Source organism: Ptychodera flava, chromosome 18 (genome assembly GCF_041260155.1).
Source record: "Ptychodera flava strain L36383 chromosome 18, AS_Pfla_20210202, whole genome shotgun sequence".
Taxonomy (NCBI): Eukaryota; Metazoa; Hemichordata; class Enteropneusta; family Ptychoderidae; genus Ptychodera; species Ptychodera flava.
The window spans coordinates 29,014,497-29,084,099 of record NC_091945.1 but is presented as its reverse complement, the minus strand read 5'-3'; the positions used below and the strand labels follow the sequence as shown (position 1 = coordinate 29,084,099).

The 69,603-nt window shown below is 38.2% G+C and overlaps 4 protein-coding genes across 8 annotated transcripts; 2 read left to right on the top strand and 2 right to left on the bottom strand.

Moving 5' to 3' along the window:
* Positions 1–4,768: 4,768 nt before the first annotated feature.
* LOC139117321 (uncharacterized) lies at positions 4,769–9,918 on the top strand. Its single transcript, XM_070680334.1, has 3 exons — positions 4,769–4,870; positions 5,973–6,035; positions 6,921–9,918. The coding sequence occupies exons 2-3, from the start codon at positions 6,007–6,009 to the stop codon at positions 8,143–8,145; spliced, it is 1,254 nt and encodes a 417-aa protein (XP_070536435.1). The 5' UTR covers positions 4,769–4,870; positions 5,973–6,006; the 3' UTR covers positions 8,146–9,918.
* A 2,010-nt stretch (positions 9,919–11,928) lies between these two features.
* Positions 11,929–24,123, bottom strand: LOC139117319 (deoxyribonuclease-1-like). Of its 4 annotated transcripts, none has more exons than XM_070680332.1 (11): positions 23,840–24,123; positions 18,892–19,066; positions 18,233–18,321; positions 17,459–17,524; positions 17,076–17,153; positions 16,376–16,491; positions 15,609–15,721; positions 15,231–15,385; positions 13,892–13,988; positions 13,199–13,250; positions 11,929–12,370 (listed from the first exon to the last, which is right to left on the bottom strand). In XM_070680332.1, exons 2-11 carry the CDS (start codon positions 19,048–19,050, stop codon positions 11,967–11,969), a joined length of 1,329 nt encoding a protein of 442 aa, XP_070536433.1. In that variant the 5' UTR covers positions 19,051–19,066; positions 23,840–24,123; the 3' UTR covers positions 11,929–11,966. The 4 variants fall into 4 exon arrangements, with proteins under 4 accessions (XP_070536433.1, XP_070536432.1, XP_070536431.1 ...); XM_070680331.1 differs by having other exon boundaries at positions 23,934–24,123; XM_070680330.1 differs by lacking the exon at positions 23,840–24,123 and adding an exon at positions 23,186–23,658.
* Positions 24,124–34,303: 10,180 nt separating this feature from the next.
* Positions 34,304–57,594, top strand: LOC139117318 (uncharacterized). Of its 2 annotated transcripts, none has more exons than XM_070680329.1 (10): positions 34,304–34,858; positions 43,481–43,676; positions 48,477–48,590; positions 48,863–48,997; positions 51,759–51,815; positions 54,009–54,095; positions 55,304–55,417; positions 55,835–55,969; positions 56,477–56,521; positions 56,856–57,594. In XM_070680329.1, exons 2-10 carry the CDS (start codon positions 43,554–43,556, stop codon positions 57,054–57,056), a joined length of 1,011 nt encoding a protein of 336 aa, XP_070536430.1. In that variant the 5' UTR covers positions 34,304–34,858; positions 43,481–43,553; the 3' UTR covers positions 57,057–57,594. The 2 variants fall into 2 exon arrangements, with proteins under 2 accessions (XP_070536430.1, XP_070536429.1); XM_070680328.1 differs by lacking the exon at positions 34,304–34,858 and adding an exon at positions 42,588–42,857.
* A 1,489-nt stretch (positions 57,595–59,083) lies between these two features.
* On the bottom strand, positions 59,084–68,104 carry LOC139117316 (synaptic vesicle glycoprotein 2C-like). The gene is made up of 10 exons (XM_070680326.1): positions 67,629–68,104; positions 66,567–66,747; positions 65,839–65,990; positions 65,180–65,313; positions 64,547–64,636; positions 63,907–63,999; positions 63,008–63,096; positions 61,895–62,400; positions 60,885–61,044; positions 59,084–59,761 (listed from the first exon to the last, which is right to left on the bottom strand). The coding sequence occupies exons 1-10, from the start codon at positions 68,062–68,064 to the stop codon at positions 59,578–59,580; spliced, it is 2,025 nt and encodes a 674-aa protein (XP_070536427.1). The 5' UTR covers positions 68,065–68,104; the 3' UTR covers positions 59,084–59,577.
* Between the last annotated feature and the right edge of the window lie 1,499 nt (positions 68,105–69,603).

Below are 69,603 nucleotides of genomic sequence, written 5' to 3'. Positions count from 1 at the left end.
CACAGCAAAGAGTTGAAGATTTTTGCTAAGCACGAACTGAGTTACTTAAATGACATAACCCTATGTCTTTAGAGCAGAAAACTTAAATTCTTAAAGAAAAGTTTTATTTTTCCAAGAGTAAAATTAATTTCTTTATGGAAAAAAGATTTTCTCAGAGCAGCAAATTGAAATACAGAGAATAAAACTTTTTTCTCAATGGCGAGAAACTATTTTCTGAAGACAACAAAACTAATTCTTTCAAGATATATTTTCTACATATGAGTGTGGTTTAAGAATTTGGTAAAACTGAACTGAGAAAAAACGAAAAGGAAGGATGAAAAGTCAAACTTACTTTTCTTCAGAGCGAAATTTATTTCTGAGAGGAGAAATATTTCATGTGAGGGCGCAATTACCTGTAATGCATAGCAAACTCTTTCTAGCGAGAGTAGCTAAACATATTTTGGGGAAGAGTAAAACATTTTTCCGACGAGCAAAACTTTATTTTAACGGCGGCGGAAGTTAAAGTATCCCACCATACAACACCCAAGTTCGATGACCCAGAGTCTCCGAGACAACCATGACTGACTTCATCGGCGATACAGGCACGCTAGCCCGGCCCTAGCTGCAGTACAGTACCTCTAGGTTTTACCTTGGTATTTGGGTCGGACGGTTTGCCGTACTGTACTGCAGCTAGCCCGGCCCTACCCTGCCTGCGTACGATGCTGTGTGTTGGGGCCGTATAACGCCGGGAACATACAGCATCGTACGCAGTGCTATGGGCACGGGCACGCAAACGAGTCAGTTCAACAGTTGCCACTTGTCCGAGTCCCCGAAGAACGGTTTTGAGTTTGAGTGATTCGTCCTAACTGCAGACGTTGTGCGACGGGATGGACCGCATTGGGTTCCTTCATTCATGGGCTGTGTGTTACCGGCGTTATACGGCCTCCCACCACATAACGCCGGTAACACACAGCCCTGCCATGCAGAGCTATTCCTTCATCAGTTGCTGTGTTGTTAATGTTATGTTGTGTGATAGTCATCTTTTCTATAAGCCAGATTCGTAATTGATAGAGTCTTCGACTGAAACTGAACCTGGCCCGCCAGATTTGACCACAGTCGAGCGTGGTTCAATACAGTAGTTGTGGGTCCACAGCTGTGGTGTTTTCGGACGGGATATGCCTTTTACGGGCTGGTTGACTTTCACGTTTTTGACCCCGCAAACCACACGTGAAAGTCAAAACCAGTCCGCGACTGTGGTCAAATCTGGCGGGCTCGGTTCAGTTTCAGTTTCTATAAATTACGAATCTGGCTTCTCCTCTTAGAAAAGATGAATATCACACACATTGGCTGTGTGTTACCGGTGTTATGTGGTGGGAGACTGTATAACGCCGGTAACACACAGCCCTGCCATGCATAGCCCTGCATACAGGTCTGTGTGTTCCGGGCGAATAACGCCGGGAACACACAGACCTGTACGCAGGGCTATGCCATGCAGAGCTAATGAAGAACCCCAATGCGGTCCCGTCGCACACCGTCTGCCGTCAGGACGAATCACTCAAACATAAAACCATTCTTCGGGGACTCAGACAAGTGGCAACTGACCCGCGTGCCCGTAGCCCTGTGTACGATGTTGTGAGTTCCCGGCGTTATACAGCCCCAACACACAGCATCGTACGCAGGCAGGGTAGGGCCGGGCTGGCGTGCCCGTATCGCTGATGAAGTCAGTCATGGTTGTCTCGGAGAGCAGATCGTCCATGTAGCCGGCACGAACACGAACTGATACCGGCTACCAACTCGGAGACTCTGGGTCATCGAACTTGGGTGTTGTATGGTGGGATACTTTAACTTCCGCCGCCGTTAAAATAGTTTTGCTCGTCGGAAAAATGTTTTACTCTTCCCAAAAATATGTTTACTCTCGCTAGAAAGAGTTTGCCATGCATTATAGGTAATTGCGCCCTCACATGAAATATTTCTCCTCTCAGGAATAAATTTCGCTCTGAAGAAAAGTAAGTTTGACTTTTTCATCCCTTTTTCCTTCTTTCTCAGTTCAGTTTTACCAAATTCTTAAACCACACTCATATGTAGAAAATATCTTGAAGGAATTAGTTTTGTTGTCTTCAGAAAATAATTTCTCTCCGTTGAGAAAAAAGTTTTATTCACTATATTTCAATTTGCTGCTCTGAGAAAATCTTTTTTCCATAAAGAAATTAATTTTACTCTTGAAAAATAAAACTTTTCTTTAAGAATTTAAGTTTTCTGCTCTAAAGACATAAGGTTATGTCATTTAAGTAACTCAGTTCGCGCTCAGCAAAAATCTTCAACTCTTGCTGTGAACAATTTTTACTTCTTTTCGAAATAAAAATCGTTTTTGAGAAACAAATATTTTGTTCAAAGTTAAAGTTATTTTTAAAAGTTAAAGTGTTTTTGTTAAAAGTTTTTAAAAACAGTTTACCCCAAAATAAAGTTTCCCCGTTCAGAAATAAAAGTTTGCTGTGGAGAAATAAAATTTCTTACAAATATTAAATATATTGTCAAGAAATATGAGTTTATGTTCAAAAGTAATAAATTTCCATGACGTGTAGGGGAGTCTGTTATCTTCAAAAAATTTTACGTTTGTTTTACAAAATAAAAAATACTTTTGAGAAACATATTTTCTTTATTGTTAAAACTAAAATTACTTTCGAGAAGTTAAAGTTAAGATAATGTTAAGATAATGTTGCTCGTACAAAATTAAAAGTTTGCGATGGAGAAATAAAATCTCTTACAAATATTAAAGATATTGTCAAGAAAAATTAGAGTTTATATTCAAAAGTAATAGAGTTCCGTGGCGTGTAGGGGCCACCGTAATTCCCATTATCCTTTGCCTCTGTCTTCGATGGGTCCATAGTGCAGACTTATTAATGAAGCGTCTTTGTGAGAGTGAAGTCGTCAGTGAATCGGCTTAGTGACATTGCCTGTAACCAGTTCATGTTAGGGAATTTATACTGGCTTCTGCTAATACCAAAATTACTTGTTTATTCTCTTCAAATTTCTATTACATTACATTACATTACCTTGATATGGCAGACGGTTGTTGGAGTATCGCTGTGGATTTCACAAAGTTCGAATATTGCTTCAATATTTGAGCCCACATACGAAAACATTCTATTGTGTTTTGCTGCATGTATTAATGAACGTAAGCTGCTATGAAAATTCAAATTGTGCAAGTTGATTCAATGAATGAAAAAGTTTTGTATGATATGTTTTGGCTACAAAACGCGACAACGTACAGATCTTCTTGTCTCCACAGCTAACTTAAACCACTTCAATTTATCGTAATTTCTTGAACTCAAGGTAGTGACTGATCTATTAGGCTATCTGTACAGCAGCAAATTGGTAACTTAGCAGTCTTGTTTGATTCTTTTGGAAAGAAAGTTATTTTTTCTAGTGAAAATTTCGCTTGTTTAAATATCATAAACACGTTTTAGTCTACTATTCTGGCAAAATATTTCAATTAGGGGGACGGTAAGTTACAGTTGGTCATCATTTGTGATTACAATGTCTGAATTCCCTGCAATGGAAGTCAGAAATGGCTTTTATTCAGCTTTTTACAAAATACTTGTATTGTCAGAGAACGTTGGTGTCATTAGATAACTTGTAAACAGTAGTTGATAAACTGTATGTTACTATTTCATGCTTGCATTTTAGTCTAATTTGTCATTTTGGACAAAGCATTCCTTTTCTGACTGGCGTCATGTTCGGTTTGTAGATTGCTCGCAGTGTCGTCATTCAAATTTATTTGTCTTTTGGTTTCATTTATATGTTTCATTCAATATTTTGGCAATATTCTGGTTCAAAGTAAGTAAAACATTCAAACATAATTAAAAATGCTGTTCCAGTTATCCATATGTTGGATGCTTTAGCAGTCGTCCTAGTTGAATTCAAGATGTAATTAGCAAACTGCCGTTGTCTTCTTATTAAAACCATACTGATTACACTGTATTTTGCCAACCCTTTCACACTGTAGCCGTTTAAGTATTACACCGAAATATGAACTATATGAATTTATAATTTTAATTTTACGCGCATAAAGGTACTAATATTCGTTAAAGGCATGAACGTTTTCTCTGAAAAGTGAACAGGGTTATACGTACTCATGACGTGGTATATTATGTAGCCGTAGACGGCTACAGTATCGCCAAACATATCAGAATTTGATGTTAAGAAACATTGACCTCTTCATTTGACTAGTAAGGAACGGCCCTTTGTTTATGTCTGACTGAGTAGTTAAGTACAATGCCTCTTTTGTTATGATGTATTGACCTTTTATGTGAACGACCCTACAGACACATTGCTGTCTTGTAGACTTTGACCTCTATGAGGAAGTTAAATTCTCTTCATTTCATTACTGATAGATTTGAAAATTCCAACAGCTTGCATTACAGTGGTTCCATCTCTAATGATTGACTGTCACGATGCAACTTTGCGGCAAATCTTTAATTTCAAACAACATTATGTTGCCCTACATATAAATTTCATATTTTGTTCGAAGACCAACATTTTGTCCACCCGTTTATTTTTCTGATATCATTGAAATAGATATGTAGAAAAGAAGACATAATTCACGATGTTGATTATCTGACCATGCCTTCAGTATAAATGAAAATTTGCTGAAAATCTGCAAAATTACCGTCTGCTACGAGATAAAAGAATGCAGGAATGCTTAGGTGTACTGCTTCGTTTCGTTTACTGTTACGGGGAGTGGTCTTCGTATATGGCATGATGATATATTGATATATTGTGTGTGTTGGTCCAAAGAATGAGTCATTCCGCACTAACCCAGGCAGTATTCGCCGGGACTAATAGCTGTTAATGCCATTGGTATTCCTCGTACGCATGAACATTTATCCCTGTAAGTATGGTTTATTTTTCCTCTTACACCAAAGTTCCAAGATGTAGAGCCTTTAGTTTGGGTCTTAGGGAGTCGGAATCAAGTACTTAATCGTGGTGTGTTTCCATTGTGCGCTATCGAAACTTCAGAAACTTGGTTAGTACCAAACGTAGGATGTGTCGATTTCCGCTTCCTCTGAGGAGCTGATTTCGAAGTTAACTCTCGAAATGTACTTGCAAAAGGAACTTCGAGAGTGTGTTTGTGGCTGTTGAGATTACTTATTAGTTTACACGTCTTCACAAACGAAATGTGTTAATATTTACGTGGTTTCGATTAAGTCCAGACCGCCATTTTGCTCGGCTAATGCGTAACTTTGCATGTTCTGCATTGTCAATTGTTTATTGAAACGTCATGATTTAAATTACTAAGTTTTTAAAGCAGATTTTCAGAGTATTAACATATATGAGATTTTCATACTTGCCACAAGGTGAGGGGTTTTTAGAATCTTCCCTCGATACACTTCTTGGTCAGAAGGGTCTATAGTTGTTTTTCAGTGAGAAATACAACACTTGCTGCAAAAAAGATACTAAATTTAAATGAAATGCTTAAGCCTTAATATAAATAGCATCTAGAGATATCTTGTCGTAAGAGCTGCCTATAATGCCAGATTACCGCTAATATTACACTGTAAATTTATATTTGTGATGGTATATTTCCATCTAAATGCATATGAACTATTTTAATCTTCTTTACAGCTCCAATTTATAAGGAGTTTTGACAGCTTCTATGGGTAAAATGACATTTGAACTCTTTAAATAGGCCAGTCTCTCAGCTGGTTGGTGGCAGGTTAGCTCCTGTAGGAAATACCCTTATTTCAACAAACTTTGACCCTCATTGGTTGACATGAAAACAAATACGTACTGTGCGGTGATAAGGCCAGTTTGGTTCCGTTTTAGTTTTGATCCAATCTCCCAATGATAACGTGATGACCACTGCTATTATTGAAATACAATTATCATCTCTGCTGCATGGTAATTAAAATTAAATCCTTTTTACTTCTATAGTAGTTTTAGCGAATGATCCAAATTTAACAACCTTTTCATATTTTTTCTTCACATGGCAGAGGTCCAACAAAGAATCAAACGGGTAATCGTGGCATGGCCGCCCAACCTGGGGACCCACAAAGGTAATGTTAATATCACTTTTTACATCAAGAGTACACGGGCACATCCTATGCAAATATGCCTTATACGACCAGTTTTAAGCGATTAAATTTTGTAGATAAAAGACCGAGTTTGACTTCAATGTCTAATCTAACATGTCGTATAATGGTGGGCAATGGCCAATCAAATCCAAAGTAATAAGGGGTTCATCAATCGTAAGCTGTAATCGAGCAGTGGCTTTTGTGATTTCATGCTCAACAAGCAATGCAAACTAAAATAATTTACGACGTATCCTCATAAACATTTTCATGAAAACTATCTAATTTCATCATATCTTGAGGTTCAAGTCACGGTGTTTTAATCAAACAGCTGTATTTGGCAATGAACTAAAAAAATGCCAATACACACCATTTATCTAGCCAACTGAACACATTACACACACTGGCCGACCTAGAGCTGAAGTTTTTGTTATATTGTACTAGAACTGATCATGACTATAAAGTTTTACAGCCACAAGGGCGATGGTATTTAAAAAATTCACCATCAACTTAAAGGACAAATTCTTAATTGGCCATGGATGCCTGAAACATACAAAGCACAAACAAAACTTGATCCCTTTAGTGGGAGAGTCATTATGTGCGAAATTTGCGCTTACGATATGACATAGAAACTTTGTATACGCGTAATACTAAATCACTGTTCAGTTTTTTGTTGTTGAAATCCAAGTCAGCAGTTTAAGTTCCTCAGAACCTATTTCGGCAATTTCTTGTCCATGGGCAACGTCAAATCACAATCTTATCGTCGAATTTTCGTTTAAATGTTCCGAGATCGCACACCTAGGTCCATTTGCCATGTTTTGATTACGCCCAGCCCCTAACTGATGTAAGATATCAATTCCATTTTGGTAGGAGTGTTCTAATACTCAATGACGAATGGGGAACTGCAAAAGGTGGCATATCAACCATTCATCGTGAGATCTCAGTCGTCCTTGCTAAAGAAACTGGTGTTGATGTCTACAGTACTGTGCTAGAAGCTGGCGATGTTGACAAAGCAGATGCACAACAGAAGGGTATAACGTTGATAACACCAAACATCAATCCTTTACTGTCTCCCGAAGAAAAAACCCCACGTCTTTCCTGGCTTATCCTACACAAGTCATTCTTTCCAGATCTGGTCAACCTCCCAAATGTAAAGGTTATTATTGGGCATGCGCCGATCACCAATGAAATTGCCATTCAAATACAAGAAGCCTTTCCAAACGCGAAGGTCTGTCTTTTCAATCACGTCATTCCTGAAGACATAGAAGCATTTAAAGACACCTGGACGCCACAACGAGTACAAGAAAGAGAGAGAAAGATACAGGATTCTGCAGGTAAAGCCACCGTCGTCTTCAGCGTTGGGCCACGAATGTTCGACCATTTTAATAACAAGTTCCGCGCCTTGAAACCTGCACCACTTCACATGCAGTATCTTCCCAGACCATCTCAAAACTTCTTTGACGTTCAAATGCAGAATTTGCCGGAGATCAAGACCATGAGGGTGATAACTTTTGGTCGCATTCGAGGTGTCGAGAAGCTGAAAGGATACGACCTAGTTGCTGCCGCTCTGAGCGAGGTAGCAAGAGCCTATCATGATGTGTTTGAATCTGCTCCTGTTTGGGTGATTCGTGGTATACCTGAAAATGAACATAAGGATACAAAGACCTTCCTTGACAAGCACATTACCCACGGCCACCTAGACGTAAAGCAGTATCCCTACGGATCACAAGACGACATTATAGTCGACCTGCAACAGAGTCATCTCTGCATTATGGCCTCAAGAACAGAGCCATTCGGTTTGGTCGGCCTGGAAGCCATCGCAGCTGGTATTCCAACACTGGTCACCAAGCATTCCGGTTTGGCGCAGTACTTGGAGAAGCAGTTTCCTCTACTCGCCCAGTCAATGGTTGTTGATGTTGGTATAAATGATTACTCAAAAAAAGATGACATCAAGCAATGGAGGCAAGAAATCATCCGAGTCCTGAGGGGGTATAACGTAGCCTTTAAGAGAGCTCAGGATCTGAAACAGGAGCTGGAAAATTGTTCCGCTGCATTGGAGTCACATGAACGGTTCAAGGAGATCATCTCGCAATGAAGTAGCAAGGTTTTTACATCTGAATGCATGTATATTTGCGTGGTTAAGTGTCAATTTTTAGCCCATAATTTGAAGATTGAGGAGAATCATGGAATTAAGTGTTCATGTGACTGTTGCCTTCCTTTCTCTACATGTACAATCAACACTCAATGATAGTAAAGTTAAGCTGACACGTGTCATATTATTTGTAGTTTTAAAAGTTCTTCATAGCTTCTGATCTGTAGCTGATAACCACTACGATTTTGAATACCGTATAAATTGAATTGTCCTTATGAGCGACTGCAGATCGATTAATGCTATAATATATAGCATCCCATATTTCCTCCATCGGTGAAACCCTTCTAGTCAAGTATATAACGTGTGCTCTGATGAACAGTTTGATAGTTTGAATGCATTCGAATCAGCTGCAGGCATCCGATCGCGGACATTCATCATATCATTTTTTATCTGTCGCAAGAAAAAAATCAGTTACTGTCACTTTCAATATTGTAGAGAACAGGCTTGACACCTAAACTGTGTATAGAATTTTAATAACAGTTGGTTTTGAAATACACGGATTGACATGTTTAATGTACGAAGGTTTTTTGAATGTGCACGTCACATAAACTTTCAAAATGTTATGACATTAAAGAAGAATCCGCCTCGGGGACAGATATTCGGACCCCAGCACTTTTACAATGCTTTTCTGATATACCTGTTGTGGATACTTATTTTAAAGCTCTTTCAGTTATAAATTTCAACGTCTTAGTGTTTTTGAAAATCGCCGTAGAGTTATCGTAGGATGGTAGCCATTTTGAATTTCAAATATCGGTACAGCAAAGGTAATTTGTTTCTCTAGTGCCAGACTTACACGGTGACCCTGATATTTATTCCTGGTTTAATAAGACAATGGTTGAAAGTTTCATCGAGGAGAGTTTGAGCAAAAGTTTAGGTCTTTCAGTTTCGAGGCTAGTGCTACCTGCAATGCAGTACAATGAGAATAACCTTTGACCTAAGTGTGAGAGAAAAATATTTGAACTACGTACCACAATGCACGGCTAACACAAACCTACTGTCATAAAGTATACGATAAAGCTAATACTCACGCCATGACTCATGATCTGTAGTCAGGCGTGGGCGAATTTAGTTGCATTTTGAATACAATTTTTGAGATATATCAGCTGTATACTTCAGAAAGAACCACCGTCAGGCAATTGAAATGGTATTAATGGCCACTGCACACGGTTCTGTATCACCTCGATGTGTAACAATTGACGTAATACAGCAGGCGATGTCCGATGGTATTTTAATCAAGTTTGATGTTGGTACAATTACAATGATTCGTTGAAAACTTAACGCTTTTATTCATATAAATTCCCGATACTAGTTCTTTTGCTCTGTCTTTACATACCTGTCGGCTGTTGACCGTTAATAAAATACCTCGTTTGGGGGTCCAAAGTGCAGAGATATTTATGTTGCTCTTGTGTGAACGGCCTTATATTGCCTATAACCAGTTCATGTTCAGGGGAGTTTCATTCGCTTTTGTTAGTACACAGTTTACTTGTTGTAATATTCCCCCAAAGAACTTTCTTTCACATTTTGACATTGACCTTAAACGGGAGATTGTTCGGAAGAGAGTTTAAGGACTTCTTGCAGTATTGCTAAAATATATACATTATGTTTGGCTGGTAGATTTCTTGAACTGGTGTCATGTATAATTGTAAACATTCTATTTTTGGCAGAATTTCTTGTCAGAAAATGAGCCGAAAAATAAAATAATTTGGATGTAGTCAGGATGGTGTTTCAAGTGATCTTTACTTTTGATCTTCAGGTGCTTCCGTTGTTTTGATAAAATTGGATAAGTTTCTTCGTTTTTTTAGGAATATTATTGATTACATTTTATCACGATAACCCTGTCAAACTGGAACAATTAACGTCTTTCATTTATTGAACAATGAACTCTTTAAGAAGAGGTCACTGTATGGGTTCTGCAAAACCACAATGTCTTATTGAGGAAGGTCCGTCAAACACATGCACAATCCGGCGTTGTGTACAAGTATAGACTAGCCTAAGAGAGTGTAAACATGATCTCCATGTGAATGAAGTGCGTGTGCCAGTGGATAAAGTCAAGCAAAGTTACAAGTCAAGCAAAGTTTCGTTTCACTCTGTAGAAATGGTCTTCTTATTTCTGCACGTAATCCAGATCGCATTTCTCTGAAATGATTCTTGTCGGAGGCGTTTCCAATGCTAAACTACCCAATTGTTAAAGAGTATCACATTTTTACTGTCCAAAAAACATACGTCAGTGGCACTGAACTCAATTCAAGTGATAAATACGATAAGGTTTTGACAGGGTGTCGAAGGTGCTTTTCTTGGACACGCTATGTCTATGTTCAGTACAACAGTTCTTATCACAAAACACTATTCTATAGCGTCCTGATTCTAAACGGTGTATGGAAGACTACCAAAGGTGAAATGTCGACTAGTCATCAGAAAATTTCTATGGTTGCAAAAGAAGCTGGTATTGATGTCTATAGTACAGTACTGGAATCCAGTGACATAGACGAAGATTTATATGACACAGAGGAATTACAAAGATAGCACCTACCATCAATCTTCCTCTGCCTCCAATTGAAAAGATCTCGCCTCTATCTTAGTTTCTCCTACAGAATGTATTAGTCCCAGATCTTGGTGATATTTACAGCTTCAAAGTTGTCGTAGGGCATGCCGTTCTCGCTAATGAAGGCGCATCGAAAGCATTGAAAAAAAATTTTCACTTCTGAGTATGGCAGTATACATTTTCAATCATCTGAGTAAAACACGTAGAGCTATCCGTGACAACTCATCAGAAAGACTTCAAAGTGAGAGAAAAGGAGAGAAGTCTTTATGGAAACCGCAAACGCTTTCAGTGTTGGAACCAAGCATATCAGCAAACGTGTTTCATCACTTTAGAGTAAAAAAAGCCTAACCCTCTGGTTCGCCTTACACTATCAGTCAACCTATTAGTGTCTTAGTGCACTGTGTACTGGTAAGCATCAGAATTTCACTAACAGTGAAAGATAACTACCGAACAGCACTATACAGGCAAGCAGTCTCACCTGACACACGTCAATGCTATCGCTACCAGCACTGATGAATGCAGTGAAACCTGTATGATTATCACTACAAGATCGTTGACAATTATATTACGGATCCTGGCACTTTTACACTGGTTACTTTATATGTGGCTGTGTATTCTTGATGCACAAGTTATGTACAAAGAGATTTGCTAACATTGGCCGAAAACACCAGTGGGAATTAGCGATGAAATCGGTCTTATCTACTAAAATTACACATGGTCAAAGACGCTTGCATGTGGTTACACTAGCAGTAATTCCTGGGGCTCATGAGAAATTACTCTGCAGAGTACAATCAGTGTATGGACGCTAAAATATTAGTTGTGGTTCTCGATGATTGCTCAGGGCGGTAACGAAAGACCAGTTTACGAGTAGTTACAACTTAGCAAGATCGCAGCACAGCCATACCCGAAGTTACATTGGTATTTTGTATCTGATGCTACGTGAAATGTCGGTGTTATATTATTTTTTTCAAATAGTGAAGGATGTCTTGCAATTTCCCGATAATTATAATTTGGTGTAGTTTTCCAATCCCGAGACAATGTTCCGCTGTCAACGCTTGTCAGGTTTAGAAGCATAATTCTTCACTCGAGGAGCAGCATTGGCAATGCAGAGACTCACAAACAAAATAGTGCTGCGATCATCGGATATATTGAACATGACTATTAAAGTATATGAAAAGTTTGGATAAATTAAAATCGTTTGTTTATTCTTTTTTTAGCACATTCAATTGAAAATTGACAGGTCGCATGCTCCGTCGGTTGTACATGTTACCTGTGCGAGCTTACTTCGACACCGGAGAGGATTGAGGGCGCTAGACAAAGTTGCCTGTCTTTCGGCATGCAATACGTTAGATTTTACGACGGCGTAGATCTCTGGAGAGACCAGCCCTGGAAACTTCCGTTGCAATTGCTCCAGTTCATGCAAAGCATCTTTCTCTTCTTCAACTTCAACAACCAAGCTAACTTTGGCCAACTGCCCATCCTTGTCATAAAACTTGTCCAATTTGCATCCAGCTACCGTGTCATCGAATTTGATCAGCTGCTCCATGGTGGCACTGGACACTTTTCGGTTGTCGGATACCACGAAGCCTGCTGCCACGTTGATGTAAGACAAGACGCCCTCACTCACTGGAAATGGTTATGATGGGAAGAAAATCAAATATATACTATGTCACGCATTGCTTTTAAATAAACTTTTTACAGTATGAGCGCAAAGAAAAATGCAAAACAAGACAGTTTCGGCCGATATTTGGTAATATTTAGCAACGGCAAGTAAAATATTCACACAACAGTCAAGTTTAAAGGGCCATTATTTGTAACTTTTGACCATTTTTTACCTCGGAAAATTCCATGTTGGAGGCTCATATTTGTTGCAAAATGTTGTTTTACGAAGAAACAAACATGATTAGTGATGTTATAGCCACATAAAACTGCTAATTATTGTTCAAAGGTGTTGCCCTTCCGAGCTCGTTTGTTGACGTCTGGCATGCTCAGCGTGCTGGGGAGAACGCAGATATGTACAAGTTCACGTTTATTGCGGGATCAAAACAACATTGCGTCGTGGATTGCCAGACATCTGGCTACGCAAGGTGCTCGGACAATGGACTACGACGTAAGTACCGGGCATAAGTAATGAATATTTATTTTGAAATTGCTGTAAATGGCTCGCGCAGGTGCAGAAGAATGCCTACGTTGCAATCAGCGTGTCAACAGAGTTTGTATTTCTATCCGGACAAAAATTGAAATTTTCGTTGTAAAATCACATGTTATTTAGTTGTAGGGCACGTTATGTTTCCGAACAATATGCGATTCTCTGTTATTTGACAGGCTATTCAACATGAGCCAGTGATCATTTCAATCAAAACTAACGGAAAAATCGCCAGAAGATACAGCTAATGGAACTTTAAGTAATCATAGAAAGGTCAGATTTGATCATTAAAGAAAACACTTCCTTACGTGCCGGTAACAATGCTATTTCCACCGGGTAATGGTCGCTCACTTCTTCCGCCTGTGGAAAGAAAATCGATCAGCAAGATGAGTTCGAACGATGATTTGTCAAGCAATAAGGTCTAGTTTTAAATCATAATGGATGTTACCAGCCAATGATGAGAAGCTTGTACATGATAAATTGGTGTACATCAATGAGAATATATCCATGATGCTTTTCTGGAAATGTTGTGGCCAGTGTTTAACCGCCCTGAACCCCTGAAAAATGCATATTTAAAAATAAAAATATTTTGAAAAAAAATTCTGCGGACCTACCTACCCTATTTTTGAAAACCATATTATCGGATCAGCACAATTTATTTCTTGGCCTCAGCTGTAGGCAAAATTCAGTTCTACCATGGTGTCAATGGTCACGAATAAGAAACCCTAGACATACCGAACTCGCGGTAACGATGCACACATTTATTAAGACTGAAATAAAGTTCAGAGCTAAAAACCAAAATAATATAAATATCATTTCATTTGTCTGCCAGAAAAGTAGAGTATGCGTCAGTCGGAAAAAGGCAATGCCACAGTACTGTTTCTTTCCTCCTTAGCTACACAATATATTGACAAAGACAACCGCAATCTTGTCATCGACAGGAATGGCATATGTGAGTTTTGACTTTCAGTGCTCAAGCAGAGTGGCACGAAGGCGCTTACCTCTTCATGGGTCAATCCATATTCCACGTCGAAACGGAATACAGCAGCCGTTTCCGGCCAAACAGACTTTATTAACTGGTCACCAGCCGCAACGATCCTGACATGTGACGGGATAAATTTTCGTAAAGCAATTACTATACGCAAGGGTCAATATACAGTGAACTTCTTAAGTTCCCACAGGACACGCAAACAGATACAGCACATGTATATGCATGGATGACATAGCCTGCTGTGAGTTTAGACGTTGTAAAATGATATGTGTTAGACAAAGCATAAAGTTCTGTTAATTTATTGCTAGTGAAGCAGTATAAAGACTTGGTTCTGAAGACGACAACGTTTGCTGCGCTTACTTCGCCGCGGACTTAAAGTTCCAAGACAAGAAATATCATTGACCTTTTTAAGCTAACAATTCTCTAGTTGTTTATAAGCTCAGAACCCACGTAAATTGTATATTTTCGGAAAGCCTAGATATAGAGCAACATTCTGGCTACCATAGTGTCACCATTGTTTACATAACTATCATGTAACAGGTAATTTTCATAACCTTTCAAAAATCGGTTTTCCCTATGTTTTGTCTCAATGCTTTGAGATATGTGACTGTAATTGGTATGACTGCAAACAATTCCAAGGATCTTCAAAAGCGTGTCTCAGAATTTTTTTAAACTTTCTTAAACAAGTTTTATCCCAGAAAAACTTCCCGAGGGGTGAATTTAACCCAAGTTGATTTCTTTAAAATTGTGCTCAAATAAAAAACTAGTAAGCAAGATATAAAAAATCTGAGACACAATTTTGAGGAGCGTTGTAACAGCTTGCATTCCAGCAAGTTTAAGTCGGATTTTTTTAAGTATTTAGACAAAACATAGGGAAAACCGACACTGTTGTTACCAAAATGTTTCCCTATATCTAGGCTTTCAGAAAATGCATAATGTACGGTGGTTCTGAGCTTATTAACCACCAGAGAATTGTTAGATTAAAAAGGTCAATTTCTTGTCTTGGAACATTAATACTAATTCAACAGATCAAAATTCATACGTACTATTTACCAAATATCAATGTTGAAATAATTTAGCATTAATAAGCTATAAACAATCGCGAAAGCCGGAATCTTCCTCTTCGTATAAACTGTTGTTTATTACGCACCATTCTATTGCAAATGGTTGGCGAGTCTCTCACATAAATCCTTGATTTCTTTTCTGTTGAGTTATTTGTTCATTTGTTTGGTACATAGGTTGGGTTTCAACATTGGTAGCAATTCCATAAATATGACTTCCATTTTTCTTCCTGAAAGGGGACGCCCCCTTGCGTTGTACGACAAAATGAAAACAAAACAGACGAATACCTGTCATAGGCGCATATTGCCCCAGCAACATTGGTGTCTACGTTATCTTTGATTAACCATTGAAAGCGCTCTTGACTTCGAAGTCGAATATTCTCCCAATCGCTCATCTTCACATAGTTACATGCTCCGTTATAGTCACCAACAATCAAAACATCCTGTCAGTAGAAATACAATATCACTTTAGATCGTTCACATGTAACAGAAATCTCTCTCTCTCTCTCTCTCTCTCTCTCTCTCTCTCTCTCTCTCTCTCTCTCTCTCAAACTGTGCCCTGTGACCATCCGTTCAGCATAGTACAAATGTTTGTTTTTCTGGAGCTCTGTCGTCTTATCGTCTCTCATTTTGACATCATTTCCAAGAACTCTCCCATTTTCTTACCTCGATGCCCCACCTATCAACAACATCGTCATATACGTCGACTAGCATGTCTATCTCTTTCACTGCGTCGCTTGGTTTTGTATGGATACTTATGATGGCAAAGTCTTTGATAACTGAAAACGGAAAACAATGGACCGTAGGTTACACTGAAAGATGCGTCACTCAAGTACGCCCTCTACGCTCCCCTCCTCTTACGAGGAGCGTAGAGAGCGCCCTCGACCGATGGATCTTTAAGTCTGAGAAGAGGTAGTATCGCCAAACAAACGTCTTCGGTGATACTAAAAAGTCTGAGTAATAATAAATCAGATTTTATTTCTATCATGACAAAACTGTAAAATCAACCAGTCGCGATAATGTGTGGCTGAACAGTTCTATTTTGTTAAAATAAATCCCAATAGATGCTTTGATAGTTTCTCATTTCGCAAATGAATAATCACCTCATCGTTCTGTCCCTTACAATACATTTTGTGACTCCAAGTTATCGTGCACAGCTAAGAACGCCGGGTATTGCTATTTTTCGGGGGGATACTTTAATTGACTTCAGAAACACGTGATATATGAACTTATAGTTGAATTGACAGAATTCAGAGAATGCAAAAATGAGCAAACTTAAGCATTCAACTCAATAGTGTCAACGTTCGACATAGGGATACGTCCAATTGACAGTGATGGCGCTGTTATCGGATTTTTATTTCGTTGTGTCGTTGTCAACGCTCGCAATCTAAACGGTAAATTATTTGAAGATGGCGTTACGCTGCATGTCTTACGTGTCGACGGGGAACTGAATCGAGCGATAAATGGTTCCCGCTCGAAATGATCGGTCCTCTCCTCTTCTGAACCGTCGTCATAGTGATACGCATCGGCAGTCCCCACACGACTCTTTCTGTGATGAATAACAAATATGAAAACTGTGCACATTCCGGCTAAAGTTCACGGTTATATTCTCAAAACTACTGTGAGATGACATTAAAACAACGTTTGTGTAATATTAACTTATGACTTTCTAATAAAGAATGCCTATAAAAGCACACTTAAACGTCATATTTTATCTATTCCTCCCGTGAAAACTATGGCACAGACATGATGATTTGAGCAAATATGGAATATTTTTTTTTGTGCGAGACTAATTACGCATTTAAAAAATGAGGGTGTATATATCTTAATACTCAAAAGAGATTTTAAAATGGTACAGTCAGGACTGTTCCCATAAATCATTGTGGCTCCGTGACCATACTGCATCAAACTAACACGTGTATTTTTAATGGTTTAGTTGCTTAAAGTCTTAAGGTTTTTACAGTACAGAAATGTTACAGACAGCCAAGTGTGTTAATCTATTTGACGGACAGAGAAATGTGCACTCCAAAAGCGTAGGACAGCCAGTCAAATAAAATTCTGATCATCACAATCGACTGCGCTAGTTAATTTCTGTTTTTCGAAATAATATTAAGTTAAATTAATCCCTCTTACCTGTAGATGTATGCATACTGTTCTTTGCTGGTTGTTCGACCGAGCCTGTCGCTTAGCAACAAACCATAGACATCTTGGCTACATGAATGAGGAAGGAAATCAACATGGTATTGAAGTAACAGGATGTTCGCGGTCGTTGCGAGAGTGATTTGATTTTAATGTATGTATGGTTTTAAAAATGCAATGGGCCCATTTGTTGCCAAGTAACTTGAATTGTATTGAATTCAAATTTGACGAAGAAAATAGAACATCATTAACTTTTTAACTACGATATTCGGCCTTTCTTAATAGACTCGCATGCGCACAGTTGTGAACGACTGTCGCTCTGACTAAGTGTCCACGAGTCCCTTGATTCCTTTGTCGCCATGACAATCCACACCTACCTTTCGTCACAATTTTCCGTCTGAGCATCACAGACGCCATCTGACGTCTCTCGAAGAACAGCGGCACTGGAAACAGACGAGAGAAATATATTACCAAATATTGTTTAAACTTGTTTTCACAGGATACAGACGCAAAACTTTTAGCATTGTGAACGATATTTTCAATTTTGCTGTTATCAAATTACACGATAGAGGGACGTGTTGTTTCAAGTTGAGAAAGGCTGATAGAGGGATGGGGAAAACGGGGCAGACAAGCTTACCAAAGAATGGACTGACAGAGTCGAAATAATGTTTCATTAGTGTGTTGAATAAATTCATGAAACGTGGCTGCAAAGCTTGAAAACGACTAAGAGCTTGTATTCAAATCTGCACCAGTCATAAACCTGTAATCATATTTTGTACTTGACAAATGAGGGCAGCAGAGGACGGTGACATGTGTTTTGAATTTAGTTTCATATTGGCAATATCGGATAACATAAAACACACATCAAGGCATCGCATCATAAAGAACATACTGTCATCATCAGTTCCCGATTTAGTTTGCCTTGGCATTCCATTAAAAGAAGTCTCTTCCGAGTGTTTATGATATGCCTAGCGTTCACGTGACTGTTCCTTTCTATTTTTTACATCCATGTTCCCAGTTACTATTTTCCCACGCCTGAAGACCGTCAAGATTGACATATTTGGGGGTAAGCGGATCATGTAAACTATACAAAATTCACTTATTTCCAATTTTATTGATATTCATAGTGCAACACTTTGTCCGTGACTTACCGGTTGATCTGTTCCATTAAGCCGTGTATGGCTTTTCCTGTACTGTCCCTGATTTCTTGGATTAATATGATATCATAACGGAGGATTATCTATAAAAGATGTCAAGTTCAAGCATCAGACACTTGGCTTTTATCAAGAGATAGAAAACTTGGTCACAAAATGTTTAAGGGAAAACTGTCATATGTTATGTTTCCTTTGATTTTGTAATAGAAACCAGTATATTTTTATGCTTCTTCTCAATAAAGTATGTTGAAATAAAAAGAATTAGTCTTGCAAACACAAGCACTATATACGATATGTCATGTTAATGTTATCAAATTACTGCAAGAACTAAATTCCGTAGGCAATAATATCATTATGACATCCACGTAATACATATACACAGCCAGTATCGACAGGTTGAACACAAATCCCAGTTCGACATGGTCCTTGAAACTGAAAAAACTGTATTTTCACAGCTCGAACCATGAAGCTTTGAGCAAAGAATGCAGCTAACTTATATCTTGTGGAAATCTACGTACAGCACACGACGAAAAGTTGTGTTTTAATAGCTATGATAGAGGGAAAAAGTGGACGCAACCATGTTAATACTTCGAGGTTACATGCAAAATTGGCCTCATTATGAAGTTAGAATTGCGTTTGATATTCTGTGAACTAACCTTTACTAACACATCAACAACATGAGATTTAGACAGCTTCGATGCCCCAAGCACCTGTACGTTGAATGCTCCTATGCGCAGCGGTTGAATATCTTCACTGAGAACGAGGCAAGCCAAGGTGGCAGCAACAAACAAGACGACGATTAACTTCTTTAGCATGACTGACTTTAAATTCCTGAAAACGAAAGGGTTACTTCAACCTTAATATATACCTGTGATGGCAGCATTTTCTGTGGCGGTGATACCTACTGTTTTATGTATTTTCTGCTATTACTATTTCGTTTTCGAGCGCATATGAGGTTAATTCATCTGGAAAGTCATTGGATCTGCTTCCACAATAGCGTTGAGGGGAAGTTTGACGAGCGGCAATGTCGCGAATAGTAAGAAACCATTGACTGCTGTATGCTGCTATCGAACTGATCGTTTGTCCATTTTCAGGTTCAAACGGGCGAGATACGGAGAGGGGATTTCTGCCAGGTGAAAGACATTCCACAAGGATGAATATTCTATGATGACTTTGACAGTGATAATTGTCCATTATGAGAAACACCCCTCATGCTTCAAACGTACACGGCTCGAAACTGGGTCATTGAAAATGCATAACGAGGCTGGCTTTACAAATGTAAAGAAAAAACATTTTTAAGCACCATATCCTCCTTCTTCGGCAAATGAGCTTCATCGGTACATCATAACAGAAAATAGAAGAACGTAAGGGCGACTTCTTTGAAATGAAAATCGTTGCTTTAGCTTTGAAATAAGACATCCCTACAATCCGATAATCACAGTGACAAAGTAAGGCAACTATAGATGTTGGTAGTTCTCTCGATATGTAGTCTATGGCATCCAGGCAAGTGTGTAGTAATCTCAACGAAAATCAGTAAATTCAAATATTATGATTACGGTTCATTAAAGCGGACAGTCTATCTTCGACGAAGATACAACTGATGTGTTTTAAAAGTCATGCGTTTATGAAGAAAACCGATATAACATGAGATTACTCAGCATATGACGCTATACATTTTATAACAGTGCACATAAGTAGGGCATAATGAAATGCAATTGTTTAACATAACTTTGAGCAGAAATGAGGAACCTGTTGATGTAGCGGTCAATAACCATTTCGTCTTCGAAAGGTCAAAGGTAAGGGAGCGTTCAGTTATTATGGCCGGGGGTGGACCGGCAAAATCCAGGGGGTCAACTCAAATTTGAAAACTGCAAAGGGAGGTCATGTATTTTTCAAACAGCTCAGAGGGGGTCACTTTATTTTCATCAGTATATATCCGTCCCGTCTAAAAGCAGTTTCAGTGTTCAGAAATACTCTGGGAGATAAAAATGATTCGTTGCATGATTTCATTCTCTGCAATTATTCTCCTGTAAATCTGAACAAAAGTATAGTTATCTGTCACATGAACATCTTGACTTGACAACGCTGAGGCTTGTCTTTTTGTAAATCAAGCTCACTGCACTGAGGGCAATGAACAATTCCTATTACTTACATATTAGAGATATAGCAAGTTTTGTCAGGGAAATTATTTAACAGTTACCTGTACTGAGACTACTAGTACCATGAAAAGTTAAATAATACTTTTAGGTGAAATTCCAATATCATAATTTTTGTCCACATCTGAACTTTTAAATACCCTATTTGAATCAAGTACATTTGTATCAATTATCAAACACCTATAAAAGCACAAATTAATTTAGTTTAGCATTATAAAAATATTATTCATAGTTTTCTCATAGACTCCAGTGTATAGTGAATCAGCATTGCGGTGAAGTTCCAAAATCTAATTTCTTGCACACATATAAACCTTTAACCATCCTAGGCTAACTAAGTACTTTAAAATAAATTATCAAATGTCTTTAAATATACAGATTTTAATAGTTTTGTATTGGAAAAAAATTATTCATATTTTCCCCATAGACTCCCATGTACAGTGAATCTACATTTTGGTATAATTCCACAATCCAATTTCTGGTGAACACATCCATTTGTTACCACCCTAATCTAATCAAGTACATTGATATCAATAATCGAGAGTACATAAATACATGGGTTTACCTATTTTTGTATTGGAAAAAAATTATTCATACTTTCCTCATAGACTCCCATGTATAGTGGATGAACATTTTCAGTGAAATTCCATAATCAGATTTCTTGTACACATAATATGCACCTTTAACCATCATATTCTAATCAGGTACAATTATGTTAATTATTGAACGTCTGTATATGCACAAGTATACCAAGTTTTTCATTGGAAAAAAAATTATTCACAATTTTATCATTTACTCCCATGTATAGTGGATGAACATATTTGGTGAAATTCTAAGGTCAAACTTTTTGTCCACATGCCAGTTGTAACAACCCTATTTCATTTAAGTGCATTTATGTAAATTATCAAATATCTATATATGCATAGATATAGTTTTGCATAGAGAAAGTATTACATAGATTCCTCATACATGTAAAAAATATATGTATACCGTGTATAGTGAATCAACATTATCAACAGCTGATATTTAATTAAATCCAAATATCAAAATATGTACACACACGCTTGCGCAAAAATATTGCAATCCACCAGTAATTTCTGTCCAACCCCTTTGAGGGGTAATTTCAAAATTATACCAAGTCAGAATGGGATATCTGAGCAGTAACACCTTTTGAGTTTGTTAGGAAGGTCATTTGAAAAAATCTAAGCTCATTTTGGGGGGATTCTATCGCTCCATACCCCTAAGGTGTTTGTGTGTGCAGCTAATTTACTCAAGCAATGTGGGGGTCATGAAATTTTTGTCATCTTGAAAGGGGGGTCATCAATTTTTTGGTACATCGGGTAGGGGGTTCACTTATTTTGACTGATGCGCAGGAAGAATTTGCCGGCCCACCCCTGGCCATAATAACTGAACGCTCCCTAAGTTCAAAGTAGTAGTTAGGGTTTGCAACGTTTGAAAGTTTGTAGTCGCAAGCTAACACAAATAGCACATCCAATATTCACCTGATACAAGATGGTAAATTCACCAGGCATTTCAGATAATTATGTTTTAAAGGAAAGCCATTCATAATAATCACTGTACAATAGACTGTTGCGCAAGAAGCAAAGAATACATACAAAGCAACACGACCCAGCAGTAAAGGATCCAAAGGACTCGATACCCATCGCCGGTCCTACTAATTACTGCCCGTGACTGCCCGTAGCTGCCTGAGGACTGCCCGAGAACTGCCCGAGCACTGCCCGAGGAAAAAGTAGGCCAAATTTCGCCCATTTTAACACTAAGCCAATAGGTTCAGTTTATATCATGCCCAGCCAACCAAAAATATCATTGATTTGGCGTTAACCTGATGTTTTCTCCGGCAGTTTTGGAACACGGAAGACGTCGGTCTTGCAGGACGTCGCCAGCTTGATAGTGAGATCATACCATTCAGTCCGAGAGGTGGCACGATAACCTCGCCGAGCGCGTACAGCCTGACAACCTATCACCCCTTGCACTGAATGGTATGATCTCTCAATCAAGTTGGGGACGTCTTTCTCGTTGAAAGCCCGGCGTCTTTCGGGTTCTAAAACCGCTACAGAAAACACCAAATGAATGATATTTTTTGTTGGCTGGGCATATTATAAGTTCAACCTATTGGCTTAGTGTTAAAATGGGCGAAATTTGGCCTACTTGCTCCTCGGGCAGTCCTCGGGCAGTTCTCGGGCAGTCCTCGGGCAGCTACGGGCAGTCACGGGCAGTAATTAGTAGGACCCCGAATCGCACACAGTTTAGAATAATGCGTTATATAACCTACAAATCATTAGTATAAAGGCGGTAAGTGAACTAGTATTTATTGGAAAAGCGTTAGACAATAACTGAATGACAAAAGAAATATTTAATTTGTTTGTTTGCAATGAACTTGACGCGATCAATGTGACACAGGTTATCGAATGACGTAATTATTTGCATTATGACCCTGACGTCGACGCTGGGCAGATAATGGGAGATCAAAGCAAAGCATAACTCTAAACGCTCTTCAGGATTGGTATTGATATTGGCTTGACAGATTCCATGAGCCTAGACAACTGACTTTTTATGTACCGAACAAGGTCATCATTACTACTTTCCTCAAACTCTACGTTGTTACAACTATGCTTATATCATGTATATGCCTGCTTGCTGTATTATATTTCCACACGTAGAATGTCGTTGAAGGAGAGGGTAGAGACAAAAATATTAAAAGTATCGTCAATGCCCAGATAGATTTTCTGATACTGCATCTTAGAACAGGTAAAAGGGCATAAACTGTTATACTTACAGAACATGAATACTATTCCAAACAAATGGACACTGTCGGTGTTGTTCGAAAACTTTAAGTGTTGCAGAGTTATCGACGCCCTTCCAGCGTCTCATGAAACTTTCGTCGGCGCTGTATATACAGAGTGACCTCGTTCACAACGCCGAAAGAAGACACTGACCATCGGATCAACGGGCCCTTGACTCACGCGACTCGCGATGTGTAGCTGCGTGAGCTGTATCACGTTCGCTACACAAAAGTGGGCAGATCGTCAAAAGTAACTGGATCATGAATACACTGAGTATATTCGTGATGTGAGAATCACTGGGGCTTGGACACATCAACGTTAAAGTGTCTTTTGTCACTACAAACCTTTCACATTGCTCGAAAAAGTTCAGAAGTAGATTAAAACACAACCCGAGGTTGCATTTTCAGGAAGTTACGACGTGCCCGTTGCTGTGAGATTTCCTATTGTAGATTAGTTGTCTATAAAACATAGAAAAACCTCTTTAGGGCCTCATGGCATGTTTACACACATTAAGGTCATAGGTCATGATCAAGTATCGTGGTAGTACACTGTAGTCATCTGTTCACACTGCATGAGATTGCACTCCCGGATTGCACTGCCCCGTGATTATGGGAGTGTCAGAGTTACTGCTGCCTGTCCGAACTCACCTTCTCGAAATGGTGGACAATGCAATAATTGGTCACTTTTCGTATAGGTGCACCTATTGGAGTGCCAGAGTTACTGCTGCCTGACCGAACTCACCTTCTCGAAACGGTAGACAATGCAATAATTGGTCACTTTTCGTATAGGTGCTCCTAAAATATTTTCACTGGACTTCTCGTAAACGTGACTAGTAAAACTTGACACCTGCCCCGGGTGTGGTATAATTTAACTCCTTGCATAACCAGCAGGTTGAAGGTCGCATAGTTATCGTCAAACAGTCTTCGCTACTCGCTGCAGTTAGGGAGCGTTCAGTTATTACGGCCGGGGTTGGGTCGGCAAAATCCGGCGGTCACCTTAAATTTGAAAACTGCCAAGGGGGTCATGTATTTTTCAAGCAGCTCAGAGGAGTGGGTAACTGAATTTTCATAAGTATACGTCCCGTCAAAAAGCAGTTTCAGTGTTCAGAAATATTCTGGGAGATAAAAATGATTCGCTACATGATTTCATTCTCTGAAGTCATTTAACTGTAAATCTAGACAAAATCTGTCACGTGAACATCTTGCCTTGGCAACTTGAAGCTTGTCGTCTTGTAAATCGAGCTCACTGAGGGCAATGAACAATTCTGATCACTCACATATTAGGGATATAGCAAGTTTTGTCAGGGAAAGTATTTAAAAGTTGCCTGTAGACTACAAGTACCATGAAAAGTGACATTATACTTTTAGGTGAAATTCCAATATCATAATTGTTGTCAACAATTGAACTTTTAAATACCTTATTTGAATCAAGTACATTGCATCAATTGTCAAACACCTTTAAAAGCACAGATTAAGTTACTTTAGCATTGTAAAAAAATTATTCATACTTTTCTCATAGACTCCAATGTATAGTGAATCAACACTTCGGTGAAATTCTAAAATCCCATTTTTTGCGCACATACAGTCCATTTGTAACCACCCTAGTCTAATCAAGTACATTAATATGAATAATCGAGAGTACATAAATAAACAGATTTAACAATTTTTATATTGTAAAATATTGTTCATATTTTCCTAAGAGACTATTTCGGTGACATTCCAAAATCAAATTTCTTGCGCACATATCCGTTTGTAATCACCCTAGACTAATCAAGTACTTTAAAATGAATTGTCAGATGTCTATAAATACACAGATTTAACTAGTTTTGTAAAGGAAAATAGTTATTTATAGTATCTTCATAGACTCCCATGTACAGTGAATCTGAGGTTCAGTGAAATTCAAAAATCCAATTTCTGGCACACACATCCATTCGTTACCACCCTAGTCTAATCAAGTACATTAAGATAAATTATTAAATGTCTATAAATACACAGATTTACCTAATTTTGTATTAGAAAAAATTATCCCTAGTTTCCTCTTTGACTTCAATGTACAGTGAATTTACATTTTGATGAAATTCCCACTATTTTGTGGCACACACATCCACTTGCAACCACCCTAGTCTAACCAAGTACTTTAAAATGAATTATCAAACGTCTATAAATACACAGATTTAGCTTGTTTTGTATAGGGAAAAATTATTCATAGATTCCTCATAGATTCACATGTGGAGTAGACAAACATTTTCAGTGAAATTCCAAAATCAGACTTCTTGTACAAATAATCTAATTCTAATCAAGTACAATTATGCTAATTATCTGACGTCTATATATGCACAAGTATAGCAAGTTTGTCATTGGAAAAAAAATATTCGCAATGATATCATAGACTCCCATGTATAGTGGATGAACATTTTTCGTGAAATTCCAAAATCATTTTTTGTACACATACTAGTTGTAACAACCCTATTCCAATTAAGTAATTTTATGTCAATTATCAAATGTCTATGAATGCATAGATATTGCTAGTTTTGTATTGAAAAAGTATTACATAGTTTTCTCATGGACTACCATGTTTAGCGAATCAACATTATCAATAGCTGATTATCAATTAAATCTAAATATCAAAACTTTGTACACACATGCTTGCGCAAAAATATTGCGATCCACCTGTAATTTCTGCCCAATCCCTTTGAGGGCTAATTTCAAAATTATAGCAAGTCAGAAGGGGAAATTTGAACATTAACACCTTGTTAGTTTGTAAGAGGGAGTCATTTGAAAAAATCTGAGAATCTTTTTTGGATTCTATCGCGCCCCCCCCCCTTCCCCGCTTCCAGAGGTGTTTGTGTGTGCAACTTTACTCAAGCAAAGGGGGATTCATGAAATTTTTGTCATCTTAAACTGGGGGTCATCAATTTTTTGGTGCAATGGGTAGGGTGGGTTCACTTATTTTGACTGATGCGCAGGAAGAATTTGCAGGCCCAACCAGGCCATAATAATTGAACGCTCCCTTACGTGTAGAAAAACTGCATTTCCGGAAAAAAATAACGTTTGAACAGTTTGATAGAGACAGACCATGTGCAAAGTAAATCCAACTCGCAAGTTTGGATTACGATGAATACACCTGTAGTGTACGGAGAAAATTGCTGCAGCGATCAGCCAGCCAGCCACTTGCACTGGCTATTTGACTACTTTAGTGCGCCCTCCTGAGGCAGAGCTCTGCATAATCACTTTCATGGTTTAGGACATTATGTCCTTCGCATTTGCTCAGCTCAGCCGTGAGTATTACAAGAAAAAATGTTGCAAGGGTAGCAACGGTTCTAACATATTTTGAACCAAAAAAATCTACATTTTTGAGGTGAGAGTATTCTGTTCGCATCTTTCTCCCGGTCACGATTTTTAAGAATTTCTCCCTCCTGTCAACTAGGCTAATATCCTATCTTTACACTCCCGACATCAAGTTACCTGCTGAAATCCTCTTCATTATAAAAGCTCAACGCAGTAATATCCAATCCCGACATATGACATTGCCCTTAAAATCGGAAAACAATGACGAACGACTGCATCTTGATACATGTCAGCCCGCTCTTTTTTCCATGTTATTTACTAAGCAAAGAATAAAATTTTCTCGCCCTCGTCGAGGCGGAATTATAGCTGTATGCAATCTAACATAAGCTAATTTCATTGATTTTCGACCACATTTTCCTAGAAGATGACATTGTAACATTGTGCTTTTCTTGAAAGTTATCTGCTACGTTCCCCGCTATAATCTGGTTAGTAACCTCGTCGTGCTGCCGCCATTTCTCAGTCTTGTACGGTTTACGTCAGAGATCCCACCAAGTTGCGACACGCATGTCAATTACTGCGTATTTCGGTATCACAGACACGTAATTAATCAATAACCCCATAACACAATGGCTGTCTCTGCCAGTTTTCATTTCCGAAAAGCACTTTTTATTTAGGCAAGCCATCAAAATAATTAAGCGGTCACTACGAAGAAACATAAGAACTGCCTTTCTTCATGGTTAGCGGTATTTCAAGGCGTTCGATATAATTGGAAACTGCCCGTTTAAATTGTCCCCGACACCATATACTAGAATTAGCAGCTTCGGATATTGCTATACCGTCATTATCTTTGTATCTCTATGATAATCCCTGTGTCAAGTTTCATGCATCCTGCAATCATCAGACAGAGGAAATGAAAGGATTCTTAGCTCGACAGCCTTATAAATGTATGATCGGGACGGACCATTCTATTTGTAGGTGGTGTTAAAATATGATAAATAATATTTGTTTTGGTGGCGACATTTTCAAACCAACTCCGAGCGTTTGTTTAACAGCGTAGATTTGTCAGCATTGGTAATGTGTAGATTTTCTGATATACAAAGATTACTTAGCGTGCTTATGTTAGAGTAACTTGATGCTTTGTCAATAATTGACCACAAAAAGTCAAAGACTTTTGTTTGAAGTACCAGACGTACTTCAGGTACTTGGCTAGCTCCATGCAGTGCCGATACCTTTCGTTATGGAACGATTGCATGTGATCAGCGAAGCGCGTCTTGAAGGTGTTATCAGTGAGTCCGGTGTAGACCTCCGTGTTGTCCCCCCCCGTTGATGCCTTGGCCTTGTCACCCACATCTTTGACTTGACAACTCCCCTTCAAGGGGCATGTAGACTTGTCCCGGCAATTACAATCAGCTGGTCGTTCTTGACGTTGGTCTCCGTTGATTATCCCCTTATTATGGGATTTGATTATACTAGCCATATTTTTCATACCACTATAACTCACTATATATATCAGATATATGTGTCTGTCTCTGTCTGTCCCTGTGTGTATTAACGCAAAATTACTTCAAGTCTTAAAGAACAAAGAATATCTGTTACTTAAGTTTCATGCATTCTGCAATCTTCTGACAGACAGTCAGAACTAAAAATATTCTTAGCTCTACACCCTCATTTTAATGGTTGGGACGTACCATTCATTATATGTGTTCCTAGATGGTGTTAAAATGTGATAAATAATATTTGTGTAAGTGGCACACAGATCTGGTCCATTGGAGAATACCGAGTGCGTTAAGACACAACGATGCGGCTCAAGGTATACGCATGTGCATTAGAATCACGGTTCACATCAATAGTTTACTCCATCCCCTCGACGTCCCGCTTTTGATGGTCATGCTGTAAATGATGAACCTGTTCTGGAAAAAAACCCAAAATCTTCGTTTGAAAAAACGATGGGTGAGAAATGGTTCAGGCTTGCAACTCCTAAATGGTTATTTAAATCACAAGGCCCATTCACCATTTTTGTTGGTGAAGTGGCCATCGAAACCATGCCGATTTCCAGGAATTTAGAATTGAAAACCAGTAGGCGGAAAGGTGGGTCCTGTTTCAGTTAATTTTGAACATGAGATGCACAAAGTAAGCGGTACATTTGAAACTAAGCACATCACCTTGTGTACAAGGTGAACCGGAGTAAAATCTGTAAAAGGTAGGTAGATGTATCTAATGATAAACTACAAAAACACGGTTCCGTGTTCGTTTGTCTGTTGGGCCTTGACATTTGTGAGTTCGCTTACACAACAATATGGTGCACGTCTAATTATGCCACATTGTTCGATTGGTTCACTAAAAGAACCGATGGGTTCTAATATGGCTGTCAACAGCACTTGACCTCTCTGACCTTGATAACTTTTAATGTCCACTGACGTGGACGTGACCGTGGTATATACTTGGAAGTCATTGTCAACGTATCATTTTTTGAGGTGAAGTTGCCTGTTAGCCCTAATTACTCTGCCATTTACGAGAAACATGATCTTCACCTTTCATTTATTTACTAGGAATACCCTGTAGATTGGTGTTGAAGCTCGTTAGACCTTGCCCAGGTTTTACACATCTTTTTTCAAAGCCATGGAATGGCAGTCTGTATCCGTATTACAATGACATACTGGAATCCCCTGGACTCCTGTATATGTTTCTCTTCTTCTCCTCTCTCTCTCTCTCTCTCTCTCTCTCCTCTCTCTCTCTCTCTCTCTCTCTCTCTCTCTCTCTCTCTCTCTCTCTCTCTCTCAGTATACTCGGTCTCTCAGTATACTCGGTTTGAGGCTTCTGCAGTTTAGGCTGCGTTCACAAAAAATGGTTAGGGGGCTGGGGGAATTCACCTGGGGGATTCGAAAATTTTAAGGGTATTAGAGGGAGGATTTGAAAATTTTGCTCTGCCTGTAGGAGGGACTTGAACATTTTTTGATTCCCTTTCATGTTTTCCATTTTCCAACTCCAAGTTTTTGTAGGTAATTCAATAAAAATGAATACCACTTTTCATGTCATCCAATTGTTGTAATGTATAGTAATCATTTAACAAAGTCTGGAACCATTTGTCACATTTCATGACTTTTATCGCGAAAAAATCTAAACATGTGATTTGTTATAAAAAAAACCAAACGAGCCTAGTAACAGGGCAGAAGCTGCAACTGTTGATGATTTTTGCAATATTTCTATGTAATATAGCAACTACAATTTCTTGCTGTCTCCCTACAGCATAATCGAACACACAACATTAGTTTGTCGACAAAACCTGTATATATAAATATGTATTAGGTGTGATAATTTAATCAGTGACAGTCAGTTGTCAGTGCCACAAATGCATGGTACACATACACAGGCTGTGATAGCGAGCTGAATAATGGACAATTCAACATGCTGTAGGGAGTAGAACAAGAACTCAGTTGTGTAAACTGAACAAAAATATTGTCAAAATTATCAAAGTTTATACAGCTACTGCCTACGGGCAGTTCACTATCAGATACTACCCTGCTAGTGCAGTGTCACTGTCACTGCATACCTGAGCAGTGACAGAGATAGCTCTGACTCTGATGTACATGGTAGTTGAAGAAGGGTTTGTGTCAAATGACGCTCATGACAGTGAAACATACTTGTATACAAGATCAGGCCAGAGAGCAACACATGGAAGACCAGGAGACTGGCATATGAGAATAATATTTTTAAAAAAGATAGGGTTACCATGTTCAATTTTCTAAATTTTTCATAGCAACGTCATAAAATAATACAAAATTAAAACTTTGAACAGTAAAGACTAAATGAAACAATAATAGACTTAATGGAATTATTTATTTTTAGTCCTCGCGGACGAAGTCCGGCGGGGACTTATAGATTGGGTCCCGTCCGTCCGTCCGTCCGTCCGTCCGGAGCCGTTTCTCAGACACTGCTGAACCAATTTTGTTCAAACTTTGCACAAAGGCATAGCACTATGACCTACAGATGCACATCAATTTATTTTGTGATACGATTGAATATGGCCGCAAGGTGGCCATATTTTTGCGATTTTTCATGTCTTTGAACCATAACTCAAACATCCTTGAACCGATTCTGTTCAAACTTGTCACAAAGGCATAACACTATGGCCTACATATGCATGTCGAATTATATTGCGATACAATCCAATATGGGCGTGAGGCGGCCATTTTGTTTGCGATTTTTCGTGTCTTCGAACCATAACTCAAACATCCTTGAACCGATTCTTTTCAAACTTGGCACAAAGGCATAACACTATGGCCTACATATGCATGTCGAATTATATTGCGATACGATCCAAAATGGGCGTGAGACGGCCATTTTGTTTGCGATTTTTCGTGTCTTTGAACCATTAACTCAAACATCCTTGAACCGATTTTGTTCAAACATGGCACAAAGGCAAAGCACTATGGCATACATATGCATGTATCAATTAACCTTGCGATAGGAGCCAATATGGCTGCAGAACTGCCATTTTGTTGGAATTTTGCATGTCTTTGAAGCTTAATTCAAAGGTCATTACACTGATTTTGTCCAAACTTGGCACAAAGATCATGCACTATGGCATACACATGTCAATGTATTTCGTGACATGTTCCAATATGGTTGCCAGATTGTCATTTTTCCCCAATATCGCTGCCAGATGGTCATTTTTGGATTTCTTCATGTCTTTGAGGCTTAATCATATGCAAATATTCCTTAGCCAATGTTGTTGAGACTTGGTACAAAGATAAAGTACTATGGCGTACATATGCATGTCTACTAATTTTGTGCTATGATCCATATGGTCAATAGACAGCCATTTGATTTCAATTTTGGTGTGATTTTTTTATGTCTTTGAAACATAAACATAGGTCACTGTCCTTCGATGGACTGATTTTGTTTAAACGTGATATGGCTGCATTCTTGTGCACATTAATTTGTATATGATCCGAAATGGCTGATTACAACAACATACCCGATCCCGTACCATTTCTAAAATTCCACCAAACCATGTGTATAGTATATGCCAGAGGCAGTGAGGGCATTGTTATGTGTGATGTCATCAAAAGTTCCTTCAATGGTCATTACCGGCAGAGATGGGTCAATTTTATTGAACGTTCCTCAGATTACTTTATTATGCAAGTCACAGGCCTGATGCACCCGTTGCATCAATGTCATTCCACAGCTACCTAGACCACAGCTACCTAGACACCAAAGATTATAACAAAATGGACAAGCGGGGACTGTGTCATCAACGATGACTTGTTTAACCAAATTTGCCATTATTACACCCAAAATTTCAGAGATTAAAACATTCATTTGATGGAATATTCTAACCTTCCAATATTGTCAATTTTGAGTAGCATCTAATTCATATATGTCTTGTACTTTTAAAACAAATTTTTTACAATATGGCAATTAGCCAGAATTCATAATTTGCATACTCTCTCATGATCATCATTTTGTTTGCTCTTCGGCAGGAGCAATTGACCTGGCCAGATCTAGATTAACTCAAGTTGGCTTAGACTGATACTGTAAATTCAAAAAAGTTCACTGATGCATTTAAAAATGAATCAATTTAAAAACTTGCATTAGAAATATGACTTTACAAAGTACTAATATCAGGTAATATTGAACATCTGCGATCGGAATGGAGTAATACGTGTTTATTTTGTCTGCGCGCACATCCTTTACAAATATGCGTGCTTGTGCATGATAGTTGGGGGACTTGAAAAATTTTGATCATATAGTGGGGGGGGGCATTTGAATTTTTTTTAGGGTATTGAGGGGGATCTGAAAAGAAATAAGATTTCAATCGCGATTCCTCCAGCCCCCCCCCCCCCAATCGTTATTTGTGAACGCAGCCTTATGTAACTGCTAACTGGTTTCCCAATGCCTCCGTATGTCTGATTGTCTGCGCCCTTCCGTTAGGATAACTCTCGAACTTTGTCCCTGTCAATAGGTTAATAGGTCTCCAAATGCGTCTACCTGCTCGTCTTCTGTTTCACACCTCGGCTTGCCTTGCTATTCCCCCGGTCGAGTTCATTGACGATTGCTTACATTTAATCCAATCCTTCCGTCCCCTGGCCGTCCAGGTGTTGCACGCCCTCTCTCCCTTGGCGCCGTCTCGTTAGTTATCCTGCCTGCAGTTATTGTAATCCTTTATTTGCAGTTGTAAGAGCCCCATGCGGAGACCTGAAAACTGCTCAAAGTTCATGACAAATATATTCAAACGTTAATAAAACGTTTAGGAAACCGACAGTCTAGATGTGCAATATGTCCCACGTATTAATAATGGTGTGAAGTGGTTGCACAGCTTGCAAAAGTCTCAAGACCCGGTATCAGGTACAACCTATGAATGGACCATGCTGGTCGAGATATTACGAGATTGGCAGGTGTCTAAACGACACTTTCTCTGAATGCAGGAAAAGCTGCATGTTATCTTCAATTTTACGGACTGCACAACAATCACTAATTTCAGTCTCATTAATTTAGGTATCACCCTATCAAAAAATGTCATTTTTCCCATGGCTGGCAATCGGCCAGCGCGTTTAATAACTCAGTCTCGCGAGATTTCGCGATAAAAACAAATCGTCAATACGGGGATAAAGGAAAAAGGAATTGCTTTGTATATAAAATTGAGGGAAAATAATATGAATGATCATAAAAAATTAAAATAAGAAGACAAACAGAATTAAAGAGATGGTATATTTAAAATAGCTTGTGTTCGCAAGTGGAAGCTTACGGCTATGAAACAATTTACATGTTTCCATGGTAATGAATGCACTCAACTATTCAGCAACATATACGAAATACAAGATCATATCTTTCCACAAGTGACAGAAAATCGTATGTCTTTTTAAGATGATGCTGTGTTTTCCCTTCTTCCTCCAGTAATTACCCTAAATGTTCGCTCCTGTGCCCCGTGAGATGTAATTCAAATTGAAAATGCGAAAGAAACCTGTCAAGTACTCCCTGACATTTACAGGCGACCTGACGCCCTCAATCAGGCGTAAGCTCCCATTTTCTATCAGATCGACATATCCTTTCGTTTGTTTACGTACAAGTTTTAGAGTTGAACGACCTTGCATTAAGCGGCCTGACGACACTTCAGTGATATTTGTCATTATATAACAATAAGATGAAATGCCTTATTTTGTTGCTGCAACGTGTCTTTGCTGTTCCTGATCTTTTATTATTATTATTATTATTATTATAATTATGGGTTATCCGGAAAAAAAGAGTTATCTTTTAATAACCAACTTGCAGATCATATTTGTACTTTATATAAACAAAGAAATACCTAGTCATATTTATTATTAGCTACTATTATTATACTGTAATACTTTATCTTTATTGAAGAAAATTTGAACTTATTTTTGTATAACACTTTTATTGCCACAAATGTGATGTAAATCCTATATTTACAAGCAAGCAATAAAAATATTATTATTATTATTATTATTATTATTATTATTATTATTCCCAACTACCTGACATGTACGCAGGATTTCATCTATTCCTTCAAAATATAGAAGTCAAGCCGAAGGTTTGTGTTCGCTTGGATAAAATTTGGCGATATAACAACAATACCGACTTAATTTCCAACGCTTTCATAAAAAATGCATGTCTCACAATCAGCTGTAGTGATAACTGTACGGTCTGGCTATCTCACGTTTGGTGAACAGACGCTAACATGTGATGGAGAATTCACTTTCGATTCTTCGAGGGTTGGCAGGTTATGTTGATTTCCCGCCACGTCACGTGGATGTCGGCACGTGTGTACAGACATGCGCTGTGCATCAGCTTTAACCTGTTTGAAATCTTAGTGTTGTAACGGGCGCTCTAGTCAATTGAACCGCGAGAGGAACGATCTTATCCGCTATCCAACTTGACTTAGCCTTAGGAATGAACACTGATTAATTCGGAGCATACGGGGGTTCTTTTTCAACTTAGCATCTCTAGGGATTTGCAGATTAAGTCCAAATCTCTATCGACTCTAGGCATGGTTTGTGTATCTTTAGGCTTATTCGATCAGAGGCTTTCAGCCCGTCGCGTCGAAATCGATGGATGATGTTTCTTGATTCCCGTGCACCACCTGCGGCAAAAACACTCCTCCGTACAGTCAAGGAACATTTCCAAATGTTATTCAAACGAGTCATCGAACGCGACGGTCGTTGCTAGCCGCCGAGACCAAGTCTATGCGCTTTTTGGTATCAGTCAATTTCAAACACGACAATCATCCTTCTTCTCTACTATTTCCACGTGAAAGAAAATCCAAAAAAAAAACTCTCTGGTCGACGTCGATCTCAGGTGCATTTCGTCGAAGATATACAACAATTGGAGTCCTTTCGGTAACCATCCTCATGCAGATAGGTATGTCGATATTTTTCAGCTTGTCATTAGTAACAGCATTAGCGCGACCTATACTAACATCTGGGATTTCTTGCGCATCCGACGTCGTAGTCAGGCTCATATCCGATCCATCTTGGTGAGAGAGAGAGAGAGAGAGAGAGAGAGAGAGAGAGAGAGAGAGAGAGAGAGAGAGAGAGAGAGAGAGAGAGAGAGCATCCTTCCGTTGTACGTTCCGAGATAAAGTCTCTCGTAGTGCAACCTCAAAACATACAATTATAGGTATTTCTTGCCTTGGACATGAGAATGCTGCCAATGTTAGACGAGAGACGCGAAACGACTTAGCCCTCGTTGACGTCAGACAAGGTTCATTTTAGAAAAGTAGCAAAACCGCTGACATGTCTTTCAAAATGCCGTCCGGGTATCTATTCCAATTTATTCCCTGTGTAAATGTTGTGTGAACAAGGAAGTGGCGGGTGAGTTTGTAAACGTTTTGGCATGTCTCATTCTGTGCGATATCACCGTTGTTGCTGCGTTGTTCAGATGTAGGAGAATGAAGGGAAGCGAGACCGCTGCTTTTTAGATTCATTGTGCATACAGCTTCGTCAGCATGAAGTTGGATTCCTTGGCTTCGCTTCGCCAGATACTTTCAATAAAACAACATGTTTTCCTCAGTCGACTTCTAGCCGTAAATCGACGATCCCGAAGGAAACAGAAGTTAGAATTTCACTGATTATATCTAGACGAATTGCTTTTTTGTCCTTCATGTCACCATTAACGTCTCGAAAAGCTTGAGGATATGACGATACAGACGTAAACCGTTATTTGTGGACGCCAAGTCATGGCAATCTAAAAGTCGCTGCCTCCATCTCTTCTAAAAGTATTCACAGAAATTGCTCTTTTGTCTAAAGCTGTTTATTTTTCCCGATCGTTCATAAGGCAACGAAGATTTTGTGTTGTTTGCTGAGTAGCGTCAATGGTATGTTTGTGATCGTGTGTCTGTCTCTATATGAACTTTCGTATGTGTAAAAAGGTATGGAAGAATAAGGAATCCTTACGTAAAGAGTGCAACGGATTTATAAATGAAGGCAAAAACATAAAAGGAGACACGCAGACACTTGTTATTTCATCAGGAGATCTGCGATTTATTTTTTACGTACGACGTTTCACTCTAAAGTCAAGGCTTCGCCTGAAATATCGTAGGAGAGTGATAAAGTGTACAGAGCTCAGAATGGTAGAAAATTACATGTATGTATGTATGTATGTATGTATGTATGTATGTATGTATGTATGTATGTATCTATGTATCTATCTATGTATCTATGCATCTATCTATGCATCTATTATGTATGAATCCATGTAAATTCGAACGTGTTTCTGTACGTTAATTTGCTAATGATGTTTCTTTTTGAATTTGCAAAAAACCTGCATACAGCTACACTCTTAGTGACAAATAACACACCTCAGTGTCATTTGTTAAGCAACATGAGTTCAAAAACGTGTACGTGTTTTTGCGCAAGCTAAGGCGGTGACCCTGAATTAGGATATCTTTTGTAATCTTTTGTTCACCGGAAAGCAACTGGCCCATCCGCTTTTTTTTAACAACAATTTTAATCGTTATCCCTTTTTTCACTTCATGCTGCTTTCTTTTTCAATAGATCTGAGAACTATACACGACCTAGTCTATCAAATGTATGCATGACTAGATGCTTGTGTGTGTGTATGTGTGTGTATAGATAGACAGACAGATAGATAGATAGATAGATAGATAGATAGATAGATAGATAGATAGATAGATAGATAGATAGATAGATAGATAGATAGATAGATAGATAGATAGATAGATAGATAGATTCATAGAACACGATTGGAACTAATTTGGGATAATTGGATTTTCATATTTTTCATATTTCTCAAAAGTGTTAGGTGCCGTATAGCTGAATGTTGCAATAGTACAAATTACTCATGAACACAAGTGTGTAATGTAAAAAGAAAAGCAGATGAGATTATATTTGTTGATTAAATCGACATTACTTCTCCATCCAATTATCCCAAATTAGTTCCAATAGTGTTATAGATAGATATACACATATATACGAATTAATATATATACATATGTATTATGTGCACATATTGTATATATATAAATATATATTATATATTTATATATGTATGTACATTATGTGCATTTATGTATGCATATGTATGTGTTTGCGTTCTTTCAGAACGTTAAGCGGATTGCTAATTTACGATATTCGATATTTACCCGCGATACGACTCAATCAAGACGTCATTACACGTGATTACTGTTGTTGTGAGTTTTACTGACATTGTCACCTAGTCATTCACAAACATAGCGATGAATAATAACCTCTTGCCTGCACTCATACACCCATAAACAGATGTATTCTTGACCTACAGTGCAAGTTTTGTCTCGTAAAACTGTCTTTGAAAACGTTGAAGCTGCAAAAGCTAACAATTGCGCCGGATGCAGGTCGCAGTCCAACACAGATGCAAAACTGTGTGCCCGAGTATCTATGATGCGTCGTTTGAAGCTATTAAACCAAACGAGAAGAAAAAAACACAGAACGACGTGAGCAGCATATGTTGACCCTCTCGTTATACTCTCGTTCTTAGAAATTGCATGATACGGCAAGTAAGTATAACCCCACGTGAACTCTGGAGATCTAATGAAATTATTTCATTGGATCTGTGCCCAGCGTGTCGGCAGTCTCTTCATGCCATATTTTCTTAATCAAATCAAAATGTACGCTAGTTTCCCTGGGACGTAGATTCTGTCAAGAGCAGAATGTAAATCACCGCCGCGGGAGTTTAATCAAGGAACGGTCGTCAGTTTAACAAATACACAAATCTTCCTGCGAACATTCTAACATCCAATTCCTATTTTGGGACAGTCTTCACTTTTACATCAATCTTCGATTCCGGTGCTGTACCATTTATCACAATACTTTCAACAGGCTGATTAGTCTAGATTCAGAGAACACGCTGCAAATAGAACCAAAGTCTTAAATTATCTGCGACGAACTTCAGGAATTTAAAGTAACATGAGATTTTCGTCAACTGAAATAGGTTCTTACAAACAAGATACACATACAACACACGTAAATATGAATACATATATAGAAACAGACAAATTAATAAACCCAGATATATAAATACCTATATAGTACATACATACATACATACATACATACATACATACATACATACATACATACATACATACATACATACATACATACATACATACATACATACATACATACATACATACATACATACATACATACATACATACATACATGCATGCATGCATGCATGCATGCATGCATGCATGCATGCATGCATACACACACACACACACACACACACACACACACACACACACACATACATACATACATACATACATACATACATACATACATACATACATACATACACACACATACACACACACACATACATACATACATACATACATACATACATACATACATACATACATACATACATACATACATACATACATACATACATACATACATACATACATACATACATACATACATACATACATACATACATACATACATACATACATACATACATACTCACTCTCTTTTGAAAATGTCGTAATTAGAAACGTTGGGAAAATCGCGGCCTACCTTGAATTAATCATAATAGTGCATTAAGGTCATGGATACGAAATGGAAAACGCCGGACATTCATCCTCGAAAATGTTCAAAATGTATGGCCTTACGTTAATGCTGTCAAGATTAATTTCACGAAATTACTATTACCGGAGTATGTTTTTGTGTAAACTAATAAAAGCAACAATACATCACTTGTGCTTACTTTCAAAATAGAAAACACACTCGTTTTTAAAATTTCAGCAAACAAAAAGAAATAACGATTTCGTCAAACGTTTTGCGCAGTGGTTACATGAATATGATCAATTGAAATATGGAGGGACGAAAAAGCGTTAAAGACCATAATTACGGTATAATAAAAATAATTCACTACCATTCATGTAGAATTGAAAAATATTACTAAACCTTAAAACACGCCTTCTTTCGTAATGCGTACTTATTTTTGTTTCACCTATACCAAGCAGACTGACTAACTTTAAAGAAGACGTTATGGCTCCTGAAGTTTTTGTTTTTTTGTATTTCCTGGTTTTTTGTTTGTTGGGTTTTGTCATTTTTTGTGCATGTCGTTTCACTCCAAAATTCATGTAAAATGTCTAGTGTCCAGCGTTTCAACACAATCTGTTATGTATTTATTATTCATAGTTATGATTGAGAACTGAATTTGTGTCTGGACTGGAATTCTTTTACAAAAACAACACTGCGTATAATACACTGTGTTTGCAACGCTTATACTTGACTTTTCGACAGGGTTTTGAATTTGGGACAAGAATTACAGCCATTGTGTGTGTGTGTGTGTGAGAGAGAGAGAGAGAGAGAGAGAGAGAGAGAGAGAGAGAGAGAGAGAGAGAGAGAGAGAGTCGTATATTGTGCAAAATTCCATTTAATCATTTACTTAATCTCCAGTCTGCATTATTTATTAATTCGTATATGTCGATAAAGAAAAGATTTCACGCCGCGTAGCGAGGACATGGAAACTGATTGAAACAGCCAGAATACACAAGCCATCGTGAAAAGTAATGTGCGGATTACGGTGTGTTTCCAAAATTTCTTTGGCAGTTTTGTTTTCGAATTACTATCTCATCATCCCCTGAAATGGATTTGTCGCGTTTCGAAAAATTGTAGATTTGCAGCATTGATTAGTTTTTGCATGACATTTATCTTCATTTAAGTCTCTCGTAGTGATGTCCGTGTCCAGACGGTGTAAAACACTATGAAATACATTATGTGCATGAGCAACAAATTCTTATCGCAGGCCAGGACGTAATGAGTTAGCTGCATCCATTCCAGTATGTAGACACCGCTTCTCAGGTGTTCTGTAAAACAATCTATAGTGTTCATAGTATAGTTCAGAGAGAGAGAGAGAGAGAGAGAGAGAGAGAGAGAGAGAGAGAGAGAGAGAGAGAGAGAGAGTCGTATAAGGGTTTTGTGATGCACAGTTTGTCTTCTCCGTTGTCCTTGAGACTCTAGAAAATTTACGGTGTCATATTTTATAATTACCGAATTGTTGGTACAGTAACCGCCATCGAAGAAATATGAAACGAACCATCGTCGATGACAAACTGTCTGTTGGCACTGTTGATCGCTGTTTGGATATTAACATTCTAAGGTGTGATTGGTGATTGACATTGTGCTGTTGATTTCAATTTGGAATCCGAGGGTGAGTTAAAATTGCTCAATGGTTAAAAGCTAAGACTATGCATTGTTTAAAGCAACGTGAAAGAAAAATCACACAACGTTCAATGATGATGAGTGGTTAGAGTCACTTAAAAAATCAACTGCACAGTCTGGTACATATATGGCTGCAACATTACACTGACGTATGTCTGTATGTCAGACATAGTACATATATATTTAGAGAGAGGAAGAGAGAGAGTGAGAGAGAGAGAGAAGAGACAGAGAGACAGAGAGACAGAGACAGAGACAGAGAGACAGAGAGAGAGAGATTTATAACGCGACATGCTCATTCCGTGTCGCGATTCGCTAGAATACGTCACGTGACGAGAAAATAGATACGTCTAGTCCCCACCGGATCGACAAAAGTGACGTCAGAGGGTATTTTTTGAAAAACTATTTCCCTAGGGAAATAGTTCTGACCAATTTTGGACAAGTGCCCGGTCACGTGACCGTAGTGTCGTCTGCGGCTTTGCAACAGTGGCGGATGACTAAAACGTGATGTGCGTCCGGGATAGGTGACGACACATTCTCTGAAACAGATTTTCCAGCATTTTCCAACATTCCAACTGCGTAGGAACTTCAACAGCTAATCGACGGAAAAGATTAAAGTGCAACTAAGGATGTCGCTAGGTATGCTTTGAATATTTGTTGCAAGAAAGAAGTACCACGTACAACTGACACCGCTGTGGAAACATCGCCCAGTAAACTTGTCACAATGGATTGTTGCGGTGCAAAATATCAAAACACATTAAAAACTATATAACAATACGACATGAGCATGTGGTGTGTTATAAAATACCTATAGCCTGGTCTTTATTCGGGCTAAAGCGTGGGGTAAGGCCTCGGGGAATAGCGATGTGTTTCTGGTATTACATGGCCCCTCGGGGTAATAGACGGGCGCTATACCCGTCATGACCAGGCAATAGGTGTTTAATATGTGTTTGAGTGTGTCATAGTACATATATGTGTCATATTACATATATATATATATATATATATATATATATATATATATATATATATATATATATATATATGTATGTATATATGTATGTGTATATATACATATGTATATATATGTGTGTGTGTATATATATACATATGTGTGTGTGTCATAGTACATATATGTCATAGTACATAGATAGATAGATAGATAGATAGATAGATAGATAGATAGATAGATAGATAGATAGATAGATAGATAGATAGATAGATAGATAGATATAAATATGCTTGTGTATGCCATATGCATTTATTTATCCATTCAAATTTGTTCACATATATTCATTTACAATGCTAGGCACACTTTAATCTCTTTCAACAATCACTCATAATTTTTCATTCGATATTATCTATCTTTAACAAATAGTTATCTCTACCCGATGGATTAATTTAATTAATCAGTTTCATGCGGTAAACACCGATATATTCTATTTCTACGAATAGGATTTATTGAAGGATATAACCGAAGCCAGTTAATGTTTTATATTCATATCATGCACTTTACACGGACTACTGAGTGCCGGAAACCTCCAAAAATACGTTTCTGTCTGATTAATGGCGCTGGTCACACGTCTCTTGGCTCCTCCACGTCGAACTGTCAATTGTTGTTTATGGTATTCTCCAGATGTTGATGGCTCTCGAATAATTGACGCAGTCAAAGCAATCATGCTGAGACTTGTAAATTACCTGAATATACTCGATCATTTTGGCGCCGTTTAGACTGTTCATTATACTCACTCTCACGACGAAAGTCGTCGTACACTTTTTTGCCATTTCTCGACTAACACTACAGCAGACATGAGCAGAATTCCTTATGTAATTGTCTGTTTGTTTAATTGTAATCTATCGGTGTAATTCATGGGGAGTCCTATTGTAGCCGGGCTCATTGTACCACAAGTGGCTCAGTCCTTGCATGTTGTTTTCAGAATGGCACAGAGTGTACGTCGGCCAATTCGCGGTGTTAATGATCTCGTTTAGTCCGCCATGGCTGTCCTTTCAAAGGTATACAGTCACATGCTAAATCGATAATCTCCTCCGATTGTTTTTCTTTTGTGTCGCGGTAAAAACCTGCAATCGATTTCAATTGTTCGTGGCTCTTCTTGTGTCAGGTGGGACCGAGAACGCAAAATGTACCGAAGCAACTGTAGCAATTGTTCTTCGGTTTTTTGGAGAGCGTCAGACGTAATTACAATAGGCCAGACAACGAAAGTCTTAGAAACTTTCCAAGTATCAATTTTTGGTTTCACTCGGCCGCCAAAGATTGCGGCCTACCTCATCCCGAAAACTCGAGAACTTTCACTCAAGTCTGCTTATTTATTTATAGTCTTGCGTAATGTTTATTGGCTTGATTAAAATTATATATTATTCCTATAATCCCTAATTTGCATAAGCATACCGTTGTCTTGTTGTGGTTACCTGTTTCCATACTGCAGTGTGTTCGTGTGTGAATTCTACGTTTGTATTGTAGCCAGAGCATTTGGGAGGTGGACTTGGCCGCTACAGTGGAGTTGTGTGTGCACTGGTCTTGCTGCAAGCCATTATTGAGTGGGGTTTTTCATATTCAGATTGGAGTCCCAGGAACTTTTGAAGAGATCTCTGAAAGTTTCGCCCTTGGAGCACACTTCCTTGCGGTCAAACTGTGCACAGGAGAACCACTATGGCCGTTGTGACGGGTATGTCATTAATATAGCGGCGTTGTGCTATAATGTGCGAGACACAGGTCGCCCTTTATGGCGGTGATCGCGATGAACGTCTCTGTCGGCGGTGAAAAACCCAGTGTTTCAGACGTTGCCGTGGTCTGACAAGCAGAGCTTGCCGGTATTGACACATATTTCTCTGTAGTACACTCAAGTCGAATAGAAGCGACGGAAACGGCAGCGAAACGCAGGTCCTTCTTACAGTCACCCAGTAATATGAAGCTAAAGCTTTGACCACAACATTTGAATAAGCTGGTGACAATTCTAGATGTCATAGCTCCACAAATGGTAGCAATTATTGGGCAAATTAGGCAGATCCAGAAACCCTAGACAACAGTTTTTCCGCGGTGAACACGTTAGTTATGTCCTTTCAGAACTCCCATGTGCAGTGTCCTCTCTCTTAATGAGTGTATATTGTGACTGTTATCACCGATGCATTCAAAAGTGACAATTGTCGACTTCTTTGACGACATTGGTGTCACCAAGTCATATTTTATGATGGGCTTATTTTCTCCCTCACCTGCCCTACAATTAGCCGAGAAGGTCAAAAGCTATATTATCAGAGATTTTTTTTCTTCTTCTGGTCGGTTTTATTTCAGGCTGGTGGGGATTTTGAATAGAACACTTCCGTCTGAAATACGCGACCGGAGAAAATGACGCAAAATCTGAACCATGACTGCCTGCAGTGAACCGCCGCTGGAACATAGCAAGATGAAACTGGCCATTGAAACGGGTAACCATGCGCTCGCCAAGAAACTGCTGGAAAATGGCGCCGATCCCAACGCCGTGGACCTGGTAAGTAGAGCCATGATTGCAAGAGGGGAGCTATGACCATGAAGGTCTTGTGGTATATCTATGCTATGACTTAACTCTCGAGTGCCACATGCGCTATCTGCAACCCCCACCTTAGTCACTCAAAAAGAAGTCCAGACGTGGCAAGACTGGTTGGTAGAGGGACTGCTCAAACTTGAAAGTGACTACCTGTTGATTTATACAGCAACCAGTCTCAACCGCCTGATTTTACACGCAATGCTGGTTACTGCCAACGAGTCAGGCCACACCAGTCTAGTTGTATTATTACACACCACAGTACCAGCTACTTTCTACAACACATTCTACACATTTTCTCTGAGTATTCGCTGTCATATACACTTGCACCGTACATGTAAATCAGGGCCATTGAAAGGTCAAAGTTCATTGTCTGTACCAGAAACCGAACCACTCACCAGAGCGACATGAAAGAAACACGGACGCAAAGTAGACCGCTCTTGATAAATGTTCTCGGCATCTCGGATTTGGTTAGATTAATATCTAAACAAGGAAAGTGAGCTGCAAGTGTTATTCTTAGAGTGGTTAATGCAACTGCACTTCACGCTGCGACGTGCTCAGAAGCTCAACCAGTTATCCGAATTGACACTGATCCGAAAACTCTATAATGATTCACGTATTAGTTCAACGCAGACTAATCCGAGAAACGAGTGCAAGTTGATGTTGTCGTGACTGTTTACTCTATACTATGAATTACGCATATATATATATATATATATATATAATATATATATATATATATATATATATATATATATATATATATATATATATATATATATATATATATATATATATATATTATATATATATATATATATATATATATATATATATATATATATATATATATATATATATATATATATATATGACACAAAATTCTTCAAGGATCCAAAGTAATAATATCTGGTACTTAAGTTTCATGCCACTGTACTGTACTTCTCGGTGGTGTTTAAATTCGAGAAATATTTGTTTTGATGACGATCGTTTGTTTAACAGCGTAGTCTTGTCAGCATTGAAATTATATATATATATATATATATATATATATATATATATATATATATATATATATATATATATATATATATATGATACGATATATTTCTAAGTATGTCGAGTCTCTCTCACTCTTCCTCTCTCTCTCTCTCTCTCTCTCTCTCTCTCTCTCTCTCTCTCTCTCTCTCTCTCTCTCTCTCTCTCTCTCTCTCTCTCTCTCTTCTCTCATTACACATAATCTATCACTGTTAGTCATGCCTCATTGACTTCAGTAATAATGGTTTGAAAACTGTTCACATCTTCCGGCATTCACGGCAAGACGAATTGAGCATCAGGGAAAACGATCGCCCATCAGTGAGAAACCCGAGACGCGTATCTCACAACTGAAGTGTTTAATGCCTTTTTTTCCGATGGCACTTCTGAGACCATCATGCGCGTATACTCGTCACCTTTGTCAACCTGACACTATTCAAGCAACTTTTCTTTTCAAAAAAAAGTAATGAAACACCTGGAAAAGCAAGCAGCTGGTCTTGAGATAGAAAATGATATGTTTACAGCGGATAGTGTACAGTAATCGCTGTTAGAATCAATTTAATCGTATGCGATTACTGAACCCAACAAGACCCTGAGATTTACACAAGCCATGCGACGCCGTAACTTCGTTACTGTTGCTTCAATAATTCCTATGTTTCAATTTTCACCAAATGAATGCATACATCCATCTCTGACGCCATTTTGAGTTCTCCTAGGGTAAAAAATAAGAACTGCTCTTCCTAATTGCTGTAAATAATGAAAAAAGGGGAAGAAAATCAGAGAAAGTGAGGCTAGCCTAGGCTAAACGATACCGATATTTGCCTACGGTACACATAACCTGTGTTTGTTTCAATATGCAAACGATACAATTTGCTCTCAGATAAAGATGATAACAAGATGTTTCTGTACGGCAAAGCTATGCATCATACTGTCTCATTTCCATCGCCATGCGATCTGCGGGGTCATGCGTGATTGTCATGGCAACCAGCTGATATTCATGGAGTTTTTGTCTCCTGGCTGTACCGTTTGAATACTGAAACATGCATCATAAACATGTACACGCACATGCAGACAGATATCAGGTAGATAGATAGATAGATAGATAGAGAGAGAGAGAGAGAGATAGAGAGATAGATAGATAGATAGATAGATAGATAGATAGATAGATAGATAGATAAATAGATAAATAGATAGATAGATAGATAGATAACAGATATCAGATAGATAGATAGATAGATAGATAGATAGATAGATAGATAGATAGATAGATAGATAGATAGATAGATAGATAGAGAGAGAGAGAGAGAGAGAGAGAGAGAGATACTTGGAATAGGTACAAAACAGCATAATACGTTTCCATAACAACTCACGAATTATTCGGTTCGATCGATATACCAGTCGTTGTAGATGATTATGAAGCTTTCTCTTGAGTACAAGGCCTTACGCGTGTAATGACATACCGAAATGAGCAAGCCCTGGTAAGCTATACAGTAGGTATATTACCGACATTTTTTATGTTTGCTGGAGAAAATTGAAGTTTAAAGAAGCTTTTGCGTAATTTTGACCAAGATACACGAATGTATCTTAAATAAGAACATGGCGCCATTTCATGTTAATTGATCTTTCGTCAAAACCCACTTTTTTCGAATACCGAGTTGTGGTAAATGAATTACCCGGGGAAATGCCAATTTGTTGTGCTCTACGCAGAGACGGTCGGTGAGTAGGAACAAATTTGAAAAAGACAATCTACCTTCAGAAGACCAATGAGTAACTACTGGATTTTTTTAACATATCACATTGAAACCATCATTTTTTTGGCCCGGCCTGGTCCATCAATCAGTTTTGCTGATTGTCTCTGGTCATCTCGTACTCTGGCATGTGAAATCTTATTATAAACAACCTAACCCCTGAACAAATAATAGCAAAACGTATTGATGTTGTTGCTGCTTATCTGTTTCGGTATGTTGTAGGAAATTATTCAATCCAATTAAGATAGCATCTTCGTTCCGGGTGATTTTATCGATTAACAGGTACAATATCGATATCCTTTGATTGGTTGTTAATAAGGCATTACAATTCTTTGTTAATTAATTATTTTAAGGTTAGTTAGCTTCAAACAGACGTGCAAATTGGTGTACTGTTATGCTAGATATCTTAATTGCAGCTACTGAAAAGTTGCGATGATCTGACCCTGTTGACTATAAGCGGTGATTTCAAATATTACTTAAATTTCATTATGAGGTTTTAAAGGGGCAGGTCATTTATCAGCTTTCTCTAAAAGTAAATTCACCAACTTGATAAATATTCCAATGGAAACGAAGGGCTAACACCGTATAAATACCAAATGTAAACAAGGATAATTCGAGAACCAGGGATTGAGGACAGCCCCTTTAAGGAGAATGTTTCAAGTGGTTTGTAAGATGAATGGTATTAGAAGAAACGCGGCTGGGAAAAAAGTGTTTGCTTTGCAAAATGGCTTGTTCTGTAGCCTAGAGCGTAACACAGGTAGCACACAGGCATACAAGGTGACTAGTTTTACATTGCTGTGCAACTTCTTTGGACTTCAGTGTTAATAAATGGCTGGAGGATACATGGAGCTAACACTGAAATCTTTGTGAATATAACTAACAATGCATGCTGTAGATATCAAAGAATTTAAGCCAAAAGAACAGTTTTAAGAACCATGAAAAAGGATCACCGGTTTGCAAATGCCCTTTACAGTCAAAGTCATTTTTACAGAGTCCAGTTAACGCTTGAGAAAACCAATCACGGAAAATACCTGATTTTTTTTCTTCTCTGTGCTTCAGGCTAAAATATGACGTAACAGATTTCTTAATGGAATTTAATCACATTTTATTCGTGTTTCGAACAGCTCGTCGACAAACGGTGACAACTCAAATTGTTATATGTAGGTGGTAACCCATGGCAACAAGTTTGCTATATTCTGTGACGATGAGGCTAACATCTTGATAATTTATCATGTCAACATATATTTCCCACGCTATAAATGAAGACTCCCCGTATCTTTCTTCAAGAAAAGGGTCGTTAGTGCGCGCTATAGCAACGATAAATACATTTGGAAAGTCTAATCCTAGACGAATTAATCCCTCACGACTTTCCCAAACACTGCCACAATGACCCTTTATGCTGCTATAAATCGCTAGTAGGTGGCGGACGACACCTCCTGCATAATTTGGTTATCGCTTCGGGCAAGATGAAAAAGGTTAGAAAGTGCAAGTAAAATATGCTGTGTGTCGCTAAACTGTGGAGGAGACGGATTTTTTTCAAGGCAGAAAGTGGAGCGGCTCGTCCCTTCAACTGTCCACGATTCTAGCTGCGTGACTCTATCGCATGCCAGTCCCCTGCTATCTTTAGGAAGCATATTACAGGATACGCGCAGAAGAGGGCTGCCGCTTGTTTATTTTTTGTCTCTCAGTAATGTCCAGATAAACTATCATATTCCATTTCCGCTCTTTCGCTCAAATTTGCTAATGATAAATGAAAGTTTGAAGAAAAAATAGTCACCATATAGAGCGAGCTGGTCTTATCACGTTGCCGAAAAAAAATATTGATAAGGCATAACAACGAAAGAACGATAACATATCTTGGAGAAACGATTTCTATGGAAACCATGCGATTAATGTTCGAAATATTATAGTCGATCGAGACGTGACTTTTTTTGCTTCATTTGTTTGTCTGTTATCATCTGTTCATCTATGTTGTGCATTGTAGGAGCCAAGACAGAAAAGCCAGCATTCTCTTTTAATCTTGGCCATATCTCTGAAGGAATTGGAAATCGCTCGATATCTGATCGAGCACGGTGCTGACGTCGATACCATTTACATGGTAAGAAACTCCTATTACAGACGTACTCTTTTGTGTCATTTGTCGGTTGGCTTGTACCTTTTTTTAACATGCGGTAACTATTGTTGCAGAAATTTTGGGAAATTATATGGATGTCTCTAAGACGTTCGCAGATGGCATTGCTTTTGTGTGGGATCCCAAAAAATTACAATTTTAGAAAATTTCGGATGAAATTCATATTTGTATTGTTCGGTTACCAATATGACGCACGGTGCAAGCACATTCTTTTAGTAATTGAACTTTGACCTTTTCAGAATTATGACGAAGACAACCTGTGCGTGTATGCCATGACTGCATGGACAACAGCAAAACTTATCTATGATGCGGAACCTATACCTTCAGTCGGCGAAATTATGTATCTCATTGAGGAGCGAATCAAGAAATACAAGGTGAGGTCATACAATGAATTACTTATCGCAAAACGGTACTACATGGAGACGCCGTAAAAGGGAAGGCGTTTAACGACAACTTACTAGACGAAGTATATTTGCAATGTCCTGTACGTGAGATACACAATATCGCAATAGCAGGTTAGAATACGCCTCGGGGTCTTATATTCAGAATTTTGCAATAGTTACTGTCTTTTTTGTGCGAATCGACAATTTAATTTTCCCCATTAAGAAGACAGAAGGATGGCGGCCATTTTATATTTCAAATATAGGAAAATGTTGGGTTATTTGTTTCTCTGGTACCAAAATTTGCACGATGACCCCTGAGTTTTATACGGTTCGATTTTGAAAGTGAATGGATTAAACTTTCAACGAGGAAATTTTTGAAGAAAAGGTTGAGTTTTTTTCAGAGTCAAAGTACTGTCTACTTTAATTCACACGATAGTTTTCAAATTTGGTGCTTGGTTGCATGTGTGTAGCATTTGTTAGCGGTCACAGGTAATGGAATATTTCTCATCGGGGGCATAGTCCCAAAATGCCTCAAGGTTGATAGCAAAGAAGGAATGGCCATTGCAAGTCATAATTGAAAATCCTTCCGTGGGATGCGATTTAAACGGAAGCGCACGGAAATTAATCTATTGAAACTGAAGATAATAAAAGAAATTGGGAACATGTTCGACTTCTACTGAACGTGTGCGGGTTTTCAAACATTTCAGAGGCACTCTGTCTCCATAGTTTTACGCTAGAATAAGAAAAAAACCTGCATAATTTAGAACAGTTACTCGTCTTTCCCTCTTCCCAAATGAAATTAGTTCTCAATAGCGCTGATCGCAAATGACGTCATTTTTTCCTCTTTTTAATATGCATAAACATATATTTGTCTGCCTTTTCCGCAAGAACGCTGAAAAAAAACTTGCCAGTGTTACCATGGGTACTAAAAGTCATACTAATTCGAATGAATTTATGTCTCAGACTACAAGCTACAACAACAGCCGTGCATGTATCAACAAAATTTGTCCGGATTTTAGGCAGCGTTGTCCGAAGTCGCGCGATATTTAGTAACAAACCTGAAATCGCGATCAACGCTATTCAAGAACAAACATTGTCGAGTGTACACTATCGCTGGCCAAATTTGTAAAGAGTTCATACGAATTCTATATATATTGCATTTATGAATGTTTCCCTTGGACAGATATGATTGACGTGAAAGTATGTCTTAAAATTAATCAGTTTTCGTCAGCTGAAAGTGCTTGACAATATCCTGACAACTTTGTTCATTGCGGGTTCATTCGTTCCTCTGTCTCTCGGGATGTGTTCATACCATCCACGCTGCAAAATATAGGAATGACTCGTTCGCGATGGCAAAGAACAGCCTCAAGTTGTACTGGATATTTCCCTGTGTTGGAAATCTCCGATAGACTATAAATCAAGCATGATTTCGCAACTGTATAAACCACGCGCAGTCTCCCACGTATAATGTAATCATACCTTAAATCTTATACCCCTTTTCATCCGTTTCACACTGGCACCAAAGACTACTAAAAGTCAGAAATCCAGGTGAACGGCTTACTTCACCCTTGCTTTTATGAGGCAGAAACTGCCCAGACTGCTATATTATTTTATGAATGTTGGTTATCTTATACATATGACGTCTTCATTGGTCGTACCCATTCCTTTTACGACAAGAATTTAAGAGCGTTCACAAATGAACGAGTTAACGCAGTAACGTTTCATACTCGATGGGACAACAGATCTCTTCTGCCTTGAAAATTATTGCAACATGGAGATTTTCGATCGACAGCGAAAATAAAACAGTGTATTTTCGTCGGGGAATACGATTATCGGCAGTATACTTTAATAATCTTGAGGAGATTTCGACGAGAATGTTGAATTACATTTCGGTTATAAGGAAAGGTTCTGCCAGACATAGACCTCTCGCTTCTACTGTTTATGCATATACTGACAGAATATTTAAACATTCATTGTGACCTGACAGTTTAACCCTTTGAGCGCCAAAGTCTATTTTTTCCCCTTTATAAAATAAACTCCCGTCAATTTTTCTCAGATTTTTGCCAAAATTTTGAGAAAAAACTGTAGCCAAAGAAACGTGATGTCCATTTGGTCCAAAATTATCAAAAAATAACAGAAAAATTCATAAAAATTGGTAAAATTTTGCACTAAAATTTTGGTGGGAGAAAATAACAGCACTCAAAGGGTTAATTTAAGTTATTTTGAATATTAAAGGTACCCGTCCTGACCCCATACCTGATATTGCTATTGGTCATTTCTTGAACCAATTGAGATTGAGTATTATATTGCGGGCATTTTTTGAATTTAAAATGCCAGAAACATCTTGCGATAATCCTGTCCCCCTCACTTTGATTAGTGCCGCATATCTTGGGTTTGAGTCCTGATATTTGTTCCAAAAGGACAACTTTTCCTATGGGGCAACATTGAATGTTTTGTTTTCAGGTGCATCGGGCGCGCCTTCTCTCCATGGTAACCGGAGAGCTCGTTTTATGGTAATCTCATCTATTATTTTACCGTCTATTACGTCATATCACGTGCAGGAGAATGGCAAACGTCTCTATAATAGTGTAATGAAAATAATCACATTGAAAGTTTGGGTGGATGCACGATTTTGATGACATAAAATCTTATTTCTACTCTTTTTTGGGGGTCGTAAAATGTTTTGAGTTTTTTATCTTTCAGTCGGATTAAGTATCATCAACATGTTTTTATTTCCAAATTGCTCTTTCAGGGAAGAGAAGCGAAAAGGATACCTCCCGAAAATCTACCCGACGAAATCCCCCCACAGGTAAACCAACATTCTGAAAGAAATACCACACCTGGACATTAAAACAGAACTAATGTTATTAGTAATGCGATATTTGACAAAGAGGACAAACGTAATATAATTTGCAAGGGCTTTTAGGGTTCTCTGAGCAAGATAAATTGGAGTCGAAATCAGCTCTCAGCTGCGTGAGTATTTTTCAAAATAGGAATGATGTCCACTAAATTGTCAATTATGGAACAGTACTCACTCTTTCCAAAACACTCGTAATCCAAATGTTAGATTTTTCTCTTACGTGGTTGGCATACAAACTTCGTGTTTCTTGGTTCACTGTGGTTGAATTCTTTGCCGCGTGAAATTTAAAGCGCTCATGTTTGGATATAACTTTCGTGTTCAAAAATATTGTATCATTCTGGGGTTTTTTGGGGTGTTCATGATAAAACTGCTACTCTGAAAGGTATACTTTTAGCCTTTGAACTCAAAAAACTAATTTGACTTCCTTGTTTTGTACAGTTTTTGCACTAGCGTCGTCATACATGAAAAGGGAGAACAAACTTGTTCAGACTCTGTAATATAGAACCAGAATACTGAAAACAGAACCTTGTTTGTATTCAGACTGAGGCGTTAAGAATGTTTTTCATGTAAATGGTTCATATGCAGTAACGCTCAATCAAAGTGAACAGAAACGCTGTGGTATGTGAATAAACGTGAATGACTAGCTGTAGTACAGCTGTCAGTTGAAGAGATGACAAAGACATCTTTTTTGAAACGATGAAATTAAAGTTGACAGATGCATTTTACGACGTCTGTATTCTTTTGGTGGCTGACAGAGATTAATTCTTGACAAAGTTAACTAAAGGGGTCACGTCCATTCTCGTTCACTGTCAGACATGATGTTCATCTTTAAAATTTCCTGTCATACTTAATACAATAATAAATTCGTATTTAACATTCTTGTATCGATATCATGGATTTCTCAATTCCAATTTATTTTTGGACGTTTTTCCATTGTCCCTGTTTTTTTCTGAAACCAATTTAAATGCAATGAGATATCGATAATCTGGTCCAAAATTGTAAATAAAAGACTGCATGTTACTTCCATGGTCCTTATTTCGGTTTGGTGTTTTTCAGTTGTCGATTTCTACATGGGATTCTCGGGTTACCATGAAAGTGTCTCTATGCAATTTTCATCAGTTGGGCATATATTAGCAGTAGCTTGTTTAAGTTCTTGAAGCGGAAATATATGAGCAACAATGCAAGTCACCGTGACACCACGGTCCTCAGAATACAATAAGTCCCTCGTTCGGAATAGCGGTGTATGACGTCAAAATGATAACGCAAGAGTGAAAGAGATTATTATTTAGGTAGAGTGCACCTCGGGGACAGACATTCGCAATCACCGATTCTTTTTAAATTTGATCTACCACTTTTGGGTTCTTAATTTTGGAGCTCTTGGAGTGAGTAAAGTTCTCACCGGCTTAGTTTCGTGAAATCGGAAATTTATATTTCCCCATAGTGATAACACAGGGACGGCGGCCATTTTGAATTTCAAATATCTGTATAAATATTGGGTAATGTTGTTTCTCTAGTAGCGAAATTTGGACGGTGACCACCATTATTTTCTCAAATTTGAAAGAGGAATGTTGAAAGTTTGGTTAAGGAGCGAGAATATGAGCAAAAGCACAAGTCATCAATTTTCAAGGCACAAACTACCTTAAACGGAAGCATTCCCATCCAAATAACCTTTACAATGTGAGGGAAGAGTGCGATTTTCAAATGATTGACAGATGTTTGCTTTTACGGAAAAAGCGTCTACATTGTTGCTCCATTCTGGCTGATCTCGTTATCCTCTAAATGTAGACTTTGTGAATTCGTTTCCACAGACGGCGGAAACCCTTTAACAGGTTGTGTGACTCCCGATTAGATTCGTGTTTCAAATAGCTAAGCAGGAGCAGCGTTAATGCTGGCACTGGAAATACGGCATATCCGTTTCCAAGGTTACAATTGTGGTGGGGATTGACCCCTGCCATTTTGACATTTTGCGTATTATCTGACTACTACAGGTTGGATTCGTGTATTGCCTCTCGTTAGACCGCTAACTTACTTGATTCCAAAACAAAAATAGCCTCCTCGGGGCACGTTTGAATGTACATCAGCTGCATTGCTTTCACGCAAGCACGCACCTGTGACGCTCTGTTTACCTTGTTCGATTTTCAGGCAATAATTGACGCTGTGAGAGAGGGCGATAAGGACTCTGTATCTTTGCTACTGGAGAAAAACGCAGATGTAAATACCATTGAGCGGGTAAGTCATATTAAAGTGAATTTCTAATTCCAATTCTCTGGCCAACCTTATTCAATTCTGTGTTTCGCCGTAGGATAGTTAGCAATCAGCGAAATGTTAGCTCAAGAACCAAAACCGTATCCGGCCTAACAAAATTAATTTTTTGTTGTAATCTCGGATGCAGTTACACGGTGTTTGCCGGGGGGATTTCGTCACTGTTTTGATGGCCGATGCAAATGATTCATAGGTACTTTGTGAAGTAAATAGTCAATTTGTTGAATATATCATGCTATCCTACTTCAGACTATGAGAGCGTTTGACAGTGCGTGTTTCAATCATAACTAACATGTGCTGTTTTCTTGACGTCATAATTGGATGAAAGATTTAGTCTTTATTAACAAAAAGGCGGGACATTTTCAGGCAAAATATCGCCAAATTTTGTCACACTCCAGGTCGCGTGCTTTCATATTACAAATTCCACATCTAATATGAGGTAACTTCCTCATTAAATGTCAACTCAAGCCCTTTTAAGAGCAATAGCCCATGAATACGATGACATACTTCCGTTCAAAAATTACGTATTCGAAAATTTTTGTTCATCATTTTATAGTCGGCAAAATATTGTGCTTATAGTATAAAACAGTAATAATTAAAATGAAGTACACAGATGAAATACTCATCATCGTACTGGGGTAATGATTTGGTACGTAGTATTTCAACCAGGATGACGCACAGTCCTAATGTCACTACGCGCTCACGCTACAACACTGGGCGAGCACTCGTTTCAGAATGTCAATTTGACCGCTGGTGTCCGCCACAGTGGTAAATGAACTCGTCCATGGACTCTTGCCTACGCGTGGGCCCGTCAAAGAGACAAGCATTGGTTGAAATATCTAACATTTAAAAGAAGAAAATTTGCGAGATCATGACATTCCGATTTCTCAGGCCGTACGTAATTACGTTTAATCTGTTTAGTTGACTGAGTGCATCGTCACGAGGTAGTCCGCGTACACAGAATTAGGGCATTGATCGAGATTAGAGATATTTTGAATTGATTCGTTTACATTCGGTATCCCAACTTCTTACCTGTGAACGGTTTATTTATCGGAAGACCCAAAATATCAAGCCAAAATACACTGGAGATGCCGACCCAACTCTTTTCATTTCCCTCGACCGCAATGTCAACTGTGAGGGCGTCTGTATAACACCATGTGATATTTCCCCTGCAGGACAGTGAAGGCAGAAGTCAACATTCCGTACTCGTGACAGCGATCACCTTAGAAAAAATCGAAATAGCAAAATTGCTCATAGAAAAGGATGCACATGTTGATACTATTTTCCAGGTACATTTTTTAGTTTTTATCTGGTTTTTTTTTCTCATTCATACTTGACGTGTGCTAGCCATCATGAGCTTGCTGTTCTTCTTTTTAACTTAATTTGTGCCCAAGCCAAAATAAGTAGTTCACCTCTGTCATATTAGTCAATTTGTTATGACACATGCAATAAATAATTCTTATGTGAGAGAGAGAGAGAGAGAGAGAGAGAGAGAGAGAGAGAGAGAGAGAGATTGTAAGCTATTTATTCTGTATAGATATGTCATTCTCCAATGATCTCCAAAATATTCACGCGAAAACCTTGCAGTGTAGTTTCTGATCACGATATAGCGGTGTACACCCTATATAGCATCGAGTAGTTCTCTCTTCGAGAAGACATCAGATTGTTGCATTTTAAGATTTATCGAATTTTTTTTTTATTTTCAGAATTATGACGAAGATGAAAAAGCTGTCTATGAAGTGTCGGCGTTACAGGCCGCACAGAGTATGGAAAATGCTTTTCCAAAAATAGGCATGGGCGAAATTGTAGATATGATCGAAAAGAAAATTAAGTCACAGAAGGTATGGTGTCATATTCCATTCGATTGTCAGAAAAAAAGCTTTTAAAAACATCACAGTAACACTGTCATTCAAGTTGCAAGTTTACATTACAGCCGTAAGAATCCGTGTCAGCCATGTTTTTTAATGTAGCGACGGAAACGATAGTTTTGGCGAGACACTATTTATCATGCCATTTAATAAAGTTTAAATCAATGATCTCCCGTAATGTGTACTTGTATAAGTGACGAAGTCCTTTGAGTTCCATAAAGAGAATTTTAGGTTTTTAAGTGGCAACGTATAAATCGAAAGTAATGTTTACTTCATCGCTGTGTTGAAGCGGTTTCGTCATTTATAACATCTCAGTAAGGAAAAGTTTTCATGCATTTTCCGAATTGTTTGAATGTAAATTATGTGCAGATTTGTTTGTGTACAATCGAGCCGATAGAAACAAGATGTCGTATGTGTGTGAGTGCGAGCAGTTCTGTACACTTGTTTCACAGAAACATTCTTTCTCGTTTTATCTTGCAGAAGAGGCCACCAACCGTGGTAGTCGCTCATAATGTGCCAATTGCTGTAAGGTTTTAGTTCATTTCTTTTCCGAAATTTCATTCACAACTTGAAAATATATAAGCGTCACTTGCTCTTTTGTACCTTGATATGTACACTTAATCAATGTACAACAGATCTCAAACTTGCCTGACTTACATCTAATTTTCACACCAATTAGAAAGATTGGAAAATGAAGCGTAATTTGTATAGAAGGAGACGAATGGTATTCTTCGTGAGTTAAGCCGTTAGGTTCTCAGAAATAAGAACTGCTTCAGAATATACATGTAAAATATTCTCAGCATTTCAATACTGCTGTATGTGAGATGGGATTCTAACTTCGTCATTTCTGTTTTAACAGTTACGTCGGCGAGGACCGAACGTCATCCAGTCTTCGGAAAGACCTGTGCCAACTATCACATTCGAACATGTGGAAGACGTCGACGATATAGAAGAACTAGACCAAAAAGGACGAAATTCCACAAAGACTGCAGTCCAGAGCCAGAGTGGCCCTGAATCTGAAAACGGTGCAAAATCGTCAAAGACTTGTACAATTCTATGACTGAGGGAAGTTATCCTCGAACAGAAATGACGTCATAGGAACCACCGTTTCACATTTTTGAAGAACACTTAGGCCATTTTGGACGGTCGTGTGGAAAACGACAGGCTAAATGGCCAGAAATAGAGGACTATATATATCACTAGAAAGATTATTTTAGGTGTAAATTTGAAAAAAAAAGTTATTTCGACTGTTCAATAAAATCGCCCCCGCAATACATGTCAATAGATGTACAATATACCTACAAATTTTCTGACAAAGATGTTGAGCAAATAAACCAACCATAGGAAGTCTTATTTACCATGACCAGTGAAGCAAAAACTGACAGAAAAAAATATAATTTGCCAGCGATTTGTTTGTATATATGTTTTAAACAACATTTCTATTTAAAACTTAAATATTGCTGTAAAATGACCTGTAAATACTTGTATTCAGGTACAGGTATCGTTAATGGTACATGCCCTGTAATATCAAATACATAATTTGTTAAATAAATCAAACGTGGAAATTTGATTAAAGAGGAATCGTTATATTCTACCCATTCCAGTTGTCTTCCATTACCCCTGCTTGACTTTACATCATGGTGTATACGTTATACGCATCCTCCTGACTTAAAACTCTGTAAAAGCAAGCCGCTTTTGTTGAATTCTGTCCTGGGTTTTCACTGTCACTCCATCAACTGACTATATTTGATCTCTACGGGCTGTCGAATTTTTGAATTATGCAGAAGAAAACATTCGGATGAAAGGTCCTGTAAGGGTTAAGAAAACGGCCGAGTACATTCTGCCGAGCATTTATGAATCGCCCCAACTCCAGAAGTAGAGGTCTCGAAGCACCAACATGGCCGCCACAAGTCACTGAGCATGACAAGGGTATATGAATATGTCTACCTCAAAGCAACGTATCATACCTTCATGATATCTCGTGATTGGATATTCAAATCATATCCTTTCGCATTCTTCATTGATTTTGAAGTTATTATGGTACCCTACAGGACTTATTTGTCTACAAAACTTTGGGAAATCATCACATTTTGACAATTATGTCTCAGATGTTGGCCTTTTTGATATTGTCAACTAGAATTACAATCGCAATGACAAACGAATAGTGCGACAAAAAACAACTTCATTCTCCATTTGCTCAACTTTTTTTACTGATTTATTTATTTAAAATGGAAAACGGTAAAAACATAGATAAGTAGTACCTATTATTTGTCATTCTATATTGCGAGGTTACAGAATATGGGATAGCATAAGCGTATTCGGTTCGAGTTTTAATTATTGTTCTAAACGGCTGACCCGACGGCAGTGTATTAAGAATGGCTAACTTCTAGACAGTTATCACCTGAAATTTTTCTACTTGCCAGTCGAATTTAGAGATAAGGTTATGTAAAGTGTCGGGTGGGAAAGGTTTCGGGAGGGCGTAAATAATTGTTGCAGCACACCTTTAGTTAATCAAATTCCTCATACGGTGCGAGCAAGGTTACCATTTAGACATTGACTCCCCCCCCCCCCACGGTGTAAGTCTGGGCTAAAGTTCGAGTTTGGATTGGGATAATATTGTATGATGGGTCTTGGTCTAACTGCTCTAGAAGAAACCCTGCCCTAACAGCTGTCGGTTCGTATTGTTTGTTCCATTTTTCCATGCCATGATTGGGAGTAGTAACACTGCGAAATAGTTAACACGGGATTATGTTTGAGATAATATTTCACGTTTCCATGTCAACATGCATGTACTGGTAGGGCTATGTCCGGATCAAAAGAGATAATGCATATAACATTTTTTTTTAAAAATTGGCAGTTAAGGTGTTAGCAAGTGTGTACGCATCATATTTGCCAATCTTTACATTTGTTCTATTCCTCCTCTCCTCCCTAGCCCCATGAAGATTGTTTCCTTTAATTTATCATTTACCCTCTGATATTTAGAAGGAACTTTTTCAAAACTATAAACTGTACAAAGAAATCTTTCTAATTTACATTGTGTAAAGTCCAGCAAAGTAAAAGCCTATAATAAAACTTGCAAAACGACAGTTAATTTTCTTCTGATATCAAAATACCATGCTTATATTAATTTTGATATGGTACATAGTGACAACAACAGCATTTTTCGCGTTGTGAATGTGATAGTGTAAGATAATAGTGTATGATTGAAGACCTCGGACACTGTCGCGATTCAAGCATCTAAACTGCTATGTTTACTCGTTTGAAAAATATAAAAATAGTCCTACCCGCTACCTATAACATCGCTTGTGATTGACAACTTTTCTGCGTTAAGATACCTTCCTCTGGCACTAATAATGGACAAAAGCGTAATATACAAACTCTTATATAAGGCTTATTTGTATTTTTGATAAATGAAAGCATTCATGTATCTCTTTGATTAATTTAAATTCTTGAACTGGTAAATGGAAGGCAATGTACTCCAGCTCAATCAACTCTTCCTGAAAACTTGAATCCCAAATGTACATTTTCATAAGATTTGCACTTTATTAGACTTCATATTATTTTGACGAAGATAAAAAAGATCACATGAGAATGATTCCCCGAGTGTTGGGCAGCTTCACTGACATTCCACCTCCGAATAGAAACAAACCAGCAACGATCAGTATCGGTATGGCTTTGCTGACACTGAGAAAGCGACCAAAGGCTACGTTGCCCAGAACAGCCCCTACTCTTGCCAATGCTGTCAAGAAGCCAAATGCGGATGTTCTGAAACGAGAAAGTGACATGCGTGTTACAAATTAGCGATTAGAGTGTTTTTAATGATTATTAGTCATTGACATATCGTCTTGGGAAAAAAAGATAAGCTGTTGAAGACTTAACTTATGAACAGATAGCAAATAACCACTCTTGAATTCATGTGTACTTCGGTAAAATTACATTACTTTAATTTTTAAATGCCCGGGTAAAATGTATGAAAAGATTCATTTGCTTTCCTGGCGTACATCTTCAAGTAAAGAACACATTCCTATCAAGCACACTTCCTTACAAATAATACTCATCTGTTTATGTAACAGTATACAGGCTATTCTAAGGATACATCTCTCTCTCTCTCTCTCTCTCTCTCTCTCTCTCTCTCTCTCTCTCTCTCTCTCTCTCTCTATATATATATATATATATATATATATATATATATATATATATATATGTGTGTGTGTGTGTGTGTGTGTGTGTGTGTGTGTGTGTGTGTGTGTGTGTGTGTGTATATATAGAGAGAGAGAGAGAGAGAGAGAGAGAGAGAGAGAGAGAGAGAGAGAGAGAGAGAGAGAGAGAGAGAGAGAGAGAGAGAGAGAGAGAGAGAGATGTATCCTTAGAATAGCCTGTATGCTGTTACATATAATATGGGAAGCGTGGATGGTCTCATCAACAAGACACAACATTACTGCTTTCACGTTGACTAGCTTTCCCTCGGTTTACAAGGCATCGAAGAGAAGCGTGAAGAGTGTTTTCTTATATATATATATATATATATAGAGAGAGAGAGAGAGAGAGAGAGAGAGAGAGAGAGAGAGAGAGAGAGAGAGAGAGAAGAGAGAGAGAGAGAGAGATATATATATATATATGTGATATATATGTGATATATATGTGATATATATCACTCCTCTCCTTGGAAGTGAATATTCATAACTGTAGCAACATATTGTTATGCAACATCTGTCAATCGCAACCAACATAGGACGGTCATTCCACCATCTGCGTCCTCAGCGATGTGTAGCCCATGTAGATGTATATTCACACCAGCCTAATCTCCTGACAAGTGAGTCAGACGGCTCATGAAACAATGTTGTAAAGATGAAATTGTAAAATATCAATTCTCCAGCAACCGACTTACCTTTTGTCAGTAGGGTAAAAGACCACGGACATTACATCTAATGAGTTCCACTCTGCTTGACCAAACAATTGAACTATTCCCAGCATCACCACTGCTGATACCTCATCGTCGACCAACCAAATGAAGAACACGCTGATTGAACTCATTATCATTGAAGCAACTGAAGGAAAAAATTCAGTTGTTTGGAATCAGTAGTATCGATCATACCAATTACAAAACTAACTGTCTTTGACGTCAGTGATGCCGTGAGAGTTTGACAAGAATTGATTGCTGTTTCATGATATCACTGGAAGGGTTCGCCATTTCTTCAAATATATGAACTGCTTTCCAGCGGGGTAAAAATAATCCCCGTCGATTCCTCTCCTTCGTCGTAATTATACGTTATAATGAAGATATTAACTTATAAGCTTGCGTGTCTCTTGTGGGCAAAACTGTCGTCATTGAAATCAATTAAGGCTTACATATCCCTCGGTGTACTACTCAAAAATGCGTACTTCAATCCAAGAACAAACTTTTTGATATAGAGTGAAACATTGTTTATGATTAACGAATTGGTGAAAGTGACTTCAAAATTCCTATATCGCCATTTTCAGTTGTCAGAAAATGTTATGCTTTTTTTCCTGGTTTATGTCATTGTAGAGTAAAAATGATTCACATTTAGGATTTGTGCCAATGTGCCTATCAACGTCTTGACCTAATACATATGATGCCATGCTATCAGCATACAACGTTTGATTGCCTGGTGGTTCAGTACTTGTTGAAGTATAAAACCTAAACGAGAACTTCTGTTGATACTGCAAATTATTTTCTAAATCACAAGTTACTAATACCATATACTTTGCATAATTAGTATTTTCCCCATTTTTTTTCATTTGGATGAGGCCTCTGTGGAGAAAATATAAAAATTTCCCCCGCATTCATCAACTCTGCAAATTAACATTTACGATGATACTAAAACTAAAACTGTTGAGATAGTTAAGTATTAAATGCTTGTCGTGCATAGACCTTACCGAATATTATCTTCGCCCCAAGTCTCTCCATAAGAAGCGCAGAAACGATGACACCCGGTATCCCGCCAAGAGTTGCCACTAAAATTTCTCTGTATACGACAGACGGATTGTATGCAAAGCTGAAATCAAGCTGGCAACCCTGCACAGTATCAGTAAACTGAGTCAAATGGTCGAAACTAGAATCGATAAACTTGTTGCTGTACAGGTTAGTGTGGTTGAATGTTGTATTGTAAAAATCACAGTCGAAAAAGTATGTGCCGGAAGCGAGCGTATCTTTGAACAGGACATTGACGAATTCGGTTCTGTTAAAGTTGACATTCCGCAAGATGGCGTCCTCGAAAGTGGCGTTCACAAATGTAATGTTTACGTAGTGCGTGTTCACAAGTTCACCGGTGACGGAAATGTTGGTGATGACGTCGTTACTGATTGTTTCAGTGCGCTGATAATAACGTTCAATTTCAAGTCTTTTGATGTACTCTGGAAACCATAGAGTCAAACCATACACCCTGAAAAAAAATAAGGCACAGATCGGCTCAATAATTTGAGTTGACTGTTATGTATCACATGCGGGCGCTCTCCTCCTCAGGTAACAAGTTTTTTCCTTTTTTTTAATTTCGTCGTATTTCCATTCCATGAAATAAAAATTGCCTATATAACGTTTATGTAATATATGATATTACGAAAATGTGTTTAACATTACCAAACATTGTATCACGGTCCCTCTATCACGGACCGTGATTGTATTAAAGTTATGCATTACAGACTTGTGCAAACAATAGTTTACCATTACAATTGTCTGTGCATGCGCACACCAACAATTCTAATGGTCTATATTCCAACATACATACATACATACATACATACATACATACATACATACATACATACATACATACTTACTAACTTACTCACTCGCTTGCTTACTTACATAAGTAAGTACGTAAGTACAAGTACATACATGCCTGAATACCGAAGGTTTTCCGACTACTTTCTTACACCGTGCCTGCCTATGCGTTTCTATCATCGATTGTTATCTGACCAATCTGTTTATCGCAAGGTCCCTATCTGCCTGTTTATCTATTTTACCTACATGCATTTACAAAACATACCCACCCAAACGCTGTCGTAAACCAACATATAATCAGACCAGTTGTGATCCATACGAACGGTGCTTGAAATATACACATGAAGGTTTCGAATATCTGTCGGTATGGAGAAAATCAACAAAATCAATCAAACACATTAATCACTACGAAATTCTAGGCGGGGCCTATGAATATAAGATCTTTGATAGATAACAACATGCTGATTCATGTGTGAGGGAAATTTGTTTATACGGAATTGCAAGAATCGAGCTATCTCTAGACTTATCTCCAGTCTTGCAACTATTTTACACGAAATTTGCAAAATCTAAAATCTGTGATTGTCAAACCTCAGAAGGATTAATGATGCTGCTTTTTCCCTTTTGCACATATCAGAATTCCCCCATCGCATTATCTTCAACTGCAATCAGATAAACAGACTTCTAAATGCTCGTAAGTACAAAGTTGTGGCTATGACGTAACAGTGAAGGCTGTGACGTAAAGTATTTCCAAAAAATACAATTCCATGCGCATTCATCTATTTCAGGAAACTTTTTCATCCACTGCTAACATTTGGTCACAAATATTAAAAGGCTTAAATGACAGTGATATGTATCTTTTTTTGGGGAGGGGGGGGGGCTTAAAGCACTCTTTGTGATCGTGGCTTCTCGACTGCAAAAATGAATATATATTTATACACGGTGGGCGTTTTGTTTCCAGTCTCAATAAGTCACATTTACTCAAAAATTCGGGAAGACTTGTGTACATGACAGCGGTGGCTATGACAAAACAGTGAAGGCTGTGACGTAAAGTATTTCCAAACAAAAATACAATTCCAAGCGCATAAATAAAGTGAACGCTGTAATAGTTTGCGAAATGGTAGGCCTACTCACTTATGTTAAAACCAAAACAGAAATATGCAATAATTACCTCGCAAAATTTGTTACAAACATTTTGGAGACAAGTTCCCCGTAGACTTTCTGCTGGCTTGACCTGTGACGAAAACTTGTAAATTTCAGTGCACTGAAAAAGTAATCAAGAACAAACATTGACTCAGTAAAGGTGAGGCAAACGTTTCAGAAGGCTTAACCAATGGACATGCAATGTACTTTTTGTAGAGAGAGACTATTGGTAGGATGTATTGTTTGAAAACCGTTGTTAAAAACCAAATGTTAGCATGCTAACATTTGGTCACAAATATTACAAGGCCGAAATAACAGAGAAATATATCAGTTTTTTAGGGGCTTAAAACACTCTTGCGATCGTGGCTTCTCAACTGCAAAAATGATTATATATATCTAAACGCGGTGGGCGTTTTGTTTCCAGTCTATATAAGTCATATTTATTTTAAAATTATGGGAAATATTGAAACCACAATGAGGAGCCTGTTTTCATTAAAATTCTCTCCATGTCGGGCGATTTAGTGCTGAAGGTCTTCAAGTCAATGATCACTTATTCTGTCATTGTATCTTCAGCATGTTATATATCGTAAACTCTGGTTTGACACCAGAAGATAAAACGAAGCTTTACTTTCTTTTTTAACCGGCAAAAAACATAATTTTCAACTTACATTACGCTTGAAACCTTCTTCTCCTAATCCTTTGTGATTAGCCTTGTAAATGTTTGTGAGAATGTCAACTGCTCTTTGCCATTTACCGATCTACAAAGAATTTAACAGAAATAATTAGTTGTAAAGTAACTATACCTTATTTGAAATATATTACACTTACATTTGTATTCGAAATTCATGACATGTGTATGTACTTTGAATTGAGTGCATACATATATATATATATATATATATATATATATATATATATATATATATATATATTATATATACTATATATATACATACATACATACATACATACATACATACATACATACATACATACATACATACATACATACATACATAGTGTATGTATGTATTGTTGTATCAAGATCTTCACCTATACTCATAATATGTTCATGCTTGACTGTCTTTCCTGTCAGACGTGCTGGCAATGAATAAAAAGACGTAAGTTCTGTTGAGTTTCTTGCCATATTCACAGGGAAACAAAATGCACTGCATGTTGCGGAGAAAATTACATTCATTAAAGTAGACAAGACGTGCTGAATGGTTGGTTGGGCACTGACGTCAGCGATATATCAGTCCGCATCACTGAACGTTGTTCGGATTTAACAAACTTCAACTTACGTGTAACAGATACCTTGGGCTTTCTGGCATGAAGGTCAAAAACACGACGGAAAGAACACATGGGACTGAACAAACCATGACAAATATCCTCCATCTGTGAAACTGTTCCTCTTTAGTCTCTTCTAGAGTGAAATCTGCAAAAGACGCGTTCATTATCAGTTGAGCGATGGGGACTTTAGGGCGCCCTCAAGGCAAAGACCGCCAAATCTTTCGGCAGATTGTAGACATTCTTATGATGGCCATGGTACCAGTAGGTCTGCATTAAACTTTCAATCGAAGAAGTCCATCACAACAAATATATTTGTGTATTTAAAAGGCAGTCTTTAGAGAAACGGGAAGCATGGAATCGTTGCATTTAGTGTTCATTGCCAAGTTCACTTTCATCAAACATCGCGCAAAAACAATCGCAAACAAACTTTGGGTCACAGAATAAGGCACATTCAGCTCCAAACAACGGGGTTTTTAGGGTTGTTGTTGTTCTTGTTCGAAACATGCACAAAATATGTAAACGTACCAGAGTTGAAAATCAAAGCCGGCAACTGCAAGTCTTTTTTGAGCTGGTAAAACGACATCCTATGGTTGACCTTTTCTAGTTATGGAAGTGATTCGTCAACACGTTTACTGTTTGGCGAGACAAAAAAAGACGGAAGAGCGCTTACTTGTTTCGGGTATGATAGCCAGACCCATCGCCGCAGCAAAGAGATTCCCGAAGAGATAGAATGATTGTAGCCAACTGAGGCGACGCCCACGCCCCTCTTTAGGAACAAGCTCTCCGTAGTAACTGCAGCTTATAGGAATCGAACCGCCAATCCTGTAAGGTATATAAAGTGTGACGTCATAGGACAGCCAACTTCGATGGTATTTTAGTAATTTTAATCACAACAGTAAAACATTTTGCCAGATAAGTTAGTTTATGATGAGAACAACTGAAACCTCTGAGGTAATGTCTTTTGAACGACCAAAAACACAATGAAACATGCAAATTCTCTGAAATCACGATAGATTTTAAAAGAGATAAATAGCTGAGCTGTGATCACGGCGGACGCGTGTTGAACAGAAGGGCCACAAACGCTGTAAACATTTGCCGAGCACGGCGTTTACCTGGCGGCACTGCTTTTATATTCTAGATATGATATGAAATATCAAAAACATAATGTAATTGTAATGTCAATGCACTTATCCATGGGTAAAGTTTGGCTCGCTGGCAGCAATGCCCGTAATTCAGATTACATTGGCCACCTCGCACGTCAGCACGTTTATTTCAGCCTAGTATATACTTTGTGAAATAGTAGGTGTTTTTGAATATACCTTTCCTGACATTTCTCTTCGTAGATGACCTTACGTGCCCATGTACCGGTTAAGTTTAGAGTCTGATAAAATAACTCACCCGATACCCGCTCCGAGTCGACACAGGACAAATATACCAAAAGTCTGCACAAACGATGAACCAAAGGCGAAGGCCGCATTCACAACAAGGCAGCAAATGAGAGTGTTTCGACGGCCCATGACATCTGCCAAATTCCCCCACAAGATGGCGCCTATCAACATTCCGAGGAACACCATACCTCCTGACAAGATGTGAAAAAAACCATGTTGTGATGATTTATTTAAAGGGATACAGTCGTCGAAATTGCGCTCAAAGGTCGTATTGGACCCATACGAACATGTCTGTCATAATCTACATCGTATAATTTAAATGTTGCAGCTATGATGATGCGGTGCACCTAGATATCGTGCACGAAATACATTGTTTGTAAACAAGAAACTGGCACAGGCGCAGTCCCGACGACTGTTTCCCTTTAACTCTTGGGCAATTTATACGGCTTGTTACACTTAGAATATAGGGCATTTATTCTCCAAAAGGCAAGAAAGCGCTGTTAATTTACCAATATCTCAAAGACTGTGGGTGTAGAATATGACTAAAATCACGTTTAACTGTGCCGTGTTGAACGCTAAGGTTTCACAGTCTGTTAGGTCATTAGCCCGTTACTCCTGGTCGAAATTGAAAGTCATATGGTCGGAGCTATTAGTAGATTTCGTCGATCCTTTAGGCAATATAGCTGACCTTAAAAAGAGCAACACTTTCGGCATTGATAGAAATCGAAAATTAAATTCCACAAACAGAAGCCGGGCTTCAATTTTCGATCATCTCTTCGGGAATTGTATGATATGTTAATTAGTTATCACATTGGCTGTTGCTGAAGCAACGTGAAATACTGAGTATTTGAATTTAACTAGAAAGCAAGTATGACATTAAAGGCACTGTTTATTGTCAAAAACGGGACGACGACGGAGATCTACAAGTAACGCATGTAGAGTACTTTGTCAGTAAATGTTGATGTGGAATGACAAAATTCACGGTGCTTCCAGAGGTCAAACGCGACTTTGCATGACTACACTGTACAATTAGGAAAACCACAAAATAGAAGTCGATCAACAATTCACTCACCCAGCCAGCCCTTTTGCATGTCATCAAGGCAGAGATCCTTCTCGGCACTTGGAATGACATATCCCATAGAATACACCTCGACTGCGTCGGCTGCCAAAGCAAGGCCGATGATGGAACTCAGTTTCCACTGAAACCATCCGAACCCCGCCTCGGAGAGCGCCGTTTCGTAGGCGTTGGCGAGATCGACTTCCCGTCGCAGCTTCTCGTCGTTCTTTTCTTCCTGGCGAACGGCGGCATTTTGTATCGGTCGGTTGGTTTGTGGTTTTTCCACTGGCTCTTTTTCCACGGGGCCCTGATAACGCCTCTCGAGTATCAGGTCCGAGAGGTCAACCTCCACTTCGCTGTCATTGTCGCCGGTACTGGTGTAGGTGTAGGGCGATTGATAGCACCCCTTGGTAACAAGGTGCAGATCCTCCGACACCCCACCTTCGGCCATTTTGCTAACTCAACAGGTGAAAAAGGACACGGGAAAGTACACAATTGGACACTCGGTGACGTCTAATACACTGACTTAATCCACCCTTCGATCGATATGATGATCAATACATGTATCTCACCATTGTGTACTAGTTGCCCTTCGTTGTGTGTGTGGTTGGCGGGTGTATTACCCCTATTTGTAACAATCAACCCTATTTGTAACAAATTTAATTTTCAAAAAAACTTTGCCGTATATGTTGAAATATTAATAAAATATGCATATTTGTATGTTTGAGGGCAATTTTCTTTTTTTTTCTTGTCAAAACTCATTTTTCCGAAACTGCTTTTGTTACAAATTGGGTTGATTGTTACAAATAGGGGTGACATATGTCAACCCTATTTGTAACAATCAACCCTATTTGTAACAAAACCTAAATTTCAAAGAAACTTGGCCGTATTTGATGAAATCTTGATGAAATATATATATTAGTATGTTCGCGGGCAATTTTCTTTGTTTTCCTTGTTGAAATCATTTTTCCGAAAATGCTCGTGAGATTAAATTTCGTTGTGCAGGTTCCTAGGGATAGAGCCCTACTCGTAAGATATAATCAAGTCGTGCAGATACATGCCAAAGGTTTGTTTTGGGGCGATTTTCACCATTTTCGGTCAAAAATGTTAAAAATCTTGTTTTTTGACCGAAATCATACTAAACCGTATATGGGGTTAACTTTTGTTACAAATTGGGTTGATTGTTACAAATAGGGTTGACGTGTCAACCCTATTTGTAACAATCAACCCTATTTGTAACAAAATTTAACCAACTTGAAACAATACCTAATTTTCTACAAAACTTGGCCGTATTTGATGAAATCTTGATGACATGTACATACTAGTATGTTTTGGGGCAATATTCTTCGTTTTCCTTGTCGAAACTCATTTTTTCCGAAAATGCCGTTAGATTAACTTACGTTGTGCAGGTTGCCTAGTATAAGAAGCCTACTCGTAAGATATAATCGAGTTGTGCAGATAGGTTTGTTACGGGGCAATTTTCACCAATTTCGGTCAAAAATGTTAAAAATCTTGTTTTCTGACCGAAATCATACTAAACCTATATTGGGTTAACTTTTGTTACAAATTGGGTTGATTGTTACAAATAGGGTTGACGTGTCAACCCTATTTGTAACAATCAACCCTATTTGTAACAAAACCTAAATTTCAAAGAAACTTGGCCGTATTTGATGAAATCTTGATGAAATATACATATTAGTATGTTCGGGGGCAATTTTCTTTGTTTTCCTTGTTGAAACTCATTTTTCCGAAAATGCTCGTGAGATTAAATTTCGTTGTGCAGGTTCCTAGGGATAAGAGCCCTACTCGTAAGATATAATCAAGTCGTGCAAATACATGCCAAAGGTTTGTTTCGGGGCAATTTGCACCATTTTCGGTCAAAAATGTGAAAAATCTTGTTTTCTGACCGAAATCATACTAAACCTATATGGGGTTAACTTTTGTTACAAATTGGGTTGATTGTTACAAATAGGGTTGACGTGTCAACCCT

Coding starts and splice junctions, on each gene's coding strand:
- LOC139117321 (XM_070680334.1), top strand. CDS start 6,007: ATGGCCGCCCAACCTGGGGACCCACAAAG. Junction 6,036..6,920: donor CAACCTGGGGACCCACAAAG/GTAATGTTAATA, acceptor CCATTTTGGTAG/GAGTGTTCTAATACTCAATG.
- LOC139117319 (XM_070680330.1), bottom strand. CDS start 23,280: ATGAGACGCTGGAAGGGCGTCGATAACTCTGCAACACTTAAAGTTTTC. Junction 17,154..17,458: donor ACGGAAAATTGTGACGAAAG/GTAGGTGTGGAT, acceptor TCATTCATGTAG/CCAAGATGTCTATGGTTTGT. Junction 15,722..16,375: donor ATTCAGTTCCCCGTCGACAC/GTAAGACATGCA, acceptor TTCCGTTTTCAG/TTATCAAAGACTTTGCCATC.
- LOC139117318 (XM_070680329.1), top strand. CDS start 43,554: ATGACTGCCTGCAGTGAACCGCCGCTGGAACATAGCAAGATGAAACTG. Junction 48,591..48,862: donor ACGTCGATACCATTTACATG/GTAAGAAACTCC, acceptor TGACCTTTTCAG/AATTATGACGAAGACAACCT. Junction 56,522..56,855: donor CTCATAATGTGCCAATTGCT/GTAAGGTTTTAG, acceptor CTGTTTTAACAG/TTACGTCGGCGAGGACCGAA.
- LOC139117316 (XM_070680326.1), bottom strand. CDS start 68,064: ATGGCCGAAGGTGGGGTGTCGGAGGATCTGCACCTTGTTACCAAGGGG. Junction 65,314..65,838: donor GGCTATCATACCCGAAACAA/GTAAGCGCTCTT, acceptor CGTCTTTTGCAG/ATTTCACTCTAGAAGAGACT. Junction 61,045..61,894: donor TGGGGCGAAGATAATATTCG/GTAAGGTCTATG, acceptor TTTTTCCTTCAG/TTGCTTCAATGATAATGAGT.